General features: G+C 42.2%; 1 protein-coding gene and 1 long non-coding RNA gene across 11 annotated transcripts; one reads left to right on the forward strand and one right to left on the reverse strand.

Moving 5' to 3' along the window:
* The first annotated feature begins 18,229 nt into the window (after positions 1-18,229).
* On the forward strand, positions 18,230-55,320 carry LOC144284212 (uncharacterized). 10 transcript variants are annotated; one of them, XR_013352550.1, is made up of 10 exons: positions 18,230-18,487; positions 19,734-20,182; positions 25,989-27,929; positions 33,562-33,693; positions 50,104-50,193; positions 51,121-51,182; positions 51,764-51,880; positions 52,843-53,166; positions 53,403-53,568; positions 54,788-55,320. XR_013352550.1 is itself a non-coding variant. In XM_077848530.1 (9 exons), the coding sequence occupies exons 7-9, from the start codon at positions 53,004-53,006 to the stop codon at positions 54,797-54,799; spliced, it is 315 nt and encodes a 104-aa protein (XP_077704656.1). In that variant the 5' UTR covers positions 20,262-20,604; positions 25,989-27,929; positions 33,562-33,693; positions 50,104-50,193; positions 51,121-51,182; positions 51,764-51,880; positions 52,843-53,003; the 3' UTR covers positions 54,800-55,320. The 10 variants fall into 10 exon arrangements, 1 of the variants encoding a protein (XP_077704656.1); XR_013352553.1 differs by lacking the exons at positions 18,230-18,487; positions 19,734-20,182 and adding an exon at positions 20,262-20,604 and having other exon boundaries at positions 51,016-51,182; positions 51,729-51,880; XM_077848530.1 differs by lacking the exons at positions 18,230-18,487; positions 19,734-20,182 and adding an exon at positions 20,262-20,604 and having other exon boundaries at positions 53,429-53,568.
* Positions 19,557-20,452, reverse strand: LOC144284213 (uncharacterized). Its single transcript, XR_013352554.1, has 2 exons — positions 20,228-20,452; positions 19,557-19,733 (listed from the first exon to the last, which is right to left on the reverse strand). It is a non-coding gene; the product is annotated as an uncharacterized LOC144284213 (long non-coding RNA).
* Positions 55,321-72,089: the final 16,769 nt, after the last annotated feature.

Genomic DNA, 72,089 nt, shown 5'->3' on the forward strand with positions numbered 1-72,089 from the left:
GTCAACAAAAATGTTGTCTAAGACCCCTTAAGTACTCCAATAGTTCATTTCCAGCTTTTCATCAGGAGAAGAAAAAAAAAATTATTTTACAAGACCCAAGACTTCTTGAGAAACATTGTCTTGTCTTTCGACTGCTATCCTTAATGACTCATGTCATCAAGAAGGATTTCTCCCATTAAAAAACGTTTCCAAAATCTAACGCTCCTGGTCTGGGACGCATAGATGATTTTTACTTTATTAGGATCCCAATCAGCAACGTTGAGTGTCACCTGCACAATTGAACACCTTTAAGCATAATTGCGACAGGCCCCGGGCTGCAGTTTGAACTTCACTCTCCTTGGGTTGGTTCTGTCTACAGTCTTTGACGCCACCTCTTTTCTTTGGAGCACAAAAAGTCTGATCCCCATTTTTTTAAAATTCCCCTTTTTAAGAAACAACGATCCCAATGACCATAACTACCCATCTTCGCTGTTATTTATACGGGGCATTTCCTTTGCCCAGAACGTATATCAGAGACTTCTAGTGATTCGTGCCAAATTGTTTCTTGATCCTAAATATGATGAGGGTGGGAGAGGGCTGTCAAGTACAATAGGCTGATTTTGTGATCTGGTTGTATTTGGGTGTTAATGTTGCGATATTTTTTCCCCCAAGATCTTAAGGCTTAATTTGGAAGGAACGCATGTGGCACTGCTGCCATCTAGTGTCCAGCCTTCCTTGTTGGGCGTTTGCAGAGAAATTGGTGGTCCCTTGGTCTTATCTCCTAGCTGATCGGAGGTCCCCTACTTGTTTTCCGATAGTCCCTCCGGAACTCTCTTGCCCCCTTCATGTAATCAGGCTGCAGATGAAGCCCATTATTATGTTCCTAGAGGCCCTTTCCCCCTTTGATTGCTAAATGGACGTGAAGGCCTTGATTTATATTACAATTCTAATGCCAGTTATTTAGAGCAGCATTAACCAAATGGGATTAGAGTAAGTCAGGGACTGTGGGGAATTCACACCAGGCAGCTTTGTGACCACTTCTCGGCGTTGGCCTGCGGTGCCTGGAACATTGCACTTTTGTACTGAGGGTTTTTTTTTCTTTTTTCTTTTTTCTTTTTTCTTTTTTCTTTTTTTCTTTTTAATTTTCTTTTTTTGTTTAAATTCCTTTTCCAGTCCTAGGCATGCTCTCATCTGCAGCCTCCGGATTCTGGCTAAGCAGTCTTAGGGATGATACCGGCACTCAGCGGTGGAAGGCAAGCAGTGGGATGAACAAGGCAGAGGGGAGGATAAAGCATCCCTGAAATAACGTCACAATTACCTTATTAAGACTCAGGTGCAGAGAAGGCAACAGAAGCCTTCTGAAAAGTCTTACAAATGAAGAGGGAGAGTGGTTTTCTTCTAGCTGAAATTGCCTGGGGAGGGACAGAAAATACGAACGGGATGCTTGCGATAAAACGAGAAATTAAAAACTGCACAAACGGGATGCTAATTAGCCAGGAAAGCTAGACACGTGTGAAAATGTTAGAGAACGGGGTACGCTGCCGTGATTGCTAGGTGGGTCGTTGTTTGGCTTATTCCACGTCACCGACTAAAAGCGGACGGTGAATAACACAACTGGGGAGACTGTTTCCGTAATAGCAGGGTCAGTCCCGGAGCCACAGGATTCCTGTTTCCCTAAATGCAGTCCCCGCCTTGGAGGAGCCAGAAGGATGGGCGGCTCCAGGATTCAGAATCATCACTGACGGCTCGCAGAGGCCTTCTCGTGTACTCTCCTCCGCAGCGTGGCTGAGAATCGTCACCCCCCTTCTGCTGAGGAGGGATGGGCAGCTTTCAGGCATCACATGATTTTGTAGGGGGTCATATCTCACTATGGGCCAGATGGTGACTCTCACTTGGCCTTTTGCTGCGTCGACATTTACAAACCACACGTACTGTCCCCTTCCCCCCAACATTGAGGAACACCTAAGCCGGGGATTCAGGGTTCTCACACACTGACCTCTATGCTCCTGTGGTTGCTTTATAAAAAAATAAAAATATATATAAAAAAATAAAATAAAAAACAGATCCAGACATCTATAGAGCACTCAACTCAGAAACAGAAAAATATATGTTCTTTTCAAGTGTGCATGGAGCATTCTCCAAGATAGATCATTTGCTAGCCCATTAAAAAAAAGAAAGGATTCTGTGACCATTTACAGACTATTTATTCATATGAATCTTGATTTCTAAAACTATTCCATTGGTTTTAAAACAAATTAGTTGAATAACGTCCCATGCTTTTCTGATAAAATAACACCTTTAACTGCATGTGCATCTGTGTGTATACGTACATGCACACGTGTACATACGTACATACACAGAGTGAGCACTTTCCCTTTGCAAAAGATGGATAAACAGAAGACAGATGAACAGTATGAGGATGTGGGAAACTGAGAAGTGTTCAATCTGAGTCAGAAGACAAATCACGCTATAGGGTGATCCACTGGGAGGGAGAAAATTGTGAATTCTGTTCTTTTATAAATGGGCACCCAAAGTAAAGGAGCCCCAAATGCAAGCTTCAGTGTGCATCCTAATGACATGGAAAGATTGTTGAAGCAGAGATTTCTGACCTCCAACTCCAGAGCTTCTAATTCAACGTGTCTGGAATGGGGCCAGGGATTTACATTTCTGATTAGTTTCTAGGTGACGCAGATGAATGGTGGGACTGTTCTTTGGGAATCACCCGTATTGGGGTTGACCTTGTCAAAAGGACATGCTTTTTGAATCCCAAATCTGCCATTTTCTAAACAACAGACCTTAAGAAACACCTAACCTAAGTTTGTTCATCCGAAAATATGGAGGATGATACTTACCTCATAGACCTTTGGGAAAATCAACAATGGTTGATGGATAGCAAAATTCTCAAAAAAAAAAATGTATTATTTCCCTTTTCTATCCAATCTCTGAAGAAAGAGAGAAGAAAAAAAGAACCCAGATGGAGAAAGGTTTTCCCTTCTGCTCTGATCCACATTTTAGGAGTGGCAAAGTGGATCTGGGTAGGGAAACAGAAACTCCAAATCCCCCAGATTGTCTCAAGGTGAATCTCGCAAAAATCCATGTGGGGAAAACCACAGGCTTTATTGACTATGACTTTTAAAATCAGCTTGAAAGGCAGCCTCGCACCTGGCTCTTTCCCAGGGTTTGCAGAACACTAGCAAGCTTGAGAAACCGGACACGGGGTGAGGTGACATTCTGAATGTTCATTAACAATGCTTTCCTCTCGCACTAAAGCAAACCCAGGGCGGAGATGCTTTTAAAAACTATCAGCGTGGCCTAATACTGAGGTCATTAGATCAGTGAGGAGGGATTCAGTTGTTCCTCCGGGACTAAACCTTACTGTGGGAACACAAACTTTTGCCTAGCTTTAGGGATCCTTATCTACTGGCAGGTGACTTTTTCCAGAGACTCCCACCAACAGGCATTCTCCAATGAGACTGGACCTCAGAAGGGCTGAATATTGTTGTCTAGCTTGATGCTTTTAGCAAAACTGTTTCGCTTCTGAGACTCAATTTTCTTAGCTGTAAGACAGAGTTTGAGTTCATATTTATGCTACCTCTAGAGTTCCATGATTTTTCTTTTCTTATGGCTTACTTTTAGCATTTTCCTCTTCTTCAGTTAACTATAATGACATGTGCTTATATGTCTCTGGTTAGGTTCAGGGAGTTCTTTAAGGAAAAGCATTCCAAAATTATTTTTTTAAAAAAATCATATGTTTACCAGAATGGCCTGCAAAGAAGCAGTCACGACACAACACACACACACACACACACACACACACACACAGGCACATCTCTGCAACAACTTCAGAACACAAATCATTGCATTTGTCTCCATCTGCAAACTGGAACTGTTCTGATTTTTTATATTTTCTTCATAAGAAGTCACAGAACTAGGAATAATCATCTTGTTCACAAATGTCTTAGGTTCAGCTATCAAGAGGAGATGGTGACGTCGTGAGCTATGTTGTTATCAATTCCCTTTCACCTGTGGGAACTAGTTCCCCCATGATGATCTCCTCGTGTTGAGGAAACACATCATTAAAATGCTTCCTTTGTTTTAAAACACGTGGAGACCAGCCGTAGAGCTGTAGTTCCATTTGAAAAACAGGCATTCTGATACTGGTGGTTTTTCGTTCTATCCCAGTGATCCTGTCTGGAGACCATCGATCCCAGTGATCGTGTCTGTGTAGACCATCGACTCTTGATTCTGTCAGATTTACTGCATTGGAGGGAGGGTCCTGGGATGAGCACTAAAGGTGTCGATAACTGAGATGAAACGTACTTGGTCTTCTTCTGCTCTTTCTCCCTTCAAATATCTTGTGAATAGCACCACCGAGCACAGGAACTCTCCGTGGGCTGGTGGCGGTGGGGTGTCAAGAATGGCTTAGAAAAGGGCTCCTCATGAAGAAGGCATAGTCTGCTCCAGAATATTCCCTTCTTGTTTTCTCTGTCCACCAAAGTATTATTTCCCTCTGTTCCTTGCCCATTTCTCTCTTGACCGACCTTAAGGATACACAAATTATATCATTATCTCTACATTTTGGATGTCAACTCTCCAAATCTCTCTGAATTTCAGTAGGTCGGAAATGACACTAGTGCAGCCTTGCCCCTTGAAACTTGGAGGCTTTTTGGTATTCCAGAACACCCCATGAGGAGAAGATATCCCTATGAATTTTGAGTTGGATAGTCAACTCTCATAAGCTAACTTGACTGCTCACTGAGAAAGCAAAAATCTCTGGAGAATATCACATTGGGAAAAGCATGGAAGTAAAAGCAAAGGAATATGTTCAGGAAGGCATCCTACGATCAAGGACTGATAAGGCTGCCATCATTGATTACCTCACAAGATCTGTTTCTTCCACCTGGCTGTGGGTCAATATTCTGCAAAAGGAGAAATTCCCGGCATGGGGAAAACATGGATCTTCACCAACCCTAGGTGATATCCTAATTCTTCCATTTTCTAGCTGGGTGGCCTTGGGCGTTTACTCAAATGCACCAATTGCCCAGTCCTGAAAGTAATACCTATATTTTAACTCCTAAAATTGCTGTCAGAAGTAATTGAGGCTTGGGGATCCCTGGGTGGCTCAGCAGTTTAGCACCTGCCTTCGGCCTAGGGCGTGATCCTGGAGACCCGGGATCAAGTCCCACCTCGGGCTCCCTGCATGGAGCCTGCTTCTCCCTCTGCCTGTGTCTCTGCTTCTCTCCCTCTATCTCTCATGAATAAATAAATAAAATCTTAAAAAAAAGAAGTAATTGAGGCTATATATGAAAAGTACTGAGTTAGAATTTGAAACAAAAGCAAGTTTAGCTTCCTTTTCTCCATTCTTTTTAGCTTTGCCTTTGAGTTTAAATATATCTTGTATCTTTTTTTTCCTCTGAAGGATTGTCCTTTCTTTCCTATTGATTGAAATAAGATCCTCTGAAATACTTCCTGAAACTGTGTATACAAAAGCTTTCCTATTAGGAAAACTTCTTCAAAAAGCAATAGTTATCATCCTTGGAATTACCAAGAAGCCGTTAATTCTTAGGTTACCCCTTTTCAATGCGGAGCAGTGCTGCGGTCCGATCCAAAATAGTAGGTGGTTGCTGACAGCAGAGCAGTAGCAATAACGACTTACACTGAGCTTCTGAAATGTGCACGATTCTGCAGTTGGTGCTATGATACAAAGAGGTGTGAGGCCTGGTTCCTATTGGGACAATCAGAAGAAGACACAAGGTGCCCTAATAACACACCCACTAAGTGTCACGTGGGTGCTTATGCAGAAGCATACATCCCGAATGATTGATTGACATGTCCTGACTCAGGTAAATAATTATCAGGGACAGGATGGAAACTCTAGAATGAGGCCCAAGCGTTTTTCATGATATCCTGCCGCCACCCGGGGCTGCTGCTGAAGATTTTTCTGGTATGTCAAGGCCTTGAGTGACCCTGGAGGAGAGATGGATGCAAACCACATGGATGCAAAGAATGAAGAGCATTCTAGGCGAGGACAAAACACATGCGGATAGCTTTGGGGGGTTATATACATGATGGATTCCCAAACAGATTTCTAGCTTGCCGGAAGACATTTTACAACATTTTTTTGAGCATGGACCCAGATTTGGGGATCCTACTGTGCGTTTGTGTTCACCGACTGTGGATCCTTTGATTACGGGGAGCGTCGTTCCAACTGTGCCCTGCCTGAAGGGAAGGTGCTACATGCACTGTGTGCTCGGTGAAGGACTTGGGGATGGGAGTGGCCTGTCATGACCCCATGCCAGCCGTCCCTCCTGGAATGCCACAGGGAGCCCCCCGGAGAAGACCCCTAGTCCCATCAGAAATGCACACAGTGTGCTCATCCTCAATTGCGAACCGTGTTAGAAACTGAGTAGCCCTTGTGCACTATGTCAGAAAATGACCACTGCAACTGCCAGTTTCTCTCGCGATGCCTTTGCTCTCCCTGCCCGCCCTCGCCTTATGTATAAATGCACCTGATCAAACAGACCTGACCTATCCAGAGGGGTGAAGGGTCCTCTCCGTCTGCTGTCGGTGTTCTCCATCTCTAACACGGGCCTCTGTGCTCTAAGATCTGCTTTTCTCTAAGCAGACGGTGGTCCACGTTAAATCATGAGGATATGGAGAGCATTTTATTCAGAAATCTCAAAGAAAGCTGAAGTGGAGAACTTCGCAGGGGTTTGCTAATTGTCCTGAGAACGGTGCTCCCGTGAAGCTGGGCTTTCAGCGGGCTGTGCGGGAGGGCGCCGGGGGCCGGGGCCTACTAGCAATCTGTGCAGCCAGCAAAGCTACCTCTCATCCGTCTCTCATCCAGGGTTGTCGGTTCAGATACCCGACTAAAGAAAATGCTGAGTGAGATTGAATTTCTGAGAGAGGAAAACAATACAAAGATGGATCTTCACAGCCAGGACTGCTGTGTGGTAGAAATGAGATAGCACCACTCTGCAGCTCTCCGGGGAGCTGACCCGGGAGCTGGGGAGGACCAAGCCCTTTGTTTGCACGTAGGACGCTGCCTTGTTCTGTGGAAATGCAGAGGATCCAGCAATGGCTTTGACGCTCCGGGGACATTCGCGTTGGATCTTTGGATGAAGACATAGGAGATGCGGTCTCTCTTAGGCTGTTCCCGCCTTCGGTGTGGGTGGAAGGCCTGCTCTTCTGGTGACTGCGTTAACGTGTTAACCAGGGCAGCAGAGAGTGACCCTTCAGTCAGAATGCATGCCCTTAAATGACCTCATCACATCATTCAGCTGAAGCATTTCCCCCTTTGTGCAGACTCACCACTGGCAACTGGATGCCCCCCGTCAATGGACATTGGTAGTGCTTCCTGAGCTCTCTAGGATGATGGAGGCCAAGAACTAATGGGTAGTAACCTGGATGGGGTGCTACATCCACCTCTGGGAGTAGAAAGGGATCGTGTCATGAACAGGTCAGCTGTGTGTGGCAAGCTGTAGGATTCCCTAGGGCCTGGCCTGTTCTCAGGCACTCGAAGCACTTGAGCTGCCAATGCAGGATGGGTTCAGGCCCAGCTCTAGGGTGTTGCAGAGCCCCCAGACCCTGGCAAGGCCTGTGGAGTGCACACCAGGATCGTGCTGAAGCATGTTCTGATAGGACGGCGTCCACAGGCCCTGAAGATGGGTATCATGTGGATCCCAACACCATAACCAGATGGCTCTCAAAGCCGCATCACCTTCGACAGTCAGGCCTCAAATTCGAGGTAGAAACTGGAATGTGTAGCTTGTGCCTCTGGCCTCATGCCAAAGGCGGGACAAAGTTCCACTTATCTCTTAAGGAATTTTTTTTTAATTTTTTTAAATTTTTATTTATTTATGATAGTTACAGAGAGAGAGAGAGGCAGAGACACAGGCAGAGGGAGAAGCAAGCTCCATGCACTGGGAGCCCGACGTGGGATTCGATCCCGGGTCTCCAGGATCGCGCCCTGGGCCAAAGGCAGGCGCCAAACCGCTGCGCCACCCAGGGATCCCTCTCTTAAGGAATTTTTGTATCAGGCTACCCTACAGTCTGGAGAATTGATCGGAGCAAATTGCCACCGGAATCATTTTCAAGGATGCTTTTCTGCAGAAAGTCAGACTTTATCTCAGCCCTGATGGATGGATTCGCAGTTCCTCTCAGCTCTGTGAGGCTAACGCGGATCAGAGAGAGGAGCTCGATGCTGGGGGCGCTCAGGAAATTAACTGGATAACGGGATTCAAAGTGCACTCAGAAGTTGAGTTATGGGAACTACTACCGATGCCAGCCAGGCCCAGGTCCTCGATCTTGCAGCCCTGGCCAACAAGCCTTGGAGCCAGACCATAAGTAGAAACCCCTAGTTTTAGCCAGGAGACACCCCCAGTTTCAACAGGTGCTCTGGTGAGCGCCAGTTCCACAAATTTGCCTCCAATTGCAGAAATCTGTCCCTAGTCTTTATGAGTGTGACCATTCGTGTCTCTAGTATGAGACAGCGGTCCTAATTACTCTGGGACGGACGCAGGGGACAGAAGTGGATGTTCACGGATGCACACACGCATGGGCACACACGCATGCGCCCGTGAATGCATGCCTACACACTCGGAGTTACAAATGCCCAACTGCGTCTTCGCCAGCGGAAGGGCGGAATCTTTTGCCAGCTGCATCTATAGAGAGAATGCTCCTCTGAGCATTTTCAGCAATTCAGGTGAGAAAAGACGGTAGGGTTAGGCTGATGGAATATTCCAGTAGCTGAGTGGGTGCTCTATCCTCCATCTGAGTAGAGACTCTGAAGGAGGGACCTTGGTTTGACCCTGCTACCAGGTAGAGCTGGTGTCAAGGGAACGTAGGGCGGAAGAGGGTGAAGGTTGACAGGCCTGGGCCCACCTGGACCATCGGTCTCCACCACCAGGCGTGAGGATTTTGCAAAGTTACTTCATCTCGATGTAAATTCCTTCCACCCTAGATTGTTGATTCCCTTATCGTAACTAGGCCAACGCCACCTGCCCTCTTCCCATGTAATTTTGAGAGCACAAGAAACACCGTGTTGGAGGACACCGTGGAGATTTAGAAGGTCTGTGGGAACACGTGTTATTATCCTTGAGTTGGTCCAGTATCATTAACAGGAGATTTGGAAATTGTTCACAGGCATCTGTCCCTGCACACACGGAGGTGTGAATTAGTGTAATGGACGTGACTATTATTGTGGCACCCAAGGGGACACTAGAGTGAAGCCTGTGTACAAATAGTGAAATGCTACGGACTCTCATTTTTATTTTATTTTATTTTATTTTATTTTATTTTATTTTATTTTATTTTATTTTATTTTATTTTATTTTATTTTATTATTTATTTTATTATTTATTTTTTTTTCTTTTTCTCTTTCTTTTTCTTTTATTTTTTTGACTGTCATTATTTCAAATGAGAAAAAATAATGCAACTAGAAGGGGGTCACTAGATTTCAAAGCGTACAATCCCTTCGCCGTACAGATGAGGAGACAACCAGGAGAGCCATCTCCCTGGGGTTTACCCAACAAACCTTGTGGGAGCAGCGCGGGGTGCTGGGTATCCACCCAGGGCTGCCCACCTAACGGCCACTCCCATTTGCATGGTCCCCTCTGCCCGGATCGTGCTTCTGTGCACACGGCCTCACTCAGCCCTCACGATGGCCTTGGTCCCGGCTACGACAATCCTGAGGCGGGGAGGGCACGGGGGCACCTGACAGGCCGTGGCCCCTGGGGGTTAGCGGGCTGGGGAGTTTCCCGGGGTGCAGATTGCAAAGTGTGCGGGTTCCAATGCTTTTAGTAGTATAAGCAAAAGACCAAGCAATTGCAAGACAGACTTGTGGACACCATTTTAAAATATCTTCCTTCAAAATATTGAAAATCCCAACTCTTTCGGAAAATCTTCCAGATGAGCAAGTTAAGTTGAGATTATAAATATTATAGAGAAAGAGGCTTTTTTTTTTTTTTTTTGAGAAAGAGATTTTTAACCTGGCTCTACGCACCTGTTTTCAAGAGATTAGAGGCTCTCTCAAATGATGTGTGTGTGTGTGTGTGTGTGTGCGTGTGTGTGTTTGCAGAGAACGATCCGTGGCTGGTAAGATGTCAAACCATCCTGATACAAGGGATTTCTTGGGTTAGAAACAGAGCTAGTAGTGAAGATCGTCTAACCTTCTTATAGAGTGCCTAATTTGTGTTGCAAAAAAATAAAACCAGCAAAAACCTTGCAGAGAAGGTCGGCCTCTGTGGGGGAGGGAGCCGCCTGCGAGCCCCTCAGGACAACTGGTCTCCCCTCCCGCCCCTGCAGTTGGTTGCTTTCTGCCCTTTTCCTGCAGGGACAAGGTTTCCTTTATGACGGTTCTGGAGCCGGCGACAGTCTGGAGCTTGGAATGTCCAAGTGACTGAGCTTCATCACTTTCTTTAGTACTCGGTTCTCCCGCCTGGGGTAGCACGTGGGGAGAGCGCTCGCCGGAATCTGAGAGTTGCCTTCCTCAGGTTTAGCAACGGCTTGAAGAAGTCCCGGGGGTCTGTCACTCACCCCCCCCCTTCCACGGCGGGTGGCTCTGAACCAGGATCACGTGCATGGGGACGTGTGTGGGTGCATGCACTGGGGGACCCCGTGGCCACTACAGAGAAATAGCACCACTGCTTAGTCAGTTTGCGCTGCAGTAACAAAAACCCCAAACCCTGGGCAGCTTAGAAAACAACAGGAGTTTGCTTCCTGTGGTTCTGGTGCCTGGAAGTGTAGGTTCACGGTGCAGACAGACTCAGGGGCTGAGGAGACCCTTTCTCGCCAGGTCCTCACACGGCGGGAGGCAGAAGGGAGCCCCAGGGGTCTCTCTCTCTTTTTTTTTAAGATTTTATTTATTCATGAGAGACACAGAGAGAGAGAGAGAGAGGCAGAGACACAGGCAGAGAGAGAAACAGGGTCCACGCAGGGAACCCAACGTGGGACTCGATCCCGGGACCCCAGGGTCACACCCCGGGCCTAAAGCAGACACTTAACCACTGAGCCACCCGGGGATCCCCAGGGGTCTCCTTTATAAAAGCACCAACCTCGTTCATGAGGCCTTCACCCCCGTGACCTGTTCACTCCCCAAAGCCCCCACCTCCTGCTCCCATCCCCTTGGGAATCACCATTTCACCAGATGAACTTGGGCGAGGGAGGGGGGGCGCAACCATTCAGTCCACAGCAGCCACCAGGAGAGCATCGAGGCCAAGGAAGAACAAGAGGCCAGCCCGGGGGGGACACCAACCCCAGCCTCCCCCACCTCAAAGCCCACTTACAACACGGACACTTACATACTTACAAGAGGGTCGGTTTTTATTTTCGGGTGTTTTCCCCTCTTCCTGTGATTCTTTCCCCTCTCCGTGGGGGTCCACTGTCCCTGCAAGCTCACTACATCTCGGTCATTTTGCTGTGAGTCCCTTGCATCTGCTGGTCCCGGCATCCCCGCAGCACCTGCCCTCCCGGACCTGGAGCTGCAGCGTCTCCCCGCCGCTCGGGGCACCTGCCACCCCTGGGGCCCTGGCCCGTGCGCCCCTCTGCACAGGCGCAGCCCGAGCCCACGATGTTGAGACCCTCGCCGGCCCCGAGGCCGGGATGCCCTTCCCGCGGCTCTGGCCTCTTGGGTACAGTCGCTGGTTATCTGTCTGGAGTCGGAAGGCGGAGTCCCAGCCAGTGGCTCCCAGGCTCTGTGAGGTTAGATCCCCCCTGAGAGGGACACTAAGCTGGTTCTCTTTGGAATATTGCCGCTCTTCCCTGAGACCTGTTTTATTTTTGGAAATGTGAGCCTGCATCACCTGTTCTCCCCAGGACGCTACTCCAATCGCTTTCAGGTCGGTTCATTTTTAGATTTTTTTCTTTCCTCCCCTGTTAATAGTAAGTGCTCTTGCGACTTTTGCAGGAGTTTCTGTCTGCGTCTGTGCTTCTCTGCCTTTCGCCCGAATGTGATTTTGCCAAAATTTCTCCAACACGCCACTCACTCAACAGTTTATGAAATTTTTCACTAAGCAGATAATAATTATGCGAAATTACAAAAAAAACGAAGTTTCTGGACAACTCCCTCAGCAGAATATTTCTAAAGCTAACTCGCATCCACAGATGTATTGATCATTTTTTTTCTTTTTTCTTTTTAAAGGTTTTATTTATTTATTCATAGAGACACACACAGAGAGAGAGAGGCAGAGACACAGGCAGAGGGAGAAGCAGGCACCATGGAGGGAGCCTGACGTGGGACTCGATCCCGGGACCAGGTGCTAAACGGCTGCACCACCGGGGCTGCCCTGATCATTTTTTTTTTCAATGAGTCTTAGAATCCTGAAACGGTATTTAGACCACATTATTTAGACGAGTCATATAATTTTATAAAACTCACCAGCTTGGCCTTACAAACGTTTGTACTTAAAATTTTGCATGGAGGTATCTGCAGATTCAGGTGCCGCCGTAAGGCATGGCCTAGAGAGGGGCCCTCTGTACCTGCCTCAGCTTCTGGCATCAGTAATAACTTGCAAGCTGTGGTGCAACATCACAAAGTGGGTGTTGACGTGGGTGCCCTCCCTGACCTTGCAGGGACTTCTCAAGTTTTTTTTGCTCTCAACTGTGCGTGTTGATGAAGTCCCCTGCAAACGCACCGCGTGTCGCAGGTGAGAAACAACGATTCCAACACCGCAGACATCCCCGGCATTGCCCGTCGACGCCACACTCACCTCCTGTTTTAAGAAGCACCCGAGCCTTGTTTTCATCAGGTACGGTGAGGCTTACAGACGTGGAAATGATGGTCGTGATGGAAGACGTGCATCCTCCCAGATGTCTGAAAACAGGAGGCCCACCCAGGGCCATGCTGGGCGGCCCCGGGCTGAGTCAGCAGGCAGAGGAGCAGGAGTGGGAGCAAGGGCCTACGGGAAGGAACAGGTGAGGAAGGGGAAGCAGTTATAGGACGGGCTAGTTAGAATAATGCCAGTGGGCTCGATTGGGGCCGGTGGAGGGTGGCCCGGAGCGTGAGACCCCGATTAGGGAAGTAGCTGGGGCTGTGGGGCCCTGGATTGGTTGTCTTGCTTTCAAGCAAGATATTTGGTAGCAATTTGCTTGCCCTGGGAGAGCCAATCTCTCCGGAGTCAGCAAGGCCTCCACATGTCAAAACATCAGAAAATACAGAAAATAAAAAGTCATAGTTAACAACCAGCTCCTTTCTTGTCTCTCTCCCCTTAAACTCTGGCAACTGCCAAGCTATCATACTTTTCTGAAACTCGGCCTTTCAAAATGTCACATAAACGGCACCACACAGTATGTGATCTTTTGGGATTGGCTTCTCTCAGCATTTCTCCGGAGATGCATCCGAGTTGCTGTGCGTATCGACAGGGCATTTGTTTGTATCGCTAAACCGTCGCCCAGGTTAGGGACGCATCACAGTGTACTTAGGCCACTCGCCTGTTGAAGGACAGTGGGGCGGGTTCCAGTTTGGGGCCCCAACACATAAAGCTGCACAGGTTTTGCACGGACCTATTTTTCATTCATCAAAACCCCAGCAAAGGCTTGTCATGACCATCGGATGGGACCGTGATTCCTGTTTCAGTGATCAAATCTTGCTTATAAGGGGAGCGCACACCCACGTGTCTGCTGTGTCGTTCCTTCTTCCTTCTGGATGCTCCTCCTTCTTTTATTATTTCCTTTCTGTTTGAAGAACTTCCTTTGGCCAGTTTCTACTGGAAGGTTTGCTGGTGACACATTCTTCTACTTTTCCCTTATCCAGGAACATTTGCACTGCCCCTCCTCATTCCTGAGGGATAATTTCACCAGATATTGAGTTTGCAACGCGCATTTTTCTTTCTGGACGTGAAAAACAAGGTGCCACCTGCTTCTGACTTCCGTGGTTCTGGACAAGACATCTGTCCTTCCTACAGGAATGCATCCTTTCTCCTGCTGTCTTCAAGATTTTTTTTTTTTTTTTTGTCTTCGGTGTTTAAAAGTTTTAATTCGGGTGTGTGTCCCCGCATTTGTGTGTGTGTGTATGTGGGTATATATCCTATTTGAGGTTTACTCAGCTTCCTGAATTTGTAGGTTTATGTCTTTAGCCAGATTTGGGGAGTTTTCACTTATTTTTCCTAATACCTTTCATCTCTGCTCTCTTTTGTCCTACTGGGACCTCAAGGAAACAAATGCTGGATATCCCCTTACTGACCCACAGGCAGGAGGCTCTGTTCATTGTTTTTCCATCTTCTTCATCCTTGGGGTTCAGATCGGGTGAATCCTGTTCTTCTCAATTCACTGGCTTCTTCCTCCATCCTTCCTCTCCCATGAGATCCATCTCTTGAGTTTGTTTTTGCTGTCGTCTTTTCCATATTCATCTGTCTGTTTTATGCCTTCCAGATCTTTGCCGAAATTTTCTGTTTTCTCGCCATTTACTTCAAGAGTTGAAAATTGATGTTAAATTGGCAAGAGTGGGGATTATTATTTTTTATAATAAATTTATTTTTTTATTGGTGTTCAATTTGCCAACATACAGAATAACACCCAGTGCTGATGCCATCAAGTGCCCCCTCAGTGCCCGTCTCCCATTCACCCCCACCCCCCACCCCCGCCCTCCTCCCCTTCCACCACCCATAGTTCATTTCCCAGAGTTAGGGGTCTCTCATGTTCTGTCTCCCATTCTGATATTTCCCACACATTTCTTCTCCCTTCCCTTCTATTTCCTTTCACTATTATTTATATTCCCCAAATGAATGAGACCATATAATGTTTGTCCTTCTCCGATTGACTTACTTCCCTCAGCATAATACCCTCCAGTTCCATCCACGTTGAAGCAAATGGTATTTGTCGTTTCTAATGGCTGAGGAATCTTCCATTGTACACAGAGACCACAGCTTCTCTATCCATCATCTGTCGATGGACACCGAGGCTCCTTCCACAGTTTGGCTATTGTAAGAGTGGGAATTAATACAGAGCTTGCAGAGGCTCAGAAAGAAGCAGCGGCACAATGAACAGAAGATGCGAAAGAGAGAAGTGGACGAGGGGGAAATACCGGAGAGAAACAGCGTGGCGGAGAGGAGGACACAGGTGCCAAGGAAGACGGTGACAACAGGTGACAGCAGACCAACGGCCTTGACGGCATTCGGAGGATGCCTCCTCTTCTCTTTTACACACTTGGTATCAACAAGTCATGAAAGCAACACCTTGAACATCCGCCCCTCCTGGGCCTCACACAGAGTGTGTCCCGATGTCTTCTGCAGGAGCACGGGGTTGGCCGGGGAAGGAAGGCTGCAGATCACCCAGCAGATCTGGGTTCCCTCCCAGCCTTAGTTCGCCCACCTATTTCTTCAGGGACCTGAGTTTTCTCCCTAGGCTGAATAAGTCCTGGTCCATAGGATTTTAGGAAAACCAAGACATGATTAAGTGCAGCAAGTGGTAGTAAAGTATCAGGTGATTCGTAATGCTTCTGGTGCAGGTGAGACTTGCTGGAGAGCTTCTACCTCCTTAGGTTTGCTTTCCCCTTCCAGACAGAACTAGGGGTTGGGGCGTCCAGATCCAGGGCATTACCTGCCTCCACTGAGGCCCCACCCCATAGATTCCTGGTTTCTGCCTCCCTTGTTTCCTGATGGAGTCAACAGCTATTTGGCCAAATAGAAACGTAATTTCTCCCTTTTGACCCACAACTAACGTTGCTACGGTTGTTTGAATCACGCTGCTCCTTAAGGTCAGTGGTGAGAGGAGTGGCTTTCCTGATGCTATTTAAGGACTTATTTAGGTCATAAAGACTCACTTCATGAGTGCTTATACCAGGTGCCAGGAGCCATCTACATAGGGGCCTCTTCTAACCCTCACAGAAATCCTTTGGGGTAAATATTTTCATTTTTCCTACATGTCGTATATTTGCCTTACTCTTCACCTCCTATCAATCTGGGGACAGATGAAGCAGGTAGAGGTCTTACAAGCAGCAGGGGCGAAGCCAAGCTCCCAACACCATTGTTCTAGTTCCAGACCTTACACTGCCTCTCGCCCTCCTGCTGATGGCAACGTACTCAATCAGAGGAAGAATCGATGGGGAGAAATATAAAGAGAAAACGACTTCTTGAGGTTTCTAAAGATTTGAAATTATACATAAATGAAAATTTTCGCCGCCTGACAAAAAAAATGTAAATGATGGAACCGTTTTATCCTTTATGATGTTCCCATCAATTTAGAACTGAAATTGAGGTTTTGTTTCAATGGAGAAATTGTCATTACTTGTTATCTCATGGGTTTAACTCTTTCTCGCGGGTGATAGGATTTAGAGTTTCCACTGAGGAAACTTCCTACATTCCCATTAATCTCTATACATTTTGGGGAGAAAATCCCAAAGTTCAATAGCCACCATGTGCGTTCAAGTTTTACTTTATTTCAAGTCATTGATAGTTTAAAGGTTATTTTCAGACCTCAGTACTGTGATATCATGTTTAAAGCTCACACTTACTTGGATTGTTTCAAATGGCCCTAAATCTCTTTTCCCTTCTTATCCTACTACTTACATGAAATCTTATTTTATTTTCAGCTACCCCTCTGCACAGAGTTAGTAACCACCTGTACAACAGGATTTAGTTTTCAGGGTGTTTTTTGTTTGTTTGTTTGTTTGTTTTCGGTAATGAGCCGACATTTAACACCAATAATCCCACATGAAATTATTCGTATTATGTGTCTCACCTATTAACTTGTTAATCTTTAATGCATAGATTATTTACATATGTATACATCTGCTGGGTTAAGTATTTTGTGAGCTGTACGTACAGAAGGCAGACTGGGTCACCATCCATGACCCCATTAGAACCCACTTGGACACACGTATTAGAAGGGGGTGCTGTGGAAGGTGTGGCTAGAACATGCTCCCTACAGTGGAACCAAGGAAGGAAGATTATGTTAATATTCCTTTCTGTTCCAGTCCTGTTGCCGCTGATAGGCTATCAGTGGACTGAAATGGAAGAAAGTTTGAGGGGGATGGCAGTCCTAGCAGAGAACAAAGAGGAGGATGAACACGGCGTGTTCCGGAACAATCTACAGGAGACATGTCCTCCGCTCCCCTATGAACAGAGTTTGTTTTGGAAAAATAACAATGAAATAGAATTTACAGGAAATGACACGGGGTCTTGAATCCTAACTTGAATCCTAACTTAAACTTAGGTCTAAGTTTTAGACCTAGAGTCTAAAATGAGGACCCCATGCCATTTCAGATTCTTATTTAGAAAAGAAAGCAGTACAGTCCTCTAGATGATGGATGGGGAAGTAGAAGGATTGAAAGGGCAGAGCCTGAGCTGACTTTTCAGAACTCAGGATGAAAGGTGAGCGAGAGGACGGGGGAGGCACTTCCATGGGGAATTTCAGGCAGGGCAGGTGGAGAAGCTAGGTGGGAGGAAAGGGGTGGGAGTGTCAGCCTAAGGCTGTCTTCTGTGACCCGTGCCGAACGGAGCCGTGGCAGGTGGCACTTCCCTCTGCCTCAGTCCACGGAGGCTGCCATCGCAGAGGGCCACTGCCTGGGGGCTTGTCAGCCACGCACACTGGTCTCTCACAGTTCTGGAGGCTAGAGGTCCACGCTCAAGGCACCAGCCTCGTTGGATGCAGGCAGGAACCCTCTTCTGGGTGTAGATGGTGGATTTGCGGGTCCTCTTGTGGCGGGAGGAGCAGGAACCTGTCTGGGGCCTGTGCCATGAGGGCACCGATTCCATTCACGAGGGCTCCACCCTCAGGATGTAGCACCTCCCTAAAGCCCCACCTCCCAGTACTCACATTGGGGGTCAGAATTTCAAGATGTGAATTGGGGGGGCACCCACATTCAGCCCACAGCGCCTCCCCCTTCCGCCCACTAGTTGATGCTGAGGTAACATCCCAAACAACACGCAGGATCAACTCTCATCGCCACTCAGCCCTGGGGCCTCCTGTCCTTCAGGTCCTTCCTACTCCCCCCTCTATTCTCAGCAACCCTCAGGGGCTCTTTCACATATTGGTTTGGCTGGAATTAAAAGGGATTATGCTTATTCTGGAAACTCTTTCTTAACAGTTCAAAAGGTTTAAGTGTGTCTTGCCACTTGAATCGTGTAAGAACTCCTTCATTCGGAATTCAACGTCTTTCTTCAAAGTTGAGTGCCTGTCATTGCTCTCATGGAGCCTCTGCTCCAATCACAAAGCGATCCTACCAAAGAGGTCTCCTACAAAAGTCTCAAAGTCACAAAGTCACAAAGGTCACAAAGTCACAAAGGTCTCCTACCAAAGAGAGCTGCTCAGGGTGCAGCGGGCGCAGAGCCGGGGTAGGAGGACCATCGCTCTTTCCAGGTGTAGATGGAACCTATGGGAAAGAACGGGGTCGCGCCGGTGTGTACAGCCTGAGCAGGTACAAAATCTAAAGGAAGGGGGGGAAGAAGGAAGCAAGATCGTTCACATTTGAAGAAGCACAGAGAGAGTCATTGACTAAAGAAGCACGATTGCAGGTGTGTGTGTGCGAATTTCTGGGACGATGGGCTTCATGAAGCCTGGCCCTCTTCAGGAGGTAATCGGCGGTCTCTGTTCTTTATTTTTCTTTCGTGTCATAACCCCAAATACAGTCTATTCCTATGTTGTTTCTCTGATTTAAATTCGTTCGTATACACAGGAAGAGAATATTAGCTTGTATAGACCCCGTTGGTTCATATCGTTTCCCCTAGCATGTTAATAACATGAAGGGATTATGGTCAGGTCACAGCAGGATTACAGATAAAGACATCAGCAATATAGAAAGACCGTAAGGGAACAAAACAGCCCTTGAGGGTAAGGAATCTGTGCCTTGGTCTCTGTTTTTTCATTATGAGATATCCCAGGAAACTCAAGGATGGACAGAGGAGCGGCGAGGAAATGTCTCCCTGTGTTCAAATACTGATGAAGAGGGCTGCCCCTGAGTGATAGTTTTCATGTTGATGGAATGGTCTCTATTAGAAGTAAATGTCTTCAAAGCCCTGCAAGTCTGAGGACCTGCGAAGACGCACAGGTGGTGGCTCTACGTGGTGATGCCCAAGGACGGGGCTAGACCTCACTTAGGATCATTGCTGCTTTAATCAGGGCTCTGGAGCTGAAGTTACCATCGGCTTAAAAGAGTTGGTGCTGACCTTCTTTTCCTCATAAGCCCTGTGTTTTGTCATCCATTATTTTGCAGAATATGACATTTTTCAGGATGCATGTAGTTTTATAGCAGGAGTACCTTACATTATTTTATGATGCTACAGGTAAACATTATTCCAACTCCCAGGGGTCTCTACTGACAGCCGTAACTTTAAATAGTTTTAATAATCTGAATTCTGAGTTAAAATTGTGGATCCCTCTGAGATGCTGTGAGGTTATATGGTGGGCATCCCTTGACTCACTTTTTTTGCCTGTAGAAAAAAGGTCAGGCCTGGGGTCAGTGAATGTGATCTCCCAGATTCACTGAGCAAAGCAGATGGGAAGGAGCCAGGAAGGGGTCAAAGTGAATGCCTGAGGTTTTGGAGTATCCAGCTGATTGCATAGACTTGGGCACATTAGAGCCTTCTCACAAAACACAGGAAAATATCTAGTCTCTTACCTTGACTCAAATGTTGCAGAGGAAGTTTTATTTTTTTTCTTTTATTAATAGCTTATTTTTAAAAATCGATAATCATCTCTAGTTCATTACTGCTTTGCTGACGTTCAAAGTAACCTTGAATGATCTCTCAGGACACCAAACACCCAGCGATCCCGACAGGCCACTTGATCTCAGGAGATACAAATCTATCACTCTGTTACAGCTGGAGATGCAGATGCCAAAGCCATAGGAAGATGGAGATAAAGAGGCCAGGAGTCACGGACTGAATGATTGTGACCCTCTCCCCAGTGCCTACGCTGGAGCTGCTACCCCCAGCAGAGCTGCATTTGGCGATGGGATCTCCGAGGAAGTAATCAGGGTTACTCAAGTTTAAATGAGGTTCTAAGGGTGGGCTGTGATCTCATAGGGTTAGTGTCCTTATATAAAGGGACCAGAACCTGCTCCTTAGCTCTCTCTCTCCCCCTCTGTCTCTCTGTACGTCCTGCCCACAAGCTAAGAGTCCTCACCAACAACTCAAACCAGGCCTTGATCTGGGACTTTCAGTCTCTAGGACAATGAGAAAACAATTTTATACTGTTTAAGCCAGAGAGTCTGCAGCCGAAGTAGATGAGCACCCATATGGGCCAGGGAGCAACTCAGCCTGTGACGCTGGTGAGTTGCCCAAACTATATCCCTTACTCTGGTGCAAATACCTACCTTCCTTATAGATATCCTAATTGCAAGGCATTTGGATGATGAAATGCTACTTCAGATTCCGAAGTAGAAATGCATACTCACTAAAAATATAAATAGTGTGTTAGTTTATAATCCTGCATTGCGAAATTTCCAACCTAAGAGTTTCTTTTGAAAATTAGCCTTTTAATGGGTATAATTCAGAAGTCCGTCTTTGACCATCTACAAATCAAAGCGCGATGCCATTTCCAGATGAATATGCTGCCATGGAAACATATGTGAGGTCACCACAAGAGCTCCATTGCCATGCAATATGGGGGGTATGGGTTTACATTTCTTGAATGATAGGTAACAGCTGAACACGCTTCGAATGGAAAGAGATAATGTTGTATACATAAAATGTGAGTAGCAGGTATTCATTGTTAATTATCTCATTTTTATTTACTGATTCCTAACTTTCTGAATGGAGAAAATATCTGGACATATGGCTATTGAGCTAATGGCTTTAAAACACTAATGTAATATTGATTTAATGCAGGTTTCTCAGAGGTTAAATATCCTGTGGCTTCTGCATAAACAGCATGAAACAGAACAAAATGCAAAATGCCACTTGATAAGAATCTTAATGTCTAATTACTTAAATTCAGAGACTTTGGAAGAAGTATACACACATTTGTTAACCAGTTGTGGCAAAATGCCTTTAATACCAACTACACAAATGCAGCCGTTCTACATCCTTTATCTGCCGTCGTAGTCCTTGTATATCGGATTTCCATGCCTCAGTTGCAAACATGGCAGGTTTTTCCTCCTTTTGTTCCAATGTATTCAGAACTTTGATATTCCACATCTTGACATTTGGCCCACTGAGAAAATGTACAAAACCTCAAGACATCCACAGCCCTCACTTCAGGAGCTATTTGTATGGGCAGATGCCTAAAATGGTTGTACTAGTTGCTGTCTTAATTATCACATAGAAAAATCCTAAAACGCAAAGGAGACATTACATCGAGCTCCTGAGTGCCCCGGGGGGTGCGGTGAAGCCTGAATCACCTTAAAAGCTTAAGTCACAGTCTGCCTCTGGTGTCTGGGGCCATGAGCAAGGCCCTTTGCTCTAAAGGAATTTATTCCCTGGATGAGCATTTAGACACAAGACAAGAACATCAGCACGATTGATCTCACCCAGGATCATTCAGGAATCAACAGAAATCTGAAGAACACTTATGTCATGTATATGCCCTTTCAAGTCACATTTTTGAAATATTCTCAAGACAATTTAATTTCCTTAAAAAGCAGTCCCTTGCTTCTTTCTATCTTTTATTTATGATTGCATCTGACAGACAGAAGCTCAGATATCAGATTATTATGTTGCAGCTTAGTTATTTGTCAAAATATATTCCTTCTTACCCTTCGTATTACCTTCAAGTTGTCTTGCATGGGTTACAAGCAAAATTAAAATATGGTGGTTCAAGAAAAGTTATAAAGACAAACATTCTCCATGAAACAAAATAATTCAATAACATATTTGGATGTGTGTGTGTGTGTGTGTGTGTCTGTTTGTGTACATCTATTTACGGACAGTATGTAGATCTATTTATGGACAGATCTACATGTCCTCAACTTGTAGAAAGCTGCGGCAGGAAGAGATAGAAATAGTGAGACCATTTTCTTTTTATTACATGTTTTAAAAAAAAAGGAATATTAATATAGATGTTACCTAGAACTTGTGGTGGTGATTTCAAAATATTACAAGTATAAAATCATTATGTTGTACACCCAAAACTAATACAATGATATATTGTCAATTACATTTCAGAAAAAAAGCCAACAAAAAATGATTCAGATTATCTCCATACTGGAAACCATGTCAGATTGGTGAAAACAAGCTTAAGTGTATATTTTACTGCCAAATACCTGATGTATACTTCAAAAATACCAGCAATTTTCTAGGAAGATAGACGTTGCTTAACCATATGGTTTAATAAATATTCTGTTATTGTGAAGCAACGTTCTCCATGTTAGTTTTTGTTATTAGATCAGTCTGTTTATATACACACAAAAGCATGGGAAAGTGGAGAAAAAATCCAGGAAATTCATAGAAACTCAAAAAGAGGTGAAGTCAACAGAGTAACTTTGGCAAAATGGTGGACTGGGCAGCTCCAAACTCCCCTCCCCCACAGAGAAAAGGAGAAGCAAGCGGAAACCCAACCCACCGTGTCAGGACTCTGGAAAACAGCCAACTGTTTACTGCAATCAGGCAAATGTTGAGTCAAAGACGAGGCAACTTGAAAATGGTGGGAAAGCTTTGTGCCATTTGCAGATGCTCTAGGTGCACCTCCCTCCCTGGCTCAGAGGAAGTCTTGAGGTGCAGCCTGCATTCTTCACGTGGGATCCTGGTCTCTGGCGTCAGAGGGAGCAGAGCCTCTGCACAATGCATCATGCTTGTCTGTCCTAATCTGTCTGGGGTTACCTGAAGGATTGATGCAAGCCTTTCATTTCTGCTTCACCTAACACAGAACCCACTCGGGGCAGAAAAGTGACAGACGTTGCTCAGAAACACTGCATGGTAAAGCAAGACCTGGACCCACGTGGGGGCAAAAGATAATGGTTGAGACATACAGTTGACCTCAGAAGCCTGGAGAGAGTTTCTTGGGGGGAAATTTGGCCGTCCAAAAGCACCCATGTGTACTGGAGGAATTTAGAAAGCCACAGACAAATACCAAGGACAGGATGAGTGCTCACAAAAGAGCTGAGCAGATCCCCTGCTGATCTCTAGGCTCAGCACCAGTGACAAAGTCAATCTACAAAAAGAGGGAGAATTCTTCTGTTTGTTTTGGTTTTGTTTTGCTTAGCTTCTTGCTCTTGGAATTGAAGGTAGTCTTTATCTTAACATTACATTAGTTGAGCAAAGGGACAGCTTTCAACCGTCAGGAAGAGAAACAGCTAGGAAGAGAGTAAATTTGATTTACAGAGTCACCAGAGAATAATATTCTAGTGTCTAGTTTTCAACAACACAAAATTACAAAGCATACGGTGAAATAAGAAAATATGGCCCATGCCAAAGAGAAAGAAATGGGCAGAAACCATCCCTGAAAAAGCCGAGACATTGGAGTTACTAGGCTAAGACTTTAACTCAACTCTATTAAATATTTTCAAGAATTTAAAGAAAGCCATAGGCAAAGAAGTAAAGTAAACCAGAAAGAATGATGGATGAAAAATGGGAATATCAATAAAGAGGTAAAAATCATGAAGAGGAACCAGGTAAGAATTCAGGCACTGAAATGTACAATAATGAAAATGAACAATTTATAAGAAAATGTCAACAATTGATTTGATTAGGCTGAAGAAAGGATCAGTGAACTCAAACATTGGAAAATGGGAATTATCACGCCCGAAAAGCAGAATGAAGAAAGAACAAAGAAAGCGGAATGAACCTCAAGGGTTTTGTGGGTCGCCATCCAGCAGCCCAACCTGTGGGGGTCCCGGGAGAAGGGACAGAGAAAGAGGTAGAGAAATAATTTGAAAAAAAAAATAATGCAATTTTCCAAACTTGTTTAAGGAAATGAATCACACGTCCAAGGAGCTCAAATGAACTCCAAGCAGGATCTAAATAGAGACCTACACCAAGACACGTTGTAGACAAACTGTTGAGAGATGATGACCAAGAAAGGATCCTGATTGTATGTCGGAAATTATTTTATGCCGTATGTCAACTCACTGGAATGTAAAGATTTCATTTATTTATTCATGAGACACACAGAGAGAGACAGAGACAGAGACAGAGACAGAGAGACAGAGAGACAGGTAGAGGGAGAAGCAGGCTCGATGCAGACAGCCTGATGTGGGATTTGATCCCGTGTCTCCAGGATCACATCCTGGGCCCGAAGGCCGGCGCTAAACCCTTGAGCCACCCAGGGATCCCAACTACTTGGAATTTAAATAAACACAAAGAGGGATCCCTGGGTGGCGCAGCGGTTTGGCGCCTGCCTTTGGCCCAGGGCGCGATCCTGGAGACCCGGGATCGAATCCCACGTCAGGCTCCCGGTGCATGGAGCCTGCTTCTCCCTCTGCCTGTGTCTCTGCCTCTCTCTCTCTCTCTGTGACTATCATAAATAAATAAAAATTAAAAAAAAAACATTTAAATAAACACAAAGAGAAGGGTCTTGAATCCCACAAGACCAAAGTGACTAGTCCCAATGATCCTCGATGATATTAATAGTTTATTTTTCATAACAAACCACGAGGCAATGAAAGTACCGACAGGGGAAAGATAAACCTGTCGACCAAGAATTGCAAATAAAAACTGCCTTTCAGAAATTAAAGAGAAATGATGACATTCTCAAATAAGCAAAAGCTGAGGGAGTCTGTTACCTTTAGAGCTACCCCACAAGCAATGCTAACAGGAGCCCCTCGAGCTGGAAGGAAAGAAGGCTGAACAGTAATTAAATATGAGCAGTACGGCTAAATAAAGAATATTGGTGAAGGTCACCACCTAGGTAAATATAAAAAGTATAAAAAAGCTAATATTATGGCATTTTTGGTTTATAACTCCTCTTGTTCTCTGATTTAGAAGGCAAACACATGAACCAGTATACTGTTTGTTTCGATGTTAGTGGGCGCCCAATGCAGAAAGATGTAACCAGTGAAAATACTAATCTAAAGGGGGAGGAACAGAGATGTTTGAAAGTGCAGTTATATAATTTTGACAAAAAGTTGGCATTATTCAAACTAGGCCGCTATAAGGGGATCGTATGAATTGCATCCTCAAGATAACCGCTAATACACACACAGAAAAGGAAAGAAGAGATTAAAATATACACCACACACACACACACACACACACACATACACACAGGCATCAACTACATATGGAGAAAGGCAATAATAGAAGATAGAAAAAGAGGGAAAAGAAAAAAAAATTAAGACACAGGAAAAAAATAGCTAAATGGTACAAGTGACTTTTTGTTACCAATTATTACTTTAAAAGTAAATAAACTAAACTCTCCAAATAAGGCAGAAGTTGGAAGAGTAAGTAAAAATATCAACCTATCTCTTCTCTTGTTCCTGAGGATATTTAGATGCAAAGGCACAATGAATCTGAAAATAAAAGGATGGAGAGAGACACACTGTGCACACAGTAACCCACCCCCACACGCACACACAGAAGGGTTATATTATCAGAAGGAACAGATTTCAAGTAAAATAAATCAATACAGACATACAGAATTACGTAAATAAGTAAAAGTGTACAAGTCACAAGTGTGTTATACATCGTTAAAGGTTTCAATCCATCAAGAATATGTAACAGTGAATTACATGTGGCGAACAAGAGAGTCCCAAAAATCGCAAAGAAAAAAAAATATCCGACAGCGTTGAAGAGAGAAACAAAGAGTTTATAATAATGGTTGGATGCATCAATAGCCCGTTTTCCATATGAGTAGAGCAACCAGAGAGGTCGGTGAGGGAACGGGATGTGAACAGCCCCAGAGCACACATCTTTTCTTATTTTTTAAGACTTTATTTATTCATGAGAGACCCTGAGAGAGAGAGAGAGGCAGAGACACAGACAGAGGGAGACGCAGGCTCCATGCAGGGAGCCCGACGTGGGACTCGATCCTAGGTCTCTAGGATCAGGCCCTGGGCCGCAGGCGGTGCTAACCCACTGGGCCACCCGGGGATCCCCGAGCACACACCTTTCTAAATGCACAGGGAACGTTCACCAGAATAGACTGGGTATCTGTTAGGCTGCAAAACAAGTGCTAATCAATATTTTGTTTCTTTTTTTAAGAAATCCTACCAAATCATACCAAGTACTCTTTCCACCCCCCGTGCAAGAACACCAGAAAGGAGCAACAGAAGGAAAACTTCCGTAACTCGGTGGAAATTAAACGGCACAGAAACAACCAATCGGTCAGAGGAGAAATCACAAGGGAAATCAGAAAATACCTCGAGATGCATAGAAACAGAAAGGCAAACTTTGTGATTCAGCAAAAGCAGTGCTCAGATATGTAAATAGTCGGCAAGCCCAGGAGAGAGGCTGGGCGGTGGATCAGCAGGGACGGGTTCTGTGGATCAAAGCCACAAGCACACACCTCCATCCCTATTAGGGTGGAGGCAACAGGAAAGGGGGGGGACGTGTTTGTGAGGAGCAGGAGAAAGAAGGTCCTCGTACCTTGTAAGATGTGTGGCGGCGGCGGAACATGTCTCGGAAAGTCGAGCAGAGTCACCGCACTCCAGAGGCTGGGGCAGGGGCTTCCCAGGCGGTGGGCACCCGAGGCCCAGCAGCATCACCACCCAGGCCACGTGGCGGCCAGCCCGGGACCACTGAGGGCCAACCTGGGGCCACCGAGGGACCAGCCTGGGGACACCGAGCAACCAGCCTGGGGACACCGAGGGACCAGCCCAGGAACACCGAGGGACCAGCCCGGGGCCACCGAGGGGCCACCCCGGGGACACTGAGGGACTAGCCCGGGACCACCGAGGGACTAGCCTGGGGCCACCAAGGAACAAGCCCGGGGACACCAAGGGGCCAGTCTGGGGAAACAGAGGGACCAGCCCAGGGACACAGAGGAGCCAGCCTGGGGACACCAAGGGACCAGCCCGAGGACACAGAGGGGCCAGCCCAGGGACACCGAGGGACCAGCCTGGAGCCACCAAGGGACCAGCCTGGGGCCACCGAGCGACTAGCCCAGGGCCACTGAGGGACAGTGGGACAAGGCTCGAAGGGCCCGCGGGACAGCAGAAAATCCGCATGGACGCAAAAGGAAGCAATGGGGCCCACGGCACCTGCCGACGCGGCCTCCACCTGGTAAACCCACCGCCCTCCCGCCCCAAGCAAACACGGCGGGTCCCTTGCAGCATTTACACGGGGGGTCGTCAGTGGATTTCAAGAAGTGAACCAGCCCTGCCCCCATTTCTTGGGCCTGTCATATGCTTCCTCAAGGGCTGCTGCTGCGGGGTTGGGTTTGACTGTGGTCTGTAAATCCGAGGAAAGGTGTCTAACACACGCCTGGCACCTGCACCTGCACCTGCGCCTGCACCTGCACACTTAGTTGCACCAACGTTGTAACTTCTCGTGCATCACAACAGACCAATGTCAACTGTGAACAAATAGTTAGAGACCAACAGTGACATCAACAGTGGGCTTCCCAGTGCTAGGACAGTATCCTAACCCCTCTGGACATAACCGCCCCGGGGACCCAAGAGTTCCCCAATCCGTTGATCGGCTGCCTGGTGAACACAGCCCAGCTGCGGGAAGGGAGGCCCGGAGCATCGTGGGCTGGTGAGGGATGAGCGTGCACGCAGCTGGGGGGCTCCTGGGCATGAGGTCCCACCTCGAGCCCCACCTCGGTCCTCGGGTAACTGTCCCCCGGCGGTTCCCTCCCTCTGGGTTCAGGCTTTGTGGAGAGCACCTGAAGGCTTCACTCCGTCTTCCACCTCGACTTCGGTGTCCGGCTCCTCAGCGCCCTGCAGCGTGGTTGGGGAGGAGGAGCAGGAGCCTGCGGCCTCGCACCGCTTCCTAAAACCTCCTGAAACGTCACCGCTCAGCAGCTTGACGGGACAGCGCACCACCTCCAACGTCCTCCCTCCACAATTGTGATCACTTCCCCAGCCCTACTAGCTGACCTTGAAGACGCATGATTTTGAGCCGCTCCCACTGATGTTTGAAGGTGTTGACTGTTTGGAGCACCCTAGCAGGAGCGTATCCGGCGTGAGGCCCACACAGCAGGTGCTTTGGATACCTGGCGATGATCAGGGTCTGGGGCAGCCAAGTGGCTGTGAATCCGCAGAGAAAATGGTGTAGCACGTGTATTTAAAGGTTCTCTCGTAAGTGCCTGATAGCCACTTAAGCTCTGACTATATCACAAAGGGGGTATTTGTGCCTACAAACAAGGGAAGGAGGGAATCTCTTAAATGTGTTCACCTGTTTGTCAAATTTACAAAACAGTCTTTTGATTCCAGGGTAAAAGGACTGTAAGGGATATCTATTTTTACATAGTATATATATACGCTTATATTTATGTATTACAACTTTTATGATAATGCATTACATATACTTAAATATGATATAGAAAATTATATATATAATGATATAATTTTATATAATATATCTAATTATATATGTTATATAATGATATAATTTTATATAAAATATCTAATTATATATATTATATAATGATATAATTTTATCTAATATATCTAATTTTATATATATTATATAATGATATAATTTTATCTAATATATCTAATTTTATATATATTATATAATGATCTAATTTTATCTAATATGTCTAATTTTATATATATTATTATATAATGATTATAATATATAATTATATATTTATAAATATATATTTTTATAAATTGTATAATTGACACTAATGATCATAGTTAATACGTCATGTCTCCATGGTTTACAATACATGGTGGGCTGGTCCACGTTTTAGACAGTTCTTCAGTAAAGAGAGCTGTTTAACTTCGTTTAAGCCAGCATTTACCAAATTCGCTAACCACACATCTCTTTTTCGACCTAGCAGTTACTATTACATTCTGTGCAGTACTTTCAGAGACGATGGAAGCATGCTTTTCATTTTACATATTGAGCAGAGGATAAGATGAAAATGGTATTAATTTGTTTATGAAAAAGAAGACCCTGGGTATAAAGTTGGCAAAAACTGTAATATGTTAAGAAAGCATTTTGGGAACCTCTCATTTTCAATGGCCTTAAAAATAATAAGGGCAGAAGCCTGATGATATCGAGATCTGACTTGGCATCATGAGATGTCTGGGGATTCTAATTTCTATCATGATGACGACTCAGAAGTCAGGAGAACCAGAAGACAATGCTAGTTGATTTGATGTTAAAAATGGAAAAGGAAACTCAGGCCCATGGCTGTGATTCTTTTTCTAAAAAAATATTTTATTTATTTATTCATGAGAGACACAGAGAGAGAGAGACAGGCAGAGACACAGGCAGAGGGAGAAGCAGGCTCCCTGCGGGGAGCCCGACGTGGGACTCGATCCCGCGACCCCAGGGTCACACTCTGACCCAAAGGCAGATGCTCAACCAGTGAGCCATTTGGATGCTTTGGTAACTGTCATCCTGTAAACATAACTGGAGAGAGAATATGGTTTAATTTTTGATTTAATTTCAGTGTCATATGGGCACCAGAATTCTTACAATATCTCCAGGTAATTCTAGGTTGAGTCAAATTTGAGAAGCGCTGCATCAGCATCTCACAGACTGGGGGACCCCTCGGAGGCCCAGCTCCTTTTCCCCACAGCTGAAGCACAGGAACCAGTACCTGGAGCCTCACTATAATATGCCTCACCTAGTCTCATTATGTCCAGCGCCAATTCCGGGAGTTTGGGTGGAAAGCATGTCCCCTTCTCTCTGTCATGCCTCCTCACTACTACTGGTTCTCCCCAATGTCTTAAGCACCTGACACTGTGAACCAGCACTTCACCTTTATTTGTAGGCTATCACCCATCTTTTCTGGTTTGGTAGCAGCAGGAAAATCAAAATTAAATACTAGTCAGACTTAACCTTGAAAGGCAGTGTCTTGGACTTCTGGTCTCTGGTCTGAAACTCGAGAGGCTTACAAAAAAGCCAACTGTGCCACCCAGGTGCCCCTATTTACCTGATTCTTAATTGATACAACAGATCATTTGTTCAAAATAATAATAGCAACAATGTAATTAGTAATTATAGCTTATGGATAAGTGAAAAGAGTGGCAGCTATGTTATAAGGGACAGAGGCAGGAATTAGGAATACTTGGTACACCCACACTACCTATGGGGTTGCATAGTGTTTTTTGAAATTAGACATGGAACACTGGTAAATATATATTGCAAACTCTAGGGGAAAAGCAGTGCCAAGAGGGAAATGTATAGTATTGAATGTGTGTATTAGAAAAGAATAAAGACCTAAAATCAATAATTTAAGCTTCCCCTTTAGAAACCTAGAAAATAAAGAGTGTACTAAATCCAAAATAAGCACAAGAAAAGAAAGGATGCAATTATAACAGAAATCAATAAAATTGAAGACAGGATATCAATCGAGAAGATCAACAAGACTAAAAGATCAATAGTATTGTTAAACATCTAGTCGGGCTAATGAAGAAACAAAACAGCAAAGACGTAAATTGATAATATCCAAGGTGAAGAAGGTCTACTGCTACTGACCCCATGACTGCTAAAAGGAGAGTAAAGGAAAATATGGATAACTCTCTGTCCAGAAATTTGAGAGCTTAGGAACCATGGACCAATGCCTTGAAATAAAATGTACTGAAATTTACACAAGGAGCAACATTTTTTTTTGACTTTGTGTTTATCTAAGTCATTTCCATCCCCAATGTGGGGCTCAAACTCATGACCTTGAGATCAAGAGCTGCACACTCCTCTGAGCCAGCCAAGCGTCCCATCCATAGACAATTTTAATAAGCATATTTCCATTACAGAAAGTGAAGCCATAGTGAATAACCTTCCAAAACAGAAAGCACAGGCCCAGATGGTTTCAATGGTGAATTGTATCTAGCATTTAGGGAAGAAATGATACCAATTCTCTACAATTTCTTCCAGAAAGTAGGAAGAAATACTTCTTAACTCATTCTGTAAAATCAGCATTACCATAATGCTAAAACCGGACAAACATATGATAAGAAAGAAAAATTAGAGACCAAAACCTGTCCTGAGCAGAGATGCAAAAATTCTCAAAAAAATATTAGCAAAAAAAAAAATATTAGCAAATCAAATCTGTGTATAAAAAGGAATCAGGGGCGGGGCGGGGCAGCGCGGGGCGGCCTGGCCCGGCTCCGAAAAAATAAATAAATAAATAAATAAATAAATAAATAAATAAATAAATAAATAAAAAGGAATCATGAATAACAGAGTGAGATTTACCCCTAGTGTTCAGGACTAGTTCATCATTCAGAAATTAAGGCATATCCCATCAGATGAAGGCTGACGTCGAAAAATCATATCATTTTAACAGATGAATTTTTTTTTTCTACAAAACTCAATCACGACTTAAAAAAACATTTCAGAAAATGAGGAGAGAGGAATGTCTTTTCAACTTGACAAAAAACATAACGAAAAACCCGTAGTTGATATTTTCTTTAATGCCAAGAAGCTAGATGTTTTCCCCCTAAGATTGGAAACATCTCATTGGAATTCCTGTATAATTTAATAACATAAGAAAAGGAAATAAAAGTTAAACAGACTAAGAAGAAAGAAATAAATCCTCTTCTTCAAAGATAACATGGCAGTCTATGTGGAAAATCCCTCCCCAGCCCCCCCCCCCCCAAAACGGTAAATACAACCCTCTTGGAACAAATAAATGATTAATGCAAGGTTATAGGATACTAGATTAGTATGAAAAAGTCAATTTCTTCTTTTTAAAAAAAATTTCAATTTTTTTCAATTAATTTCTTCTACACTAGTAATGACAAATTGGAACTTGAAATTAAAAACATAATACTACTTACACAGCATAAAATAAATGAAGTAATTCTGTGTAAATCTAACAAGATTTTCCCAAGATTAACATAATAAAGATAATAAAACTGTAATGACAGAAAACAAATAGGTTAATAAGGGGGGAGATAGTCTACGATAATGTGTGGGAAGGGTCGATACTGTCACGATGTCAGTTTTTCCCAGATTGATCCATAGACGGAATGCAATCCCAAACAAAATCCTAGTAAGTTGTTCTGTGGATATCAGCAAACTGATCTGTACTCTTTTTTAATGGAAAGACAAAGACTTAATAGTCACCATAATAGAAAGGAAGAAGAACGAAGTCAGAGGCCTAGCAATATCCAATTTCAAGAGTTACTATAAAGCTAGAAAAAGCAAGAAAGTGTGGTGTTGGTGTGATAATAGAGAAACAGATCAAGGGGACAGGATAGAGAGCCTCTTCAGGGTCCCTGGGTTAATAATCAAGACTAATCTTGCTTTGCTGACCCATCTTTAATCATTTCTAGGACTGCCTGATAGTTCTCCAGTTCTATCAACAATTTTTTTTTTTGCTTCTGTAAAATTAAGTGAAAAAAAAAAAAAAGGAAAAAGAAAAAATCACCATAAAACTCACTACACAGAAGCAATCATCATGAAAATTTGTTTCACATCGCTTTACATAATTATCCATACATATGGATAGGTAGACTAAGAAATAGACAAACATGAGATTTTGAAATATTAAAAATTAAAAAAATTTAATTTTGGGCAAAATACATAAAATTTCTATTAGGGATGTGTAAACATAGTAAACAAAATTTGATATAAGCCTGAAGACAATGCTAAATATCAGACAAAATTTGTTAAAATTATTAAAATATTAAAATAAATATGATCTATATTAAGGTTGTAGTTATTATTGTTTTTGAAGTGAACATTTCATCATTAGACCATATGTATTTTCTTCCTGCTGCAAACGGTGAGGAAATTAGTACTTAGGCTCTCCTCTCTTCCCTCACTCCTTACCGTGACTCTGTACCCAATTTCCCAAGGAAATTGAAGGCTTAGTGTTCTTTCCATTTGCAGATACAAACTATTTCAGGAGCTTTTTTTTTTTTTTTTTTTTTCCCTGTTCTATTGTTCTATCCTGTTTTTGAGAAAATTAAGAATTAGATTTCTGGTCCTCTAAAGCAATCACTGTTTTAAAACCCATTATTACCTGCTACCCGTCACTTACGTCCCATGGAATTACTGCAGCTTTCTAGGGCGTATCCGCTTCATTTTTTTCTGTATTTCTACTGCGGCCTTCATTTCCGTATTTGTAAGACTGGGCTTCACCTTGTGTACACAGTTCATAACTGTGATTGGGGATTTCATAAATAATTCCCCACAAAATATCTACAAGTCATTGACACGAAAGAATGTCCCCCTCAGTATTTGGGGTTCAGGGAACTGGTAAGGTTTATAGCAAAACCTCTGAGTGAGACACTGATACCTTCAATTTTTGTGTATCTCGCCCTCCACAGAAATTTCTCTGAGCTGGGAGACTGGGGTGTAAAGACTTAGAAGCGGTACATTCAGCACCCCTAGATCCCCGGAAGCCAATCTGTGGTGTCCCATGGAAACTCAAGAGGGTCAACACAGATTTCTCTCATGGTCCATCCATATCCTAAGGATCATTTATACTAAAGATCACCTGTAGGAGTTCGGTCCTCATTTTTAAGTAAATATATTTAATTCTGGCTGAGGTTTGAGGATGTAGCTATTAAATCTCAAGCACTGTCTTTTATTTCGGTTCCGCATTCCCAATATTAGATCTACAGCATAGTCATCCGGGAGTCAGAGCTATTCCATTTTTTTTCACAGCAGGCGATTTTTTTCCCCCTTATTTTGTTCTTTTCAGTTTGGAAAGTGGAGAATGAAGTCGAAACACAAATAAAACAAAATGAAAATGCTTGTCTTCCATTAAAAAGAAAAAAAATCCCATGACATGATTACTTCCACCATCACTATTTTGGTTGCCACCCATCCATAGGTGAGTTGCTGCAACAGCTCTCCTTCTGGACCCCCTGCTTATGTTCTCTCCTCCCTTCTGGTTTGTGCTATCCACACTGCCGGTTTAATTTTTATTAATTTAACGTAGTATAAAGGTCAGTGGGGGCTATAACATTTATTCATCCATTCAACAAATATTTATTGAGAAGCCATTGAAATTACTTTCAGAAATAGCTGAGAATAAAAATTAAAAAAAAAACCTCTTTATGTTTATGGAACAATATAAAAATAGAGACAGATCATAAAAAGTAAACAAATACACATATAAGTTACAGTAGCAATAAATGCTACAAATGAAAAAAAAAATCAGCAAAGTGATAAGAGTGCTTTTTTAGATAGGAGTTTTCAAAGATTTATCAAGCAGGATGGTATTTGGACAGGAACGAAAATATATCGAAGAACGGAGTAACATTAATATCCAAGGAGAGCATTTCAGGCAGAGGGTAGAGGCAGTGTGACAGGCAGGCATAGCCGGGGGCAGCCGTGGAATGTGTGAGGAGCAGCAAGGAAGGCCTCCTGGCCGTATGGTGGGACCAGGCCGGGGTGGCAGGAGGTAGGATCAGAGAGGCAGTGGGGGGCAGGATCATGCAGGACCTTATAGGTTTTACTGAGGACAGGTGGTGCCTGCACTCATCAGACACATGCAAGAACAACCTCAGGACTCTGAGTTTAGCAAAAGGGCTTAGAAGTGCAGAGACAACCCTCCTACATCCATCTGTTGGGTAAACTGAAGCCCAGAGAGACTATCTCTTTCCCGGGGTCAAGTTGTCATTCTACAGCATCCCCAGTTCCATCTGAGGGGTTCCTCCTGAGGGGCAGGAGGCTTCATTACAAAGGATGAGGTTTAGAGAATTCTGTTTTGTGTGAAGAGGGTCAGGGAAGGGACAGACCTGGGGTTGGTGAGTCCACCTTTTGACCTGGCACTGTGTGTCCCTAACACAAAGTTGACACCCGTGGCCACTGTTCTTCCCCCAGAAAGCACCACAGGGCGATGGAGTGGAACGCACCCTGGGCTTCTAGGCAGCCAGATCTGGGGTCACAGCCTCCTTCTGCCCTTCCGCTAACGAGCTGCATGGCATCAGGCAAGCAAGTGAACTCCTTTGGGTCTCAGTTGTCTCATCTGCAGAATGGGAATGACCTCCCTATCTCAGAGGGCTGTTGGGATGGTTAAGATAGCGATCCTGAAGGGAAATGTCACATAAGAGGCGGACTACAGAGGCAGAGACTGGGCAGAGAGCAGCGGAGCTTGGGGCAGACGAGCTAGGGTGATGCCAAAGCCCAGATTTGGTTCCTTCATTGGCTCTGGTTCAGTTAAGGGAGCCCCAGGGAGACCTAGAACCCCACTGATATTGCTGGTGGGGAGCTGGTTCACTGTGCCGAACCCACGTGAGCCTGTCAGACTTGCAAGTGGAGATGTCTGGTGGGCATGTGGAATTACCAGCGTGGGGTTTAGGAGGGATGGCGATTTGAAACGTAAGATTTGGGAGTCAACGGTTTAAAGATGGTACTTCAAGCCTGAGAACAGCGATGGGCTCACAAGGGACAGGAGTGTAGATAGAGAAGAAAGGGACACCAAGAAAAGAGCCCTAAGGCCCGTCAGTATTTAGAGAGTAGGAAGAGATGCAGGAGCTAATCAAGGATTTTAAGGAGTGGGCAGTGAGGTGGGAGGAGAACAAAGGACACGTATTGTCCCAGGAGCCAAGTCAAAAATGCATTTCAAAAAAAAAAAAAATATATATATATATGGTTCCCTGTGTCCAATGGTAAAAGGCAGAGTAAAATGGAGACAGAAATGCCACTGGACTTGGCAACATGCCATTCACCAGTGGTCTTGGGAAGGCTGATTTTGGGGGAGAGGATAGGGAAAAGTGTGAGAGACACTTTTACGATGTTTTTCTATTTTGTCAGTTAAATAAAAAGCAAGGCCGTCGAATGAGGGGGAGTGGGAGGTGTTGGTAGTTACAGGAGAGGCACCATGTGAAATAGTTATTTCAAGGAACTCGACTAGAAAAACATAGTAGGACTGACAGACAACGAGGGGCCCTGAGAACTTTGTCGTCTTGAGTATAAAAAGGGGAGCAATCAGCACAGTTGTGTATTTTTCCCCCAACAATTTCCAAGTATTTTGACGCCACCAGAATTGGCAAAGTTAGTTAGGTTTAACTTAGGGATAATGGAATGAAGACCAAGGAATTGGATGTGTGTAAACAGGGAGGGACCAGACGAATGAGACACTAGGGTGTCAAAGCTGGGTCTGGGGTAGCGAGTGCTGAGGGCCGTGGTGGGTACAGAGAGCCCGACTGTGGATGGAGGACGCTTCCATGACAGAGGTAGGAGGTTGTGGTCAGAGGAGGTCATCCTCCCAGTTGGGATCACGATGGCTGCAGACTTCCGACAGTGTCGCTCAGGGTACCAATGGGAAAGGGCCACCAGTGTCAGGAGACAATCCATTGGAGTGAGTCGGTCGGGGAACAGAAAGCCTGGTGTGAGTCAGACTGTCTGCATGGCTGCTGGCTCCGCCAAGGGTGGCACAACCCCGATAAACAGGACAGGAAGCCAGATGCTTAATCCGTCAACAGTCAATGACCGATGGGGTGTGAAGCAGGTGGTGACTATGGAAAGCAGGAATGTTTGTGCTTCACAGGAAAAGCATTTGCCGGGAAGAGCGGGGATGGTAGTCTGCAAGTGGGAGTGAAGATTAAGGAGGAAACCTAGTGGGTCTTTGAGATCGGGGGTGTGGGAGGGGGGAAAACCAGAGACCCGCTGGAGTGCGGTGTTCTTGGGGGAAGTGCATTTTAGAGCAACGGCATGGAAGGAGCCTGGGGAGGTGCAGTGAGAATAAAGCTGGGCTCTCAGGGGGTGCCTTGAGCAGGTGCCCTTGGCTCAGAGCATGACCCCGGGGTCCTGGGATCGAGTCCCACATCAGGTTCCCCACAGGGAGCCTGCTTCTCCCTCTGCCTGTGTCTCTGTCTCTCTCTCTGTCTCTCATGAATAAATACATAAACTCTTAAAAAAAAAAAAAGCTAGGCTCTCAGGAGGGGATGATCCACAGCACAGGTGTCACGGAGGCTTAGATTCTGTCTTGACCCCCCTGGTGGAGACAGGTGTGGACCACCGGCTGGTTGGGAACCTGGGGCGATGGGAGGAGGCAGGTGGGAACCCATGGCGATGGGCAATGGGCAGGGGCTAAACTGGAAACGGGTCTGTTGGTTAGGTCCAGAGAGACGGTGAGGCGAGTGCCGGGCCCATGGCTACAGAGGAAGGGTCAGAAGGGTAACGGGAGGGAGTAGGAATTGCAGCAGAGAAGGGAAGAGGCGGGGAGGTTGAGGGAGGGGTGAGGAGTGCAAGTGGAAGGGCCCTGGTTGACCTTGGGTCCTGACACTGCAAGGCCAAAGGGAGCCTGGAAAGCCACCAGGAGGCGTTGGGGTTCAGAGCTCGGAGCTGGGAAGGGGTGTCCGGATACATTCATTACCTTCACAGGTGGATGTGCCGTAGTAGCGCTGCTCCCCCGCACGCCGGTGGCCCAGGGACACACAGGATGTGTCCTCAGACCTGCGGCACAATGGTCTGGGGCCCCATTAGCACGTGTGCATGCCTCCCGAGACAGCCAGTTTTCAATTCCAACTTTTTAACCCAACTTTCTAGTCTCCCCCCAATTATTTCCGATGTGTAAGGGGCAGGGGAGGAGACACGAAATGGGGAGGGACAGGAGGAAGAACCGGCCGCAAATCATTTTCATTTCTTGAGATATGTGAGCAGAGGAGAAAATACACTCTTCATGCTCGGTCAGACGGCCTCCTCTGCAAATCAGCTGAACCAGGGAACTGCAAACCTCACATCAGGGACCTGAATCGGGAAGAAAAAAAAAAAAAAAAAAAAAAACTCAAGCTAAGTCAGAACAATTGGAACTAAAATGAGCCAAAATATTTACCTTTAAAAATAAGGTTCCAAACTCCAAGTTGTAAGTACCATCGTTTAAATGCACTTTGCACATTTACCCAATGCTGAAAAGGGCAAAGTTAATGTAAGTTTAATCCGAACGATTTTTCATTGTAAATGCATAAGAAACGCCGTGCTCTCCAATAAACCCTACCCGACCTAAGGAAATATTTTGAGATCAGGCTCAGAAATGAAATAACAATTTGGTCCAGTGGAATTTATCTTACAAAAAGCATCTCATCTTGAAAATAGTACCAACGGACTATTAGTAGACGGGCTAGTGGTCGGTAAGGGCCTTCAAAATGATTCTTGGTACCACATAGCTTTTATGGTTTTGGGCGGGTACCTCCTTTGGTTAAGTGACTCTTTGCGTAACTAAACTTAGAAACGACTTCACTGTCACCTGGTATCTCTTGAAATATCAATAATTGAGGATATTTGGAGCAGATTCTGTTTGCATTCTTTTCGGTAAACCTTTGGCACCAAGCGCATTGCTGAGTATTCAGGAGACGTGGACAACGATTCCACCAAACACCCCCTGGGACAGGTTGATCAAGATACACGCGACGTATGGGGACACCTGGGTGGCTCGGTTGGGCGTCTGCCTTCGGCCTAGGTCATGGTCCCAGGGTCCTGGGATGGAGCCCCGCCCCCCGTAGGGCCCTCTGCTCAGCAGGGAGGCTGCTTCTCCCTCTGCCCCTCCCCCAGATCATGCTGTTTCTCAATCTCTCTCTCTCTCAAATAAAAATTGGAACCTTAAAAAAAAAGATATATGACATGTGGAAATTCTGGGAAATAATGGGAATTATGGTTTGCCTTGGATTGGGAAGGCATCAGGGCAATGCTCAATGGGGCATCTGTGTCCCCTCTCCATGTCCAAGTCTTAAAACTGTAGTAGAGGAAGGCTCCAAGGTTGACCCCAAGTCCATGTAAAATAACAGAGCCAGCTCAATCAGGAGTGAAGACCTGGATGGAGAGACAGTGGGAGTGCCACTTAGGGCACAATAACACTCAGGGTGGATTTCTTCTGGGCCAGATTAAGCTGAAATCTCCTCCACCAGCTTGTAAAATTGTCTACACAGGATCAGAACACCAGCTTCCTTTTTCACACAATAGTGGCGTGAATATAAAATGCCGTCGTATGCGCCAGTGTTCCTGGTAAACTATACAATATTCTGGTGATGCCAGGTTTCTTTTTTCTTTTTTTTTTTCTTTTTACACTATTTATGTTAATATGCTGTCCCCAGCTGGGGTCCTTGTGTTTGCTTACCTGTAGGAGAGGTAAAATCAGGTTAAAACGGGTCTGCGAGATGCCATGTAAGCGTACACTTGGTAGATTTTGGTATTTCGGGCTTCTGAGAGTTCACATTCACATCATACAAACTTGTCTTTGTATGATGTGGGAGAGGGTGGGGTTTGGAAATTAAAAAGAGGGGCTTAAAAAAAAAAAGTAAAAAAAGGAGGCTTTCATTTCCAGCTGCGTTTTTGCTGTTCCCCTGGGGCTAGCTCCTTAACTCAGCCACAGCCGGCCTCCTCCGGTGCAATAAGGCTAGTGACATCACAGTACCAAGGGTTGTGTGGGGATTGTTCTAGACGACATAATATAAATGAAATTGGACGGTGAATGGCACCTGCCATACGGTTAACCCCGCAGAAAGGTTTACACGAGGACCCTAGTGTTCTGGAGTCCCGTTCAATAGGCTTTTGTAAACTCATTAAAGATCTTTTAAGTTATTCCAGGGGATTCTTAGCTGTCAAAATTTAGTGAACTAAAAAACCTGAATTGCTTTTCTTTCATTTCATGTGTTTTATGTGACTATTGGGGGGGAAAAAAAACAGGCCTCAGATGCTGCAGGATCAAACAAGTGATCCCGCTCGTGTATGTCATCACAGGCAAATCCGCCGCAGAGCCCCCTCTTCCTACATTTCTAAGTCTTGCTTTAATTTAGTATCATTTACATCACTTTTTAGATGAGTGTCTCGTTGAGCTTTCATCCCGCAAGCTGGTGGGCTAATATATAAAGTAATCTGAATTAATGTAGAAAAACATTAGCGATGTTCATTTTTCAGGTGTGAATGATTTCCCCAAGTATCGACATCTGCTGTGCTCCTTCTCCTCAGTAATTGTGCAAATTGGTAAAGCCATCATGTGCTTGGCACAATTCTGATATTGGATTTCCAGACACAGAGGACTGTGCTTTGTCTCCAGATGTTTGCAGATTTTCACTGATGCTCCTGCAGCTGTGGGCTTCACGGGGACTCACCGATGTTCCGGTCTGCGGGTGATACGGGACTGGTCTCCCATCGTTTCCTCTTCGAAGCCCATTTTCATGCGAAGGGTTACTTACAGCACATCCACCAGCAGCCAAGCAGGGATGGGGAGAGACAAATCATTCCGTTAGCTGTTAGGTATTTTGAAAATATCTGAAATTTTGGCTAAAATGGGCTTGCGAGTTATTAGTTTCAAATATGAGTCGATTCCTTGGGCACAAATTTAAAAGATAAGTCAGAGGGAGGTGGAAATATATGGATAAAAGTTATAATAACATTTAAATATCATGCAGGATGAATAGGAGATATCACTATTATCTGTTTTTTTTTTTTTAAATCAAGATTCTAGAATTTTCCTAAAATAGGATTTCTGCTCTTTTCCCATCACTCCCTTTCTGGATTTTGTTGTCTGCATCTCACAGAGCACAGACAAGCATGGATGCACGGTCAAACGTACACACAATCATATTTTAAGTTCCAGGTTTGGTCCCTGAGTCTCTGAAACCAGAGGCGTAGCCGGGTCAGTTAGGTGTGAACTGGGGTGGGGGGGACGTGCCCCATCTAATGAACACAGTCATTTTTCAGAGGCAATTCTGAGGTTTACACAGACCCCACGGGGAGGAAGGGTTGCTCTCCCCAGAATATCTGAAGTTGCAGATTTCTATGTTAACCTAGTTTTCTGGGAATATATGTATTTTTTATATACTCATGATATGAGACACAGGAAGCAACCCTCTGGACTCAAGGGACCACACCATCTTTGTCTTAATGCCAGCGTGCTGCCCTGGGGCCCCCGCCGGTCTCCGTCATTAGGGCTCTCCTGCTACTGATGGATTATTCTGCATATATATTCTTCTCCTCCCATTTTTTAAAAACAGCATTTATTTTTATTTTTCCGTGGAAAAATACACGGGGGCCGTAAAATACGTTGAGTCACTTTATAGTCCAGATGACAGCCCCTCTGCAAGCCGGAAAGCGAAGGTAGTGCAGGCACAGGGTTAAGAAATCCAAGCAATAAAATGTTCCTACTCATGCTGTTCCCCCAGGAGCCCCAACACACACACACACACACACACACACACACACACACACACACACACAACCATGTGGCTGTGATCGTGTTGAGAGCATCTCATGCCAAGTTCACCAGTCGTTGGCCTTGGCTTTATTTCCTACTCTTATAGTTTCAAATTCTTCACATTAAATTCTTGTTCTTTTGCAATTATGTGTGATATCCCCTATTAGGCTATCGTGGGGTGAGTCATTTCTTTGATTCATTCTTGATGGAAATGCGTGTTGCTTTTCTCTCGTTAGAACTCCGAGCGGTGCTCTCCTGACACCCTTGTTTACATGTCTGGAGATTTTTAAAAACATATCTATAATTTAAATTCCTAATATCGGGTTTGCTCATCAAACTTTAACGTGCATCTCAAATGGAGATAGCTATGGCACCTGTCCCCTGAAAGGCTGGTGCTGACTTACCGTCCTGCCTCCAGTGCGCAGGTGTGTTTGCGCCACAGTTCACAAGGACTGCCTGCCAGTTGGTAGGGGGTTAGTATTAACTTACTGTCTAGAGAGGCACAGTTGTCCAATGGTTAGCACCTCTCCATGTGTTTATTATTGGGTGCTTGTCTGTGAACGTTCGGTCCATAACAATTGCCCACTTTTCTGTTTGGGTGTTTCTTTTTCTTACAGATTTGCATGGATTTCCTGTCACTAACGGGGATTAACTGTCATGCATATCATTTAATTCATATGATTTATGACATTTACCCCCCAGCAGATGTTTTAGCAACATCATCAATCTGGAAAATATTGAGTTTTTTAAAAAAAATATTTAAGTCCTTAGAATGATTTGAATAATTCATGACTGATGGTACAAAATGTGGGTTAAATATTATTATTAATATTAAAAGAATGTTCATGCCAAGTATGTGTGTCTGTGGATTCCCCCTCTGCCCACATTTAAAAACATATTTCCTTCATCAAACATTTTCAACTTCCCTCGGTTTGAACAGACCATCTTGCTCTGGCCAGGACCTGACGCGTATGGTAATACCCTGTGTCTTTCAGACATCCTTTAAATTAAGCTGAGTCTTGGCTGATAATGGCAGTGCCAGTTCCCATTCACTACCGCGTTGCCTGTCCTTTTAATTATTGAAGTCACTCTAAGCTGTTTATATTTGGGATTTACATTTTAAGTCCCCTTTTCCTTTTAATATCAAAGTATCTCTCTATATATTCATGTAGATATTTACATTTATCCTTCTTTGTAAAGGTGATGTGCTTGATTTTCATTTTGCTGCTTTGTATGATTTTAATGTTCCTTTATTTTGCCACTTTTCCTATAGAGATGATAATTTCTGCTCTTTGTTTTAATGCATGTGTTGAGGGACACATATTTTCTTACTGGCAATTTGGAAAGTTTATAGTCTAATTTTAACAAGAATGAGCCAACGTGTGTACATTTCACCAACATCTTAGCACTTTAGAAAATAGGTATGATTTCACAGTGTCAAAGAGGAGAGCATTTGTTATTAACACTTCCTTGCAAGGCTTCTTCTCTTCCATCTCTGATTTGTTTATAGATTACACTTATTTTTAGTTATTCCGGAGTTGCTTTTATTATTTAGAATGCTATATGTAGTCGTTCTTTCCTTGATATTCAAACTAGGGCAATATCATTTCATTCCAAGAAATATTAAGAATTAACATAATCATGTTTTTGATCTTTTCTGCCCACCCAAGCATTTTGATAAGACTTTGTTCACATTTTCTTGTATTTTTTTTCTTCCTACGTACTGTTCCATTGTCTTCTACCATTAATTGTTACTGACCTGTAATATGATTCTCACCTTAATTTTCTTTCAAAAATTTTTGAATTGTTTTTCTTGCCCAAATGCCTAGAATAATCTTCTTATTCTGAAGACACATCTTAATGGGGTTATGAGCTAATTTTAAACTTGTTGTTTTGCTCTTCTCTCCAGTCCTTGCTTTTGCCCCCTCCTTCCCTCATCAATCACCAAATCACATACATTTTATCTTACTGTGAAATTGCATGTCTTGGGATGTCTAGGTGGCTCAGTGGTTGAGAGTCAGGTCATGGCCCCAGGGTCCTGGGATTGAGTCCTGCATTGGGTTCTCCCCCAGAGAGCCTGCTTCTCCTTCTGTCTATGTCTCTGCCTCTCTCTCTCTCTGTGTCATGATTTAAAAAAATATTTAAAAAAATAAGGAAAGAAATCATATGCCTTGACCCCCTAACATAAACAACAACCAATTTCCTACAGTATCAATGGCATTGTGTAACTTACTGATGTTTTAAACATTCTGTGTTTATTTTCCTGGTCTTGTCCCAAATATCTTCACACTTCCATAAGCATTTTGAGAAGCTCCCCGGCCATCAGGGACTGTATCCATTTGTCCTTATTGCAGATTACTGCTCTGTAATTATAAGTATGGATATTAAGGTTTAAGAGGAATCTGGGTTCCTGTGGGGTAACTGCTTCAGTTTATTTCCTTAAATTTTTCTCCTTTCCTCCCTTAGAACTATTTGGATACCAAACAGTTCTCAGAGGATGGGAGAATTAAAATATTCTCATTTTCTTATAAACCTATGTTTATAATTATTTAGGCCTAAGACTATATCATATCCCTTTGTCTAGTGACAAAGTGTCTAGTTAAGTCTTTTAAGCCACATAAGCTTTTTATTGTTAGTCCCAGTCTTTGTTCCTTCCATGGAAGGAAATTCCCTAGATTGTTCTCTACTCCTTCCAGAGGCAAAAACATTTTCTCAGACGTTACAAAACTTTGCTCTCTTCAATTGAAACTATTCTTCTCACTCCTAGTTGCACATTAAATTCACCTGAAAAGCTTTCTTTACAGTCTAAAGATCACTCTAAGGCAATTAAATGTGGCCAGAGTATCAGTATTTTTTTTAGGATTTCCAGGTGATTCCAATTTATAGTCAGCACATAGGCAACAAGTGACTACTTTTCCCAGGTTATGGCCTCATTTTCACCTGTTCCAGTTTGAACAACATTAAAGCTATAAATAAAATGTAATAGGGAGCCCTTCTGCAATGGCAGGATAAGGATCTCTGAAACTTCACTCCTTTAAAAAAGCAATGACAACACAGGCTGAATGGTCAAATACAACTTTTCAAAATTCTGTAAGTCAGCCAAAGGCTTGCAACAAACTGAAGATCACATATTAAAGAAAAATGTCTATATATTGGTTAAAAACAATGAGCTTTGTGTCATTTTAATTTTCCCTATTTATTTATCCCTCTCACTAGTTCTCACGTAGTTGTGAAAAACAAGAATATATAAGTCAGGGGGAAGTAAAATGGGCTTGGAGCTCCCCTAAATGCCCCATATCTAGATTTTTTTTCACTATTTGACTTTCCTTATAGTTCCCAGGAATATTTCATTCACAGGGCTTGTATTTATTTGACTTGACTAAGTCTTTGATCACTGAGAAACTCTATGTCCAGGGTAATTATTGAACAAAAAGAAAATCAATGGTGATTGCTTAATAGTAAAGTTGCATGAGATGGCAAACATAATGTCTGCAATAAATTCAAAAGAAAAATTTTGAAAATTGGATGACCATAGAGGATTTTTGAAAAGTTATGATATAGTCCTGGGAATCTACAAGGTGATGTGTATCGACAGGGCTATGTGTATGCCCAGGAAAGAACTAAAAACTTTTAATCTCATGTCTGGCTTACCTTGATTTTCTGTACAAGCTGAAACTGAAAGCTAAAACAGAGTTGTAAAATTCCAGAGCATTAAAGCTATTCACAAAAACATATACAAAGCTTCATGACAAAGAGTACAACACTCATTGGTGCAACTGCTATCCTGTCATCTACTTCCCATTAAACTAATAAAGCAAAAACTTCAGAAACATCACATGAAAAAATGAAACTTTATAGGATGAGCCCAAGAAAGTCATTAAACAGTCAAAGAACAGAGACATTAACTTAAATACAAGGAAATCTAGAGCCTGCTGTTGCCAAATTAAATTATTCAAAATGTCTATTTTTCAACAACAAAAAATATGACACATATACTATTATGTAGGAATAGGCGAACAAAATACATGAGACACATAGGAAGCAAAGAGAACAGAAAGTTTAAAACCTTCTTTATCAGTAAATACATTAAGCATAAATTAATTAAATGCACTAATCAAAAGACAAAAACTGATACAATGGATAAAAAACATACAACTATATACTAGCTAAAAGAAATACACTTTATATTCCAGAATATATTCCAATTCCATGAATGTGAATATATTCCACATTCATTCTAAAATGAAACTATAGAAAAAATGTACTATGCAAATAGTAATCAAAGGGGTAAGTATACTAATAAAATAAAAAAAATAGATAATAAAATAAAAATAATTGATAAAAGAAGGATATTTAATAATCATAAAATTTTCAATTCACCAGAGAGATGTAACATTGATAAATATATACATACCTAACAACAGAGTTTAAAAATACTTAAATACATAACTTAAAAGAGAAAGGGACAACTTTGCAGTAATATTTAGACTTCAATATTACAATTTCAATAATAGATTAAAAAACTGGGTGGAAAATCCACTTGGAAACAGAAAACTTGAATAACATTTTAAATCAATTGGATTTAACCAACAGATATAGAAGTCTACATAATTCTGGAACATTCTCCAGTATAGGCCATGTGTTAGGCAAAAACAAACAAACAAAACCTTACTAATTTTAAAATTATTAAAATCATAAAATGTACATTCCCTGACTAAAACGGAAAGTAGAAATTAATAACAAAAGGAAATTTGCAGCAATTTAAAAGCTACAAAATACATTCTTTATGTAGTCAAATATTGTTAAAGACAAAATCATAAAAGATATTAGAAAAAATTGAGGTAAATTAAAACTAAATTTATGGGATGCAGTGAAAACCATGCTTAGAAGGAAATTTATAACAAAAGCATTTTCATTAAAAACAGAAAGCTCTAAAATAAATCAGCTAAACATTTCACTTTAAGAAACTAGAAGAAAAGAAAATTAGACCAAAAGCAAGAACAAAGGAAATAATAAAGATTAGAGTTAAAATTAATGAAATAGGGAATAGAATAAGAATGGAGAAAATTAAAAAAAATCAAAAGGTGGATTTCTGAAATGATTAACAAAATCAACAAATCTTTCCCTATCCTGACCGAGAAAATTAAGAAAAAAAGACTCATTTTACAAAAGCCAGGAGTGAAAGTGGGGAAATAATTACCAGCCTTCCAGAAATAAAAAGAAAAAACAACTCTATGCTAACATATGTGATCCTCCAGATTCAATGATAAGATACTTAAAAAGACACACACTACTTGATTGAACGTTTGTATCCTCTCAAAATTCCTATGTTGAAATTGTAATCCCCGGTGTAATAGTATTAAAAGGAAGGAAGGGCCTTTGGAAGAAATTAGGTCATGAATATTGAACCCTCACAAATGGGATTAGTATCCTTATAAAAGTTTTAAAAAAGAGCTTGCCTCCTCTCCCTCTCTAGTCTCTGTCAGAGGAGGATACAATGAGAAGACAGCCACCTGCAAGCCAGAAAGCAAGTCCACACCAGACACTGGCTCTGCTGCTGACTTGATCTTGGACTTCCCAGCCTCCAAAAATATAAGAAGTAAATGTTTCTTATTTAAGCCCTCTAGCCTACGGTAATTTGTTATTGAATCCTGAGCAGACTAAGATATTTATATAACTAAAACAAAACAAAACAAATAATAAAAAAAAGAAAATCTGAATGGACCTTCAACAAATAATACAACTCAATTATTTACCGAGAAATTTAGCACAAAGGAAAGCTCAGGCCCAGATAGATTTGCTAGTAAATTCCACCAATTGTTTAAAGAAGAATCCACGTAAATTATTCATAGACTTCTCCATAAAATAGAAGAGGATGAGAAACTCCCCAATTTATTCTATGACAGATTTACCCTTGATAAAACAAAACAAAACAAAAAAAGAAAAAAAAAAAAAAAACAAGCAAAGGCATGACAAGAAAACTTACAGAGTAATATTTCTTATAAATATAGATGCAAAAGTACTCAACAAAATGCTAGCAAACTGAGTCCAACAGAATATATCAAAGTTAATACACCACAACCAGTGAGTTTTATGCAAGAATGCAATGTTGGTTAACACGAAAATTAATTCAACCCATTAGAATCATCTCACTAAACTCCAAAAAAAGAGTTTGACAAAATCCAACACCCTTCCATGATAGAATCACTCAACATAGTAGGATTCAAAGGAAACTTCCTCAACTTGATAAAGGGCATTTATGAAATACTCATAGGTAAATGGAGAAAGACTGAATGCTTTTCCCCTAAGATCAGAAAAAAAAAGGATCTCTATTCTTGTCATTTCTGTTCAACATTTTACCTGAGTTTTTAGTCAGAGCAATGAGGCCTGAAAAAAAATAGCATCCACACTGGAAAGAAAGGAGTTATACTATATCGGGAACTAATAATCTTGAATAAAGCCTTATTAGATGTAATAAACAACTTTAGGAAAGTTGCAAGACAGAAGATCTATAAAGAAATTAATTACGTTTCCATATGTTACCAATGATCAACCCGAAAATGAAATTAAGAAAAAAAATTCCATTTATAAAAGCACTGAAAAGATTACAATGCTCAGCAATAAATTTAACAAGAAAGGTCAAGACTTTTATATTGAAAACTATAAAATATTGTTGAAGTTATATTAAGAAGACCTAAATAAATGGAATGATACAATGGTCATGGCTCAGAAGACTTAAGATTATTAAAATGGTGATATTCCCCACAATTATTTGAAGGTTTAATACAGACTATAAAAACCCTAGCTTCAATTTTTGCAGAAGTTGACAAGCCGATCCTAAAGTTCACATGAAGATGCAAGGGGACCCAGAAGAGCCAGTCTTGTAAACAAAGAACAAAACTGGCATAAAACGACTTCTTTGTTATAAAAAATTACTGCAAAACAATAGCAAACAAAATAGTATGGCACTGGCATAAGCACAGACATGGTAGGTAAAAGGAATATAAAAAAGAATTAAAAAATAAGATATCTATAGTCATTTATTTTTGATAAGGTCACCAAGACACTTCACTAGGAAAATAATAGTTTTTTTTCCATGTATTATGCTAGGACTATTGCTATACAAATGCAAGAAAAAAAATGAAGATGGACCTCTACCTTACACCGCACACAAAAATAACTCAAGGTAAATAAAATATCTAAATGCAAGAGATAATTTTTTTTAAATCTTAGGACAGAGAACACAGGAAGCAATTTTCCTAACACTGTGTTAGGCAATAACTTCTTCTTTATGAAAACATAGAAATAGTGAAAAAGAAAAAAAAAAAACAGACTTTATCATTATTGACAATTTATCTGTTTTTTTTTTTTTTCAATGTATCTGTTTTAAAGACACTATCAAGAATGTGAAAGCACAATAACAAATTGGGAGAATATATTTGCAATCATTTATCTGATGAGGTACTCATATTGGAACATATTAGGATAGCTTACAACTCAACAATAAAAAGACAACCAAACTGAAGGAGTAGCAATGTGACTATTTCTCCAAATAAAATATACAAATGGGCAATGATCACGTGAACACATGCTCAACATCATGTCAATAGTGAAAAACAACTAAAACCCCAGAAGAGATACCATATCTTACTCACTAGGATGACTTCCATAGTAAGCAAGGAAGAAAGTACAAACCCTTGGGGAAGACGTGGAGAAATAAAACTCTGCATACAGAGCAGGTGGTGCCTGGCACAGAGCTTGGAAAACCTGTGGAATTTCCTGAGTAATAGGAGTGAGAGGAGCCTCTTTTGTTATTCATATGGTCCTTTCGGTCATACCTGAGTTTATGCTGAAGAGATGACCCTTGAAGGACAGACCCCTATAGACCTTCAGAATAGGAGCTGGTGTCCAGGGGAACCACCTGTGTGATTAGAGGGTTGGAACCTTCAGGAGCCCCATCCAATCTCTGGGATGAGGAGAGGGCCTGGAGTCTGAATTAATCACCAAAGGCCAACGATTTGATCAATTGTGCCTACGTAACGGAACTCCCATAAAAACTCTAAACAATGAAGTCAGAGAGCTTTCGGGTTGGGGGACACGTTCAGGTGCCAGGGGGCGTGGGTGGCACAGCCCAATTCCACAGGGACAGAAGCGCTGGAAAGCCTTCTGGACCTCATCCTATGTGGCTCTTCATCTGGTTGTTTAATTATGTCTTTTATTAATAAACCAGTAAATGTGAATCGTGTGTCACTGAGTTCTGTGAGCCATTTTTTTGCAAAGTATCAACCCAAGGAGGGGGTCACGGAACCCCTGACTTATAGCTGGTTAGTCCGCTGGTGGCCCAGATGTGTGGTTGGCATCTGAAGTGGGGGCAATCTTGTGGGACTGGGCCCTTGGAGGATCATGCTCACTCCAGGGAGGTAGTGTCTGAATTAAAGTAAATTATAGGGCAGCCCCGGTTGCCCAGCGGTTTAGCACCGCTTGCAGGCCAGGGTGTGATCCTGGAGACCCGGGATCGAGTCCCACGTCGGGCTCCCTGCATGGAGCCTGCTTCTCCCTCTGCCTGTGTCTCTGCCTCTCATTCTCTCTCTCTTTCTGAATAAAAAAAAAAAAAAAAAAAATTAAAAAAAAATAAAATAAATTATAGTGCATCCTGCTGGTGTCTGGAGATTTGGAGAACTGTTCCCTGGTGTACAGAAAAACAAAACAAAACAAAACAAAACCCCACATGTTTGATGTCAGAAGTACGTTGAGTAAAAACAAAACAAAACAAAACAAAAAAATGAATGTTCTGTGAGTGGAAACACGTCACAGTGGTAAAGAGTCAAGGGTCCTAAGCTCCTACATAAGGGATTTTTGTTTTGTGTAGAGACATGTTGTGATTTAGATTTAGCCTGGGAGGAAATTACTTCAGATTGTCACTAATTATCCTCAAGGAATGTTCTTGGAGGTCTTTGCTTGGAGATATCTGCGGAGGCGTGGATTCAATGAACCCAAAAGTTCCACAATCTTAAATCCTATTACTTTTTATTTTTAATCTATGCATATGGCTAACTGCTAATTTACCAGATAGAACTGTCGGTCGGTTCTTCTTCTCCTCAGCTGTTCACACTGTTGCTACGTGCGGACGGATCCACTCCACTGTTCCTGATGGGGGTGCCTGCGCGCGGGAAGAGGAGTCCTTATGTCCAGGTGATGTTCCCACACCACACACACGCCTCCAAAGTTTCTGAATATATATTCACAGCCAAAGGAAATGTCCTATTTCTTAAAGAATTTATAAAATACTAACAAATTCCAAAACTTGACATTTTCAAGCCTGCAACCTGGTTTCGCTTTTTGTTTTTGTGTTTGTTTTTAGCAGTTTTCGATAGAATAGATTTATCGTGGGGTTAATTAAAATGCCATCTTCCTTACCAAACCCAGACGATGTGTTCACTGGGTCTTCTGTGGGGTGTGACAAGAAATACTTGGGCTTTTAATTTTTTTTTTCTTTTCTCCCCATGAACCCATCCTTAACTAAAATAAATCTAGAAAGATATTTATTCTGTTTATGGGCTACGAACGCAACCCTGACAAGCCATCTTCTGGCCCCAGGGAAATAATGCTGGCTTGACCCGGCCTCTCCTTTGGATTGGCTAATTTTGCTGCTTGATACCAGTGGTTCATTTTGCTATTCCTGGTCAAATTCAGCCCAATCTCTTTGCGCTCGTCTCATTATGTAAATATCGAAATCTGCAGAAATGACCTTCTGTGCCCTTTCGCGAATACGCTGCCAAAGAGCAACGTAGATTTGTTTTAGCCAAGTGATCCTGAAACACATCACTTCCAGGAAGAGAAAAAGGTGCATCAAGCAACCCCGTTACCTGTGGATCAGGGAGCACCAGGGTGCAGCACGCTCCCTGTCCTAGTCAGTGCCTCACACAGTAGGCCCGCTCGTGGTCCAGGCGGTGGGGAGCCTCCGCCTTGGAAAGTCAGCTCACCTAACGTCCTTGCTTCACTCCCCCGTAGTAGGCTCCCTGTCTGGACTTTATCCTGGGGCTCGTCGATGGTTGGCTGCTTTTGAGGCTGGCTTCTCTCATCTCTCAGCGATTGCTGTCTCTGGTCCTCACCCCTTAGGCCGAGTCCTTGGCTGCTAGATCCTGGATGCTTGTCTTCTCTGCCTCACCGGGAGCCCACAGGTGACTCCTTTTTTTTTTTTTTTTTTTTTTAAGATTGTATTTATTTATTTAACAGAGAGAGAGAGAGAGAGCACAAGCAGGGGGAGCTGCAGGCAGAGGGAGAGGGAGAAGCAGACTCCTCACCGAGCAGGGAGCCCGACGTGGGTCTCTATCAGGACCCTGAGATCCTGACCTGAGCTGAAGGCAGACACCCAACCGACTGAGCCACCCAGGCGCCCCCGCATATGACCTCTAAGCCTGCTGAGCCTCTGGTTTCTGTTAGTTCCCCAAACCCTGCGCTCTCTCCTGTCCTACTTTTCACCCTTCCCACTGCTTCCCAAGCTCAGCTGTCCTAAATGTCCCTCCCGCTAGCCCTAGCTTGGCCAGACTCTTCAGATCCTGGGGACAAAACACAGTGCAGCATTATCGGCCCTCTACATTCCAATAATAAACATGAAAACAGTCTGAAGTATTACAATTCGGCTGAAATCCCGCAGTAGGCATTAGGAAGGCTAGCTGGTAAACTTGCTTAAAGAGATTGCATATATTCTCCCTCTGTCATTGTAGGGTTTATTTATTTCCGTATTTATATACTTACTTAGAGCTCATGACAATCAGTACTGATAAAGGAACTTGCTGGAATTAATGTGCTGGAAACTCGAGAGCAACTAGTGACAAAAGGGCATCTGAAGTGGAGTGGAAATGACAAATTTGATAGAGTGAGTGAATTTGCTTTTGCCCCGGATGATTTTTGCTGCAAAAAAAAAAAAAAAAAAAAATTGAAAAATCGAAAGATATTTGAACAGCTCTGGTCTTACGCTGTATCATTATGGTGATTGATCACTATGTGTAAACCATTACACGCTAACTATATAAACCTAGTGTGTGTATGTCTATACCCGTATACCATAGGACTCCCCGTAGTATATGTATGGCTATCCAGTGCATATATGTGGTGACTATGCACATTGTGCTAATTGTGGACTGCATGTGTATGTGTGGGGGTGCACACACGCGTGTGTATGCCTGCATATATGGACCGTTCCCGATTTACGATGGTTCAACTTATGATTTTCTGGCTTTACGATGATGGTGTGAAAGTGATACCCACTCAGTAGACACTGCACGTAGAATTCGAATGTGGATCTTTCCCCAGGAAAGCGATATGCACTGTGCGGTCGGTCGGTAGGAGCCTCTCCTGCGATGCGGGGCCACATCAGCGTGGCTCCCAGGCGGCCACACAGGCACGGGGATCAACAACCGACAACCGTTTTGCACCCTAGTCCCTTTCGGTAGGGTATCCGATGCATGACAGGAGACGGTCAACTCTTGATTATAAGATGGGCTTTGTGTCAGATGAATTTGCACACGTGTAGGCTAATGTCGGGGTGCTGGGCCCGTGTGCGGTGGGCTCGCTAGGCTGGGCTGTCTGGTAGGCTAGATATATGGAAATGTGTTTTGACGTAGGATATTTTCAACGTATGACACATCGGTCAGGACACAACCCCCTCGTAGGGAGAGGAAGATCTGTACATGCACTGCCTTAGCTAACTAGTCGTCACCGACCGCATTTACGTACATCTATGCAGGCGCACATACGTATACACAAACTAGGTTAGTTAGAGACTTCATTGCACATTCTCTATTTCCCGCTCATCATCATTTCCTTCTTTTTGGGCAGAGTCCTACAGTCCGCTGAAGGCACGGGCTCCAGAACCGTCCTCATCCCTGGGTGCAGGGGCGCATCTGACTTGGGCTCATCAGGCCTGTTGGCTCCTTTCCTTCTACCACACTGGGCTCGGGCGTCCCGGCAGGACACGGGCAGCACGGAGCTCTCGTCTGATGGTGGTTATCGGTCTCAGGGCAGGCCCGCCGCACGCTGCTTGCACGCTGCTTGCACGCTGCTTGCACAAGAGGCCTGGCCGTCGGAAGCCAGCTTGTAAACCCAGGAGAACCCAGACCTGGGGCCCTGAGCAGGTGCCCATGACGCTTCCAGTATTAACAGGTATTTTTACGCTGCTGTGAAGCAAGGCTTCTGTGTCTGGAAGTAGCTTCACGGATTCGTGTTTCCTACCAAGTTCACCCTCCTACCTCTCAGCCTTCGTCTCTCATGCTTGCAGAGAAATCCTTTAAAACCAACATCTTGCCATTTCACTTTCGTATTGAAAATTACTCTCCACCCAATTTCCTGTGAGAAGACAACTAGGACATTTTTAGCATGACGCATACTGTTCTTTCCAGGCATTTACACCTACTGATCTCCCCAGGAAAACTCGACTATCTGCCGGGTACTCGGACTTGCGGCTACTTCCGAGGGTGGACCGCCTCACACCCCGCCACCCCCACCCATCCTCTGCACCTGACCGACTGGAGGAGCGCCCCCTCCCCGGGCCAGCCTGACCCCCTGGTAGGTCGCATCCTCCCCCATCCTCATCTCCTGAGACCATTCAGCTTTGACAAGCAAGATGCCCCTAAAACACTCATTCTTTCTGCCTCGAGCACACGTCCTATCACAGAGCAGCAAAATTATGTTTGCTTATTTACTTCTCTTCCTCCGTGTGAACTCCTGATGGGTAAGGATGATATTTTTCTTTTTCCCCTTAGGCTCTGGCATATAGAATTGGCTCATTATTTTTGTTGATCTATATTATACAGGAGTACTTTTTGGCATTCATTTAATCAGTGGGAAAAGAAAAAAAAAAAAAACAAAAAACAATTCCTGAAGGCTATCAACCTGTATCTAAAAGGATAATGGTGCAAGAGTCAAAAGACCGAAATTTAATGTCTAGTTTTTCATCTGCGTGTGTGTGTGGGGGGGGGGCAGGGGGGGAGGGCGTAAAAAAATAAAAGGGCTTTCCGTGCTTGACAAAGCAGGACAGCTGCTAGAGTGGTTTTGGGATGTTTATGCAAAGTAGGTATTTTTATAGGATTTCTTGCCGCTCCACCTGATTTGTATGCTTTGGAAGTGAAGTGTTTAGTACTATTTGGTTGTAAGGTCAGCAGTTGGAATCTAGGCAGGATGATTTTCTTTTCTTTCCATTCTTTCTCCCCCTTCTTTTCTTGAGTACCAATGATCTACCTTTATAAAGTAGTTGCTAAAGATACTTTATAGTGTTTTTTTTTTTTTTATAGTTAGAATAGGAGCTCCTGACAAGATTTGCAAAGGTAATAAGTGCTAGTGTACTTAGGCAGACTCTTTCAAGGTTCGGTGTACCTTCCTTCTCTGCTTTCAAGTTGTCTTTCTGTAAAGATTAATCCTCAGGTATCTGCAAGGCTTCTTTTGTCCTTACTTCATTCAGCACGGGCGTAAAGCGAGTTCTATTCGGAAATTAAAGGTAAGAAAAATTAAAACACCAGAGGGAGGATAGCAGATTTAAAGTCAGAAGGCGGCATTTTCGGCTTTACCAGCCGCGTTGTAATTCATAAATCTGCCTTTTCTCCATCATAAGGTGCTTGTGAAGATCTGATGATGATATATAAGGTAAAAATACTTTGCATATTAAAATATTCAAATCAAAGTGTAGCTCTTCACCCACAGTGGAGCGCACACACCTTTTCCCACAACAGAAGACATGCCGTGCTCTATACATCTGTGAGCTTACTTGATGACTATCTCTTTAAAATAGGAGAAACTCTAGAACAGGCAAGAGCACAGGCTGCCCGGTTCTTCTGCTGATCAGCAATGTAAATCCGACCAGTCGCACAAACCCTTTGTGGCCCAGTTTCGTCATCGGTGACATGCTCCGGAAAGCGCTGGTGAAGATGACCTGAGTCAGTGTAGACGCGGGGCTCGGAACAACGGCCGTGCACGTTAAGTATTAGTCGAGAATACTAGCATCTGTTCCTGCTGCAGACGTGAAGCTCCACGAGACCAGGAACCGGGTCGGTTTCATCTGGCCCCGGGTCCCTAGCACCTCGCCGGGCACCTGCTACCTCACGGGCATTCAAATACCCACCATTTGCTCCGACGTGGATGGAACTGGAGGGCGTGATGCTGAGTGAAGTCAGTCAATCGGAGAAGGACACACATTATATGGTCTCACCCATACGGGGAATATGAGAAATAGTGAAAGGGATTATAGGGGAAAGGAGGGGAACTGAGTGGGAAAAATCAGAGATGGAGACAAACCATGAGACCCTCCTAACTCTGGGAAATGAACAAGGGGAAGTGGCAGGGGAGGTGGGTGGCGGGTGCGGTGACTGGGTGGCAGGCGCTGAGGGGGCACCTGATGGGATGAGCACTGGGTCTTTTACTGTATGTTGGCAAATTGAATTTAAATAAATTAAACTAAAGAAAAAAGCACAAAGGAATGAAGGAATGCACAAATGGAACCGAATAGTTTCCTCCTGCTGGAAGTGAGGCCGGCAGCGCTTGGGATGCAGCACAAGAAGGGGAAGGGGGGCATCAGCCCCCCGACTCACAGGGAGACCAAAGGTGGTGGCAGCGGCCAGCCCAGGAAGTGGCTCACAGTGACAAGGAGACACCTTTCGATCACCAAGCTTCACGCCTCATGTCGTCTCCTCATGGGCCGTCTTCTCCCATAGAGAGCCCCACGACGTCTTCGTAGTGTCCCCCCACAGCTGCTCTCCTCAGAAGACCTAAGACTTTTGCATCTTTCTGAGAATTCCCCCCAAACGTCTGCAGCGTTAGCTGCAGCTTCCGGTCAGGAAAGGAAAACGACCACCAGCAGGGAGCCCTGCTCTCCTGTTAACACACAGAAGGCCCCACAAGCAGGTGGTGGAATCATCTTGCCATCCAGGGAAAATGTCCTTTTCTCCTAGTCCAGTTCGGCCGGCCCTTCCACATCTCCATCCAGGTGATCCCAGGTATAGACACGGACGGGCTGGCCAAACTTAACAGTCGGCCAGGCTTCATGGTCTCAGCGCATGTTTTAACGGAGATGCAGCAGAAATGGAGGAGGGGATATGTTTATAAAGGTGACAGTCCCCTTCGTAAGGCTGCTGAGTCATCGATTCTTACATGACATCTATTATCCGTCCGTTCCTTACACAGTATCCAGTAGCACCGTCTTACAGATGGGGAAACTGAGGTACAGATGAGTTGAGAGGCTGTAGGTGGATTCACGATGGGAACCCCCGCGCCACGTTACGAGCTCCACTGCAGCAGGTAGGAGGCCTCCCAGGTGGTGTTTCAAGGTATGTCCTCGTCAGGTGGGTGACACAAGTGGTCCGAAACTGGCCCGAGCAATGGCTCACACATCGACCAGAGTGTTTGCTGAGCCCCGGCTGCAGCCCTGGAGATACAGCCACTGAGTGGACACACATCCGTTGGCCGCCGTTGGCCGCCTTACATTAAGTACAGTCTGCTGAGCATTGGTTGGCCAATGTGGAAGAACCTAGAAGCAAGCAGTGGCCATGGGGTTTTACCTGCAGAGGGGGTGCAGCTGCCACGCTCCCAGTCTCCCCGGTAAGCCTCATGCTGGGAAGGGAGCAGAGTCTTGCCCTCAATGGATGGTCAGGGCAACAGGCAAGTGCATTTAGGACAGAAAAGGGCTGACACCTCAATGAGCACCTAGGTAGGAACGTCCCACGACCAGGTACTCGCAGGGGGAGCGCATCACTAAACGTGGCCTGCACGGCCGCTGGGTACTTGCTGTGCGCCCCAGTCTGGTAAGTACTCGCGTCTATTGACTTCTTTGGTCCTTGTCAACCCCTGGGGCACCCTGGGCCCTTCCCCCTTACAGAGCAGAGCCCTGGGGCAGCAGGACTGAGGTGCCCTGTTCCGACGAGCAGCTTCTGAGTTGGATGGAGAGCTGCACACTTAGTCAACAGTGCTCTCCAGAGCCCCACTCCTAACACTAGCACACGGCCGGGGCGTGGAGGGGCCTTTGTCCCTGTTGGGGTGATGTGCCCTTCCCATGACTCGCTTACAACCGAGAAGCCTTTCCTTGGTTGATCCACTGACCATTGAGTGAATTCACCGGCCACCCGTCCTTCGGCCTCGTGGTTGTCACAACACTATTCCAACTACTTACCGATGAGCCTTTTCCATCCTCAAAGGATTGCGATCCTATGATTTAACATTAGAAGCTTCTCCATCCTCAAAGTCGCCCTCCCGTGTCCATCAGCCCAGTCTTGATGTTCCCGACAGTAAATGATGGAGCGGGTCTAGGCGTCTAATTGGACACCCCCGGAGGGAGAAGTGTCTGAAGACTATCATCCTCTTAACAGCAGACCGACTTCAGTGAGCAAGTCTGTTTTATGTGTTTTTTTAAAGAAAAAATTGATACCTCTCAGAAAAAACCAAGTGTTTTCTTTGTTAGTTTTTTCCCAGTATTTTTAAAAACAGAGGCTGGGATTAAAGTAGCCTGTGCCTTAGAAATACAGTTGCCACCGCGAGGGAGTTCTGATTCAATCTCCTTCCTGGAGAAATTGCCTCCCATTCAGAATCTTGTAGTTGAATATTCGCTCCGGTTCAGTCCTAGGTATTTTATCAGTAGCTGCTCTGACCCAAATATGCACACACACCGCGCCTGCACAGAAGGGTTTTGAATGCTGTACTTCCAATCACCTAGAAATAATATCTCTTGCTTTCATCATGAAAGACTGATTTTTACATAAAAATAATTTACCACGAAATTTTCACCCCTGTATTTCTCAGCTCAGAAATTTATTCTGATCATTTCTTCTGTTAATCAAAAAATTAATCATGCTGACTTCTAACTTAAGCTTCTTTAGAGATGCCACTTTTTTTTTTCCAGATTTTTAAAAGTGTTTTTTTCTTTTTCAGTTATTTATTTTTCCAGCTATTTTTCACTTATGCAAAACTGAAACTAGTGACTCAATTATCCGGACCTGAATTTCTTGATGTATACATTTGTGATTTTTTTTTTTTTTAAGAAGCAGATTTTAAAACTCTTTTATGTTGAAATCATTATAAGCTCACAGGAAGGTGCAAGTATAGTAATAGAGACCCACACTGTCTTCGCTCAGCTCCTGCCGGTGGTAACAACCGAAAAAGCAGAATTTCCCATTTCCCATCACTTTAGTGCTCTAGAAATTCACTCGTTTCCTGACTTTGATGAAAGTTATAAATACAGCACCTGAGGATTTCTGCGTGAACGCAACATTGTAATAAGACATATTTTTAAAGCTATCTAATTAAAATATGTCCTCCAGTTCTTCCAAATATAACTCTAATTAAGCTTATGGAAGTTGCATACATCCAAGGCTTTGAGGTATACAAGACACTTTAAAAAGTGTAGCGCTTTTCCTCTGAAAAGCAGGTTCTACATCAATGCACTTACTTATCACTGGAGAGGAGAGGCTGCTGATACCTGGCTGTGGTTGAGTAAATCCAACACAGAGACCTCTGTGGCTTGAGAGAGTCCTCTGTGAGGTTGATTCCATTCAATACAGAATAGTTGAGGTCATTGCTTAAGAAAAATAATGTGGACAAAAATCCGACAGAGTAATTATGTATAATTGCAATCAGAAAAATAACTAGCAGCTATCTTGGAAAATGTGATTCAGCAATGTGGTTAATTTCAGGGATTTGTTTAAAAGGAAAAAAAAAAAAGAAAAAAAGAGTAACAGAAAACATCAGTAGTGTTGGCTGGAGAGACTGGCAAGGCCATCCTCATCCTTGTTCCAGGGATGTTCTTGGTGGGAACCAGTTATGGTTTGCTGGGTGAGCTCAGGCTCTGTTCGGACCAGAACGGGTGTGGTCTTACCTTTCCTGTTAGCTGGGAGGATGCGGGGAAGGTGCTTAACCTCTCCACACTTTATGGTTCTCGCCCGGAAAACGGGACCTGCCATTAGATTTTTCCTTTTTTATGCTTATATTTATCTTTCCAAACTCATCAAGTTGAAATCAGAAAATAGAGATCAGGTGTGTATAGAACAACCACAGCTCAACAAAATGACCTTTAAAAAAGAACTAATGCGTGGGTTTGTGGCAAGCACAGAGTGGCCTGGTGAAGAAGTATTTAGTGTAGTCTTTGATGTTCAACAAGTCCCTAATCAAGACGGCTGTTGTTATCATCAGCCTCAGCATCTTTTACAGCAAATGTTATTTCTAATCTGGATTTTGGTCTCAAGGGGCCCTTGAAAGTCACTCCAAGAGGATTTTGGTTGCTCTGAATTTGTTTAAATGAACATCCTGAGACAAAATTTGTGTTTAAACTCCATAATGTCTAACATGGAAACAATTTATACAGGAGTGAGGTGAGAAGGAAGCTGCACACCCAGTCCTGATGCCTGTCCCATGGGTGTCGAAGCCACATCGCCTCGGCGTCCCTGTCCTCTGTGAAGACGCCACCACATGCTCTTCTCCCACATTCCTTATTTCACTCCTAAGCAAGGCTCCTTTCACTCTGATCGGGCTTCACTAGGTAGCTGGGAGTGATTTTGAGGGAATGGCTGGTACCAGGGGCATTTTAAATCTACCAAATTATCCAAATTACCCTCAAACCTGAGACTGCATCTCTGCTATTTGTATGTTTTATCCTCACCTTCGGTAATAGTTAAATTACTTTCTCTAGTCCCAACAGTGTGTGAATTTTATGTCTACTTGGCAATAGTTGTGGGTGTTTTCAACGAATCACACTGAAGTACATGTTTTATACCCTAATTTGGAAAATAATATCAGGTGGGCAAAAAGTCAGAGTAACTGGTATAAGAAATGCCCTATACCTATTACTCTCAGTCAATTTCTCACCCCCTCCCCCAAATTTGGTCCTTGTCAACCCCTGGGGCACCAAAAGTAACATTACTTTTGATTGAAGCATCTAACTTTTATTTATTTTTTGATCATGTATTTTGAAGCACATACCAGCTGTCACGTTTTTCTACTCCTACACACAGAAGCATACATGTCTAAAATTTGGACCTTAAAAAAATAAATAAAATAAAATTTGGACCTTTTCTTACATAACTAGAATGTAGTTATTAAGTTAGTAAAATTAACAATAACTCCTTGATGCCCACCCACTCCATAGCGACATTTTTTGAGACTTCTAATATCATGCTCTTTTCACAGTCGTTTGTTTGAATTCACGTGTAAACAAGCCTACCACAACACTAAAACATTTTTTTTTTATGAGAGAACAATTTGAACCTAAACAAAAACTAACGAAAATTGGGAATACCCATGTGTGCTAGAAGCTTTCTATGTCACATGGATTTACGCCAGAAAGACTGTAATATGGAACTCAGCCAGGAGGGGGAGGAAGCACCAAAGAGCTTTCTTTTCACCATTTCTACCAGACATTCACTAAATTAGGGAGGGACGTAGAATTATCTGTTGGAAATAAAGCTCTCAAGAATTTAATACCATAATTCCTGTTGGCTAAAATCTTAAAAAAAAAAAAAAAAACATTAAGAGAGAATTAAAAAAAAACATAGAAAATGAGCAGAAATTAATCACCAACAAAGTTGAAAATGCAATGTCCAGTCAAGTGATTTATATCACTCACTGTCCATGTTGTGCTTTGGCAATTTTGTTTAAAAGACAGGAAATAATATGCATCCCCCTCTTGCTCACAATTGCATCCTATATATTTGAACGTTATTTGGAAGTGTAAATAATGCATGGCAACAATTAAGTCAACTCTTGGTATTTTTATTCATTCAACAAATAATTATGAAGTTCTAAATACATTCCAGTCACTGGGTTAGGCATTTGAAGGGAACTAAAAGATGAGAGTAAGACTTTTCCAGTATAGATTATACTCAGTAGTTGAGGGAGGGGGAGGAGTTCTGTTTTACGTTGTGATATTGATATACTAGGCCATAGCCTGCTGAACTTCTGCCAAATTTTTCTCTTTTAATAATTGGGAAAGTTGTATTTTCATGTAAACTGACATGGTTAGAATGTATAAACTTTTTGTTAAAATAGCAAATAACGCTGTAAAGCTTAACAAGCTGATCGTTGAAAGCACTAACACAACAAATTATTAAAATACATATTCAAATAAAAATGAAACATGTTTATTCTATGAAGAATTTTAATGAGAATATGCATATCAATGCCCTGTGCACTATGGAAAATATAATCTCATCAGGATTGTGAAAACAGAATATTTTTAACTAAAATTAAACTTCACGCAGTGATATATAGACAAAAATTGCATTACTGGTATTTCCCTCATTTCAAAAATATTTATTATTTTAAGGTTATGAACTCTCTTTGATTATCTATTAAGAATTCATTGTTTGCTCCATTATTTCTAGAACTAACCAAAGAATTTTGAAAATCAATAGAAAACAAAATATTAGAAAATATAGTCCTGAATGAGAATTTTTTTTTTTTTACCTTACCAATTGGCTAGCTTCTGAAACTCTCATGAAAAACAAGTCATGTTCTTCAGAATCCTAACGACTGTCCAGTTACCCAGTTGCCAGAATGAAAAATAAAAAAAAAATCTGTTAAAATACTTGTCTAAGTTTCCTAATTTTTTTTTTCAAAAGTTGATCTAACTTTTTGTTTTGTTTTGTTTTCCTGATCTCAAACAGTGAAATCGGGCATATCTTCTAGGTTGACTGACCTTTGAAATCCTAGGCCCTTTTGGTTAACACCACATTTTGAGAATAGAACAACAATAAAAAGTTGTTCTAAAGCAATCATGTGGTAATCAACAGAGAAAGGAATATTATACTAAAACGGTTTCATAAATGACATGTAATTTCAGTAATCAGAGCAGAGAGAGCACTAATATCATCCAAGTCAAGATCCATAATTCCTTAAATAAGAGTTCAAGTGCTGAGTGTCTGTACAGTGGGTCATGTTTCACTGGCTAATAACTTATCACAACCTACTCGAAACCTAGTCAGCGAGACAACTAAAAGGAACTTTGATTTTGCCTTGTCACGTTCAAAGAAATGAGAATAATTAACGACAGAACTTCACGCAAAGAACAAAATACCACTGCAATACTTTTCCCACCAATAGAGTTATTGTTATGCTTCCTACAAAGAAAAGGCGATTAATAAATGTTTATTGTAAGCCCCCTTAGATTTGGAGTTGCTGTTGTTCAGTGTTGAATTTCTTGGGGTTAGAGCAATAACTGGTCTATTGGGTAGGTGTTGTATTAACGTTTCTTAAAATCAACGAATTTAGGGGAAAATGAGAACATTGCTGGTAGTTGAGATAGACAGAACGCACGTATGTTGAAAATCTTTTGGTGGCGGAACTGCTAGGATTGTGGGATGGATACCTGGAGGCGAAAGAGAAATAAAAAGGGAATCAAGGAAAATTCCTAATATATGATTTTCGTGACTAGATAGGTTGATAGGCACATTTGCTGAAAAAAAAAAAAAAAGAATAGTGTGAGGTGGAGGTTAATATGTTTGGTTAAAAAAAAAAAAGTGGCATCCAAGAGCAAAAGATAATTAAGGAGTAACATACGCCAAGACGGGGCCCACAGGCAAGGTTTTGATTGACATTATAAACTTGAGAGTTCGATGCCTGCAAATAGCATATTTACCCAAAATAATTGATGGGCTCTCCTGAGAGTGAAGGTGATTAAAGAGAGAAAGAGAGAGAACTCTCCATACTGAAGGCTTGGGTGTAGTGGGACTGTGAAAAGTGGACTGAGGAGGAAAAGCCAGGACCCAGAAATGCCACAGCCACCGCCAACATCTAAGTCCCCTAAACCAGCCCAACACGGCAGAGAGAAAAGAGAGAGTGGCAATTCATATGAGGGTCTCAGTGACAAAGTACATCCATTAAATTAAAATAAGTGCAAAGGCATCATCACCAAAGTTCTCTCTTGAAAGCTGTTCTTGCAGGTACTCTTAAAATGTTAACATAGGGTCTTGAAATGGAAATAAAACGTCTTCCAGCATTTGAAGAAAAACTCTACCATAATAAAGGATTTTCTCCACGAGGAGGCCTTGGCAGCCAAGGTGCAGTGCAAGAAGAGGGCAGTTTTGTAACCTGCCATGTGATATTTTCCAGCTTATGCTTTTTTCTATAACATCATTAATTGCAGTGCATGGTTTCTATCAAATGCTTTCACATGAAGAATTGACATAAGCATGGGAGCCAGAAAACCCTGAGTCTCAGTTTCCACCTTTGCAAAAGAAGCCTCCTTCATCTGACCTCGCAGCTTTCTGTGATGTTTGAAACATCTAGTGTAGTACTCGATACTTCATAGACTCTCAATTGAAGCTACTCTAATAATGAATACTTTTAGGTTTTTAAGTTGATGCATCACAAGGTTAACATAACATTAGAATTGTCTTCGGGAATTAAAAAAAAATGACTTCTCTTTAAGAGGACCTGATGTCTTATAATATTCTTGAAATTTAAGATAACTTTTCAATTGATTACACCTCGTTTAAAATGAAATATAATCTGGATGTTTCTCCTACAATTTGACAATCTGGGCAACTAAGTTTCTATAATTTGCCTAGGGAAAAATAGTTTATGTAGGATTTTTTTTCTCTTAAGTAGGCTCCATGCTTAATGTGGAGCCCAACGCAAAGCTTGAACTCAAGACCCTGAGATCAAGACCTGAGCTGAGATCAAGATTCGGACGCTTAACTGGCTGAGCCACCCAAGCAGCATTCTGTAAGAATTTTAAGGGCATGGGTATTGGAGCTCTCTATTTGATATCTATCTTCCGAAGACAAAGATAAGGATGAATAAAACTACTCAGGATATCCCAGTGCTACGTATAAGGTAACTATCTAGATACTGAATCAAAATTGTGGAAGTTCCTTATTTAGGTAAACTGAGCTAAGAAGAATCATTACATTTTCTCCATCAGATTACTTAATGGAAGAGATCTGTGGATGGAATTCAAGAGGCATATGAACTTGAAGGGGAGAAACAATTACCTACTTATTTTCACTAACCTTTAACTAAAACGTAGTATCCCTTTCAGTTATGTAGACAGCAAACCAAAGAAGCGCTAGCAGTAACTCTGTGTTACTCACAAGCATCAAGGGTGTTTTCATAGTATTGTACAGATATTTCAAAATGTTTACACTCATTGCTGCTCTGAAATTCAAGGATTATTTCCAGGCTATTTATCTAAATTGAAATTTCAAAACCTGCGTGTTTAAGGTAAATTGGTGACAATTTCTCCTTTAGAAATTAAACAAACAAACAAAATGCATACTTTGGTTACGTATCCTCTTTAAAGCAAAATTTCTGTGCTATGAGGTTTAATTATTTTAGCTTCCAGGTCAAATGTCACAAATACAGGAGAGAGTTCTCAGAGGGGATATCCCAGCCAGCACTCCACAACCAAGCAACTTCCGAGTCAGATTTGTCCAGTGTTTTCAGAGAACCCTAACTCAGTTTGAAGTTACACCTCCAAGACGGTGACTCTCTATCCCTCACCCTCCCACATTATCAAAGTCCTGTAAGGAAGAGGCGGTGTAGAATTGTTCTCTACATCGTATCTCAGAAAGTAGCACAATGCCAGAGTGAATGATGGACATGAGATTTAAAACATTAAATACATAAATACCTCACTAGACAATAATCTATTATTTAACCCCCAACCTAACTTTGCATTAGGAAAAGAGAGAAAGGAAGGAAGGAAGGAGGGAGGAAAGAAAGGAAGGAAGGAAGAGGAAGAAAGAAAGGAGAAGAAAGAAAGAAAAGAAGAAAGGAAGAAAGAGAAAGGAGAAGAAGAGAAGACAAGAGAAGAAAGAAAAGAAAGAAAAGAGAAAAAGAAAGAAAGAAGAAGAAAGAAAGAAAGAGAAAGAAAGAAAGAGAAAGAAAGAAAGAAAGAGAAAGAAAGAAAGAAAGAAAGAAAGAAAGAAAGAAAGAAAGAAAAGAAAGAAAGAAAGAAAGAAAGAAAGAAAGAAGAAAGAAAGAAAGAAAGGAAGGAAGAAAGAGAAAGAAAGAAAGAAAAGAAAGAAGAAAGAAAGAAAGAAAAGAAGAAAGAAAAGAAAGAAAGAAAGAAAGAAAGAAAGAAAGAAGAAAGAAAGAAAGAAGAAAGAAAGAAAGAAGAAAGAAAGAAAGAAAGAAAGAAAGAAAGAAAGAAAGAAAGAAAGAAAATATAAGCAGAATGACAACATTCACATCTTTAAATAGACCAAGAGATATTTGGGAAAATTTACTAATGGAAGGAAAAAAAATATGTATATATATGATACCACGTTTTATATATATAGTGGTATCACTAGTAAAAATAATAAAAAAAAAACTTCTTAGAATAAATTACTTTTCCTCAATCAAACATAATATGGAAGAGTCCTTATCACGGTGTCACAGCGCAGACCATCCAGACCAGCGTTTTCCCACTGCTTCTACCCCAGACCACCTTTGATTAACATAAAAATCAAATACTCTCCCCCCTCCCAGTTGAAAATCATTGATTTGCACCCATTGGAGCCCATCTTTCAAGTATCTGTACCTGCCAAGAAGGTTTTAATATTATTATTTTGTATAGAAACAATTTGATTTCTCACTTTCCAAATGTCCATTATGAAACCGAGTTGAAATAGGAACAGCTTAATTTCCTCCTGCCCTGCATGAACTCTGACGGGCCCTTGTCAACAACTGCTGCGCTTCAGAGACCAGGTGAGAGCTTGGGAATGACGAACACATGAAGGATCCTAGGCAGGTTCACAAGACAGGTAAAGATGAAAGAACTGAACAAAGCAAGACGCGGATGTTCTCCAGGCTTTATTCCTCACAACTATCAATGAAGGAGTAGACAAGTGATCTCAACGGGCATTTACTGGTTACAAAATTGCACCGTTAGGTGAAGCTGTGGTGTGAGCATTGTTTAGTGTAAGGAAAGAAGAAAGAGACCTACTGTCTGCTTAATGGGATATGGTAAAGCACTGTTCCTCACATGAAAATTATTTCATATTTATATAATTAGTTTCAAGATAATTAAAAGTGTATAGAACAGATATTTCACAGTATATGGATTTTTTTGAATGCTGAAAAGGATCTCTGACACTCATTATTTAGATCTTTCTGTTTGGACATCTGAAAACTATGAAAGACAACTGTTTCTGGCCTAGATTTAATTCTAACTAAAAATTGAGACGGAGCATATGGTCTCAAAAATCCATCAAGTACTATATCCAACCTTTCAGAACTGCTATAAAAGTCAAAAAAAAAAAAAAAGGCCATCAAAGGGAATGGAGCTCATATTCCCTATCAATAGTAGTGAAGATAGACGTTCATATTGGACTAAGGGATCATGGGCTAGAAAGGAAATTGGTCCTTGAGTTTTTAAGTCATACACTTGGATTTTAAATCTTTGTTCGCATCCTCAGCATTTAGAATTTTACTATTAGGAGAAATTAATCTTAAATAGTAACAATAGTAGAGTCCCATAGTTGAGTGGATCCTACATTTCTCTTGAGATTTAAAAAACAATGAATCATTTATCTTCTATTTTTCTTAGAAGATATTTTTTCACTAATAATATTTCAACCAGTTGTTATTCATCAGTTGTCTTCGTCTCACTCACTTCAGGCCCTGTATTCAGTTTGATGATGCTAACCTAGGGTCAGGGATACTTGAACTAATTAGCCCTGCTTCTGTAGTTTTAGTAATGGTTCAATTTATAGTGTTGCAAATTATGCTAATATCATTTAAAGTTTTATTTTAGGATTTTTTTAAATTTTTATTTATTTATGATAGTCACACACAGAGAGAGAGAGAGAGGCAGAGACACAGGCAGAGGGAGAAGCAGGCTCCATGCACCGGGAGCCCGACGTGGGATTCGATCCCGGGTCTTCAGGATCACGCCCTGGGCCAAAGGCAGGCGCCAAACCGCTGCGCCACCCAGGGATCCCTATTTTAGGATTTAAGCAGAGAATGATAGGAAAGGTTATTTCTTTTTCTATCTTAAGGATAAAATATTATATATATGATATAAATTTAAATAATATATTATATAAGCATTATGTATATATAATATATAAGTATATGTAATACATATAAATGTTACATATTTTAAATGTATAATACAATATTTTATAATACATTTATATATTATATATTTAATACTTATAATAAATTACATATGTATAAATATATATTAAATAATAAAACTATATATGATATATAATATTACTATAATATATTCTATAGTAATCTATGTAATATATAATACTATATATGATATTGAGGTATGTGTATATATAGTATATTGTGTGTATATATATATATGGAAAAAGTAAATAAATATATATAATGCTTATATATAAATTTTATATATTTTACATGTATAATACTTACAATATTTAATATATTTACTTATATAATATTTATATGAAAATTATATATACATAAATTATAAAACATGATACTTTTTTAAATTCTTCATGGTTTGATCTAAGTATGAGTGTGATGTGATTTTATAAATTTGAAGAACATTATATTCAATGGAGTTTTTATAAACACTATGAACATTTTGATTTATAAATCTCTTTTCTGGGGTTCCCTGGGTGGCTTAGCGGTTTAGCGATTGCCTTGGCTCAGGGTGTGATCCTGGAGTCCCGGGATCGAATCTCACATCAGGCTCCCTGCATGGAGCCTGCTTCTCCCTCTGCCTGTGTCTCTGCCTCTCTCTCTCTCTCCCTCTCTGTCTCTCATGAATAAATAAATAAAATCTTAAAAAAAATAACTCTTTTCTGTGAGGAGTCAGTTCTGGACAACATGACTTACATTATTTAACAACTCTAAAACAGGATGAACAAAATTCCTTAAAATTATCCTGATCTTTAATTTGAAATTTTAAATTGCTTTGACATGTATGTTAGGTTTCTAGTTTTCAGTGTGTTGTTTGTGGTCTCTTTACCCTGAGGGAGTGTTGGACTCACCAGGCAGGACCTCACCTAACTCGCTCTCCATAGGTCTGAAGTAATGCAGACAGTACTTGGAACTCAATAAACCCTCTGCTTGTTGCCTGTCTGAGGTTCTGAATGGGCAGAAAGAAAATGCAGATGAAACAGAAAGTATCTCACTTTATAACTGCTACTGGTAAGCAGGCTCTTCACTATTTAATACTTAGTAATATTTTCACCAAAGTCTTGCCAAGCCTCTTAAGGACCATTTTAGGATTGTTGATGGATGTGTGTGTGTGCGTGTGTGTGTGTGTGTGTATTAAAAATCACCACTGGCAAGTTTCTCTGAACATTAAAGAGATATACTTTTTTCCATTATATATACATATATGTAATATATGTAATATATATGTAATATACGCTATATATTATTATATCTTTTTATTGAGTATATATATGTGTGTGTACACATATATACACACACACACACATATATAATGGAAAAAAGTATATCTCTTTAATGTTCAGAGAAACTTGCCAGTGGTGGTTTTTTGTGTAACATAATCTGATAAACTAATTTCCCCCCAACAAAACTGAGAACAGATCAGGGTAAGAGATAAAGATTCCTAAAGTGTATTTATATATTATATATATATATATATATATATATAAAATATATAAATATAAATATTATGTAAGGAAATTGCTATCATGTCTAGAATAGGAATTAATCCCATCTGTCAAATTATATAAACATTTGCTTATTTAAAAGTGGCCAAATTTAGTTTTGTCACATGATTATCTTCTGAAACCTGTTTTCCTCTTCTTTTACCGAAAACAATAAATAATTTAACACATCTTTATATGATGGTTCAAGATCTGCCTTAGATTTGAGTATATATTCTTTGAAGAGGGGAAGTTTGATCACATTTAAAAGGGTATCAGCTTTTATGTTATTGCTCTCTCTTAGCAAACACATCATGAAAACTTTCTTCTATGTTAATGAACAAAATAAAATCAACACAGCTTGTATTATTAAATGTAAATTTTGTGAATTTTTTTTTTAAAGCAGCAAATTTATTTTATTTTTGGCTTATGGGATGCTGTTGCTTTACTGCTAAAACCCTGGGCTGCGCTGCTAGTTCGTTTCTCAGCAATAACCACCTCACTTTACTGGTGAGATCATTTCTTGACTCCAGTTTCAGATTTACTTCAGATCCGCTTTCCCCATTAACATACTGTAGCCAGACTTTGCTTCAGTCACTTTACCCAGGCGGGCTTTACTTTTTAATGTAAAAATTCCCTCAAGCCTGTGTAGTCTGCCTTTTTCTTCCTTTCTCTGCTCGAATTCACTTTTATTGATATTTAAATGCTTTGAAGGGGTGCCTATTCATTAAAATGCCATCTCTTTCAAGGAAAAACAAAAACAAAAACACTTTATCCCAAACCATGATTCACTGTAGGCAATTTATCAAAAGATGCCAATTGACCTCATTTTCTCAGTCTTTACAAAAGAAGCCGGAGTGGGGGGCCATCTGTTCTGCAAAGTCTCTGGGTTGACGCCACTTCAAGACTTATTTCTTTAAAATTCAAGGACTGTAAACAGCTCCATAGGCAATACCATATTATTCCAGTCTGTGATGCTCAAATCTCTTTCAAAATATTAGTAGGTTGTCTATTTTTTTTTTAGGTTGTCTATTTTTAAAGACATTTAGTGTATTTTTTAGCCAGGAAAGGGAAAAAAAGGAATTTTAAAAATGTTTATATAAGAGAATTATGATCTTATGTATACTATATGTCATATACTCTACACCATATATATACCATTATATATATATATGTGTATGTGTATATGCACACACATATATATCTGTAGAGAGAAGATGTGTTCTGATAAAAGTTAATATAGAACATTGCCTAAATAATTTCCAAAGTTCATACTGTTGAAACAAAATCCTTAATGTACATCTATAAATGCCTTTGAAGCAGGAGAGTGAGGTTCTTGTTTCACGGAGTTGAGGAATGAATCTCAAGGACAAAGGAGCATGAGCAAAGCGAGGGAAGCTCAGTAAGCAAGGATCCAGAGAGAGCTCTCAGGAGTGAGAGGGGACCCACAGGGCTGCCCACGGGGGCCTCCACCGACAGTCTTGTATTTAGGACTGACCAGGGAGCTTGTGGCCTTATTCTTGTGATGTCTTGGTTTGAGTAAGGACTGTGATACCATCTTCAACGGCTTCCTTATTTTAGGGTCTGGTTATTCTTTGTCCATCACAGGTGATTGCCATTAAAAAAAGGCCAACCCCTCCACTCCCCCCCCACACACACACCTAGGGCAGGGTGGTCTGAAGTGTTCCCTTATCTCTGGTTTCCTTACATCTCTGCATTTTGGGGATTTCTGTAAGCCCAATCCCGTAGCCCTCTACATGTCTCTCCCTCCCTAGACCCACCTGTCCCTTACTCCTCTTTAGGACAAAGAATCTCTAAGACTAAGTTCTCAAGTGTGAAGACTATAAATTATTTCTGGTCTGTTCCTATTTCGAAGCCTTCTCATGTTTGCATTTGTTAAGGATGCAAGGATTTGATGAATTAAAATCTCAAAGATAATATTTTTTTTTTCCTGGGATGGAATAAATAGTTTACTTTCCTCAGGAAGAAGAAAACATGTATCTTGTGTTCGTCAGACGTGAAGGAAAGGAACCCACAGATGAAATCCTTTGTGAAGAGCTTGGTGTGCCTTCCACACGCCTACGCTCGCTGGCGCTCAGATGAATGTGGTTCTACGGGCACCTGATGAATACTAGTCATGTCAGCTATTCTAAAAACAGTAGAAATCCAGTTTTTTACAGGCCTGAAATCTAAGCCATAAATTTCTCATGGGAGCTACTTTTCTCCGAGTCACTCTGTAGTGACTTTAATCTCAGGTTGTCTACTTCAAACTGTGACTTTAACTCAATAATGAATCACCGTGTATCTGTTCGGCAACAAAATGACTGTGTTTTCAAAACAGTTGCTTAAGGAATACATATTTCTCTAGAATTTCTAACTATATCCTTATATCAAGTTAAATAATCAGAAGACCACACTCCTCTTGGAAAATTTTAAATATACAAGAGAGAATTGTTAACTAGAATCACATTTCTCCAGAACTTACTCCTCTTGTCCAACTGAAACTTAAGGTAAATTGTAAAAATCAGTCAGTTTGCCTTGGAAGCCCGGATCTACCACTTAGTAAATGCATGGATCTGGGAAGTATCACAAACTTCTTTGGACTTCATTTCTCCATCTGTAGGCTAGGTAAAAATGATAGTGCCTACCTCAAAGTGTGGATCCAAAGATTAAATGAGTTCATGTACGTAAAGCCTTTGCAAGAGAACCTGGAGTACAGTGATTACTCTGTGCACACTGGCTCCTGCTGTCAGTGTTATTTCTTAGTCTTCTTTGGAAATACGGGATCTGTTTCTGAATTATCGCTAATATCAAAGAGGAAAAGCAGGTAAGAAACTTAACGAAGGCACTTTAAACTCTGGGATTGGTTGTTACGTATTGTCCTTCATACGACTATGGAAAAGATAAGGCTAATTTGAAATACTGTGCTCAAGAACAAGCATTTTGCATTGTTGATCTGTTTTCAAGGGAAAGAAACTCACACTATGGTAGAGGCTAAGGTCTTAGCCCTATTTGGGTTGTTTTCTGAGTATCTTCCATTAACATTACTTCAACTACCCGACAAAAAAAAACTCACAGAATTGAAACTGAGTATTGTCCCTTTATCTATTTATTTATTTTAATTTTTTATATTTCCCTTTATAATTATAATATACTGGGATCCCTGGGTGGCGCAGCGGTTTGGCCCCTGCCTTTGGCCCAGGGCGCGATCCTGGAGACCCGGGATCGAATCCCACGTCGGGCTCCCGGTGCATGGAGCCTGCTTCTCCCTCTGCCTGTGTCTCTGCGCCTCTCTCTCTCTCTGTGACTATCATAAATAAATAAAAATTAAAAAAAAAATTTTATAATTATAATATACTATTATAAATTTATAATTATTTATTATAAATATATAATATATATTTTGATATATAGTTTAATGTTTGTAGATTTATAAAAGAAATTCAATCTTACATTGCCATTGCAAAAGATTTTACTTTTTACCTTAAATAAGAGGATGTAGTGTTCAGACAAATTGTATGGTTTTGTTAG

Source organism: Canis aureus, chromosome 15 (genome assembly GCF_053574225.1).
Source record: "Canis aureus isolate CA01 chromosome 15, VMU_Caureus_v.1.0, whole genome shotgun sequence".
Taxonomy (NCBI): domain Eukaryota; kingdom Metazoa; phylum Chordata; class Mammalia; order Carnivora; family Canidae; genus Canis; species Canis aureus.

Bases quoted from the DNA above. Each gene is read 5' to 3' on its own strand.
- LOC144284212 (XM_077848530.1), top strand. From the start codon at position 53,004: ATGGTGGTTATCGGTCTCAGGGCAGGCCCGCCGCACGCTGCTTGCACG. The intron at 53,167-53,428 runs GTATTTTTACGC...TGATCTCCCCAG, and splicing joins GACGCTTCCAGTATTAACAG to GAAAACTCGACTATCTGCCG.